The sequence below is a fragment of the Ochotona curzoniae genome, unplaced genomic scaffold, assembly GCF_017591425.1.
Source record: "Ochotona curzoniae isolate NIBS_2020 unplaced genomic scaffold, NIBS_Ocur_1.0 patch337, whole genome shotgun sequence".
NCBI classification, from domain to species: Eukaryota; Metazoa; Chordata; class Mammalia; order Lagomorpha; family Ochotonidae; genus Ochotona; species Ochotona curzoniae.
The window spans coordinates 989,995-1,052,776 of NW_024466903.1; the positions used below are offsets into that span (position 1 = coordinate 989,995).

The window sequence follows — 62,782 nt, forward strand, 5'->3', positions numbered from 1 at the left end:
TAAGGAGCATAAGGCACTATTAACCAAGCATATATAAATTAAAAAGAGAGTATTTAAAAAGATAGAAACAAGTTCCAAATACATTTCCCAGAAGAAAGTCATGAGATTACTGTCTTGAATGTGAGAAAAAGACAGAAAATATTAACTTGTGTAAGAGGATATAAAAGACAGAAAGCATATTTCACAAGTATAAGGGTTTTTTTTGTGTGCTGTCAGTCAACAAACGTGACAGAGAAATATACTCAAAAAGGAGGAAACATTGCTAAGAAATGAGTAAACGATTTTGAAGATGTAAAAGGTTACAGCACGTCTATGAAAAATTGATACAAACTGTTACGTACTGCCATGTACTATAGTTTAGTATTGAATTTTAAAGGTAAGAGAAAAACTTTTCATGCACCAGGAAAAAAAAATTAGTGACGATATAAAGGAAAGTGAAGTTTGCTCCCGATCTTCCACTGCTAGATTAAATATCTCAAGAAAATAAAGACATGTCCACAACATTATAAAGAGAGCAAAATCTAAACATCCAACAAATTTATAAATAAAACTTGTAAGTATTGTACACTGCCAAAAGTTGTGGGCCATTATCAACAGGTACTAAAAGAAAACGAGATACAAAGAAACTAAACAAAATTGGGGGGGAGGCTATATTAAATTAAACGTACCCTGAAATTGAGTTACCCCTTCAATCCTGTTCATAAGGACATTAATTAATATTAAAATCTGAAGTGGATTATGATGTGAAAAAAGGAACTTATAGTAAGTACTGAATCTCTTTGTATTTAGTCAGTAGAAAGTCTGATGCCTTTAGATAAATTGCAGTCATCAAAATAACAAGAAGCTATGGAGGGAAAACAACTTACTATAAGTTCCTTTTCTAATATCATGCATGGGTATGACCTCATTTTAAGAAAATAGCTTCTATTAACATTAAATTCAATTTGTCAGTGAACATATATAAAGAGAAAGTGGGATGATGATTTTATAGTTTTCTTTTTAGATGTTGAAATTCTGATATGTTTTTAATATTTTATATTCTCTATACATTTTTTTTCAAATTTCTTGACATTTAAAAGTGCAAGCATGTGTGACAGCTTACAATGTAATAAAAATCATCATCCCCAGAAGAAAAATACTTTGGTAATACTGATATTGTATACAAGGATACAGTGTTTATGACTCCAGGTGGTGAAGTAAGTGCCATCAGCCTGGATAATAAAGGAGATTGAAGACATTCTTTTACACAATGGTTAAGTTCTGATAAACACTAGCATGTTTTTCTATGTTAGTTCTACTTAGGTAGGTAGCAAATGTCCAGGAAGTGATTATTTTATTCAGATTTAATATGACTTTTTTCTTTTCCTGTGGCAAAATAAACCAAACTATATGTTTGAAAATCATGATCAGAGTCTTGGTTTTAAGTCAATAGAACTTTACTTGCATTATTAAAATGCCACAATTTAGATATCTGGTTAGGATTCTTCTTTTCTGACTTCTAGTTTGTTTTTTTATCAGTCTTTTGAACTGTTCCTTTTTCAGAGGTATAACAACTTTCCAAATCTGATCTGATATTCTTTCTTTGAACTGTCATTGCCCAATGAATAAAGCAGATGGTATTGCAACAAATTGAATGTCAAATCCAGAATTCATCTTTCTGAATTTGAAATCCTGAATGAGGAACACCTGACTTAATCAAGGCTCCTCACATGTAGTTTTTGTGTAAGAAGTTTTGGTTCTCAGGGAGAAATCCCCATTTTTAGAATAATTACATCGAAGGGAAATGAGTAGAAACAGGACCTGAAAACATTGTGTATATAACCACAGCCACTAAACATGATATCCACTTCGTATTTCCCCACCTTTTTATGAATCTGAAGCCTCTTTGTCTTTCCAAGGAATACAAGCTGTACTATTCAGTGCCTGAAGTTTTGCTGGGATCCTGTAAAAAACCTGTGCTGCTTTTCAGATTGATGGTGTTGCTATTGTTTTTAGACTAAGGTAGTCCACTTGCCGAGCATTGCCTTCATTGTTGAGGGAGTGAGGGCAAAGAGACAACCTGGATGTTTCTGATTTGTCTAAATTTTATAGACTTCAGATCACATTTCATAAAGGTCTTACAGCTATGTTTATTAAAAATCCACTTAATAGTATATCAGTCTCATGGGAAATTTTGGCATGTCTCTTGGTTTTCTTTCTTAAGCTAGCAACAGTCGTAAAGGGAGTCAGTAATAAGTCAAAAGGTAAGGGGAGCAAGGCAATATCAATCTTTAAATACATATGATAAAATAATGATTGAATGTTTGAAAGCCAATAAAGCAGCGCAGATATTCAAATGTTTTTCATTATAACGAAAATGTTCACTGACTGGCAGTAGAACACTGTATCTTGTCAGATTTAGCAATGACCTTTAGACTTGATGCTGATATCAATACACAACAAGCTAAGTGTTAGAAAGCAAACACAGACCCATCTGCACTTCAAGAATTCTCAATGAATATTGCATAAAGTCATTTAACTGATGATTTTATGCTTATAAATGCCTCAGAATTACGCTCATGAAACAAGGACTTCTTAAATACATTTCTGTACATTTAGGCGTTGTGAGAGAGCAGTGCTTTCTGAAAACCAGTTTTATAAGAATTATCTTCCTGGAATCTTGGTGGATATTTTTTTAAATGTAAATCAGTTTAAAGTAGCATTCTCCAAAATATATAGAAGAAAATTGTTAAGAAAAGTTCTGCTGCGACTATTGTATATTCCATTCCATTATTCAATTCTTCAGAAATTTGAACAAATTAGTCATTGAAATCCAATTTTAAAAACTTTGATGTATCTATTTTCCTTAAAGAAATATCAATCCTCTCCCCCTCTTTCTTCTTTACTTCTTCTGTTCTTCATTCCTCCATCCCTTTATTCGTCATAGCACTTACTATTTCTTTCTCTATTTTCTAATTTATTTTGCAAATATTTACTGAACACATGCCTCTGTAATTTGAAGAATAATGAAAACATAGAGACTAGACATGGTCCATGTTCATGCTAATATTCAATTCTGTATAAGCAGTAATTTGAATCAAAAACTGCAATACCTTTGAAGTTTTTAACTGTTTTTGAAGTAAACCAACATCATTTAAAAATAATTGAAAGGGAATGCTGGTGTTACAACAACATATATTTTATTTTTATATTTTTGCTTTAAGCATCTTTGACTAAGATTAATACCTTTCATCTTTTGAGTGTCGGCAATATGTCAAGAACATCTTGTACTTATTCTTCTCTGTAGGCTTTCAACCTTGCTACTCTTCCTGGAAACTTCCATCATTCCTACTGCATATGAAAGAAAAGTATTTAGTGTTCCAAAGTATACCAAAAAAATGTCTAAAAAGTCTTTACATTCAAAAATCTTACTTTTAAAATCTATGAACAGGTAATTTTTAGAGGATTTAAATACAGTTAGCCAATAAATGCATTTTTCACATTACAGTTCCTCTAGACTAAGATGTTAAACACCTAGAGAGACCACTTGGATCTGATGAGTTATAATTTCATCACAGCAGTTTGATAACTCCTTATTCATTGAACTGCTATGTCTTTCTGTATGCATTTATTGCCATTTGTTGGGTGTAGGATTGTCAGATTTAAAAACAAACAGAAAAATCAATTAAATTCATATTTCAGATAAAGAATAGTTTTGCACATAAACATGTCACAAATAAATTATTTGCTGTATTCTGAAATTCAAATTTAGATGCACATCCTACATTTTATTTGGCAATCCCACATTGTAGAAAAAAGTGTCAAATTTTTTGTTGGCAGCTTCTGTCAGTAGACTAGAAGTACAAATTTTTAAAGTGTGTGTATAATCATCATATTCAAAAGCACAAGTAGGATTGTTTTCATTTTTTTTCCCCCAGGGAAAGACATTGCTTTGTATATGTATATTTGTGAATCTACATGTGCAAACCTTTCACTAGAAGAACACGTGTCAATATTGTCGAGTTCAGAAGCACAGTTACAGAATGACGATAGGAAAGAATAACTGGGTTATGTAGGTGTGCAAACACTGCCACATGTGATCGGCTGTTAGATTATTCTCTGAAAAGATTAAGATTCACTATTATAGACAAAGACAGATAAGTTTGTCCAAGAGCTACATTTCATATGAGAAAATACCCACTACAAGTTCATTTCAGTGTATTTTAATTACATTGATGCCCATTTCAAATTCAGCTCTATGTATTCTAATTATTATTTGATGGTCATGCCAATTCATGGCTAAAAATGCGGGCAAGTTTTATTGCATTTGGACTTTGTCAAAAGTGTTGGGTTCAGGAAAACATTTCCTGCCAAGTTCCTCTCGATCTGTGCCAAGTAATTTTCAATTGGTTTATAAGCCCATGTGTATTTTAAATGAAATGAATACATACATTTTAGATTCCTTTACCCTTAACTCACCCAGATGGTTCAGACGACATCCAATAAACCTTTGATTCGTGTTATAAGAAATACATTGCTTAAGGTTTTTGGAAGTCAAGAAGCAAGATGCCTCATTTGCAAAGTAAGTGGACCCAAATGTTCTAACTGTGTGTGTATAACAAGGAGTGCTGCACTCTACTGAGGTAGGGATGAAGTGCCAAGCAAAAACCCTCTGAAGTAGTTTTAGTGTTTGGTGAAGTATTTTCTACATGTCTTGGAGCATACTAAATTCATTAACCTAACTGATACATAGCATATATATTTAACCTAATACTTGCCCAAGAACATACTACCAACATATGAAGACTATTGAAAGTGGTTTTACATATCTGCTGATTACTATATTACTATATTATCTCAGTGTGAGAACTAGCTTCTATGAGGCATTGTAAATTAGTGCTGTAGTTGTAATAATGAGAGTTTATATCATTATTTATATCGTTACTATTGAAGCTCACTGTTTAAAGTTTTTGAAAAAAAGATATAGACCTAATAATAAAATTGATTTTGTCTCTTATATTTTGATTCTTATCAATGTTTTCTATATATAAAACAGAAAATAAAGTGATGAATAATATATAGCAATTTTTAGCAATCAATTTATTTTCAATTTTATCCCCTCTTAATCACTTGATGGAAATTCAGCCAAGGAAATCTTTGTGCAGCCTTGCATCAAATCTTTGACACAGACTTCAGGCTTGGCAGGAGGTGTTTTTTTAAGCTTTGTACCCAGTTTGTGGGGAATATTTCATCATTACATTTGCTGTTTGGACTTTGACGCCTATAGGTTGCTGGCAACATTTCTATCCCACTGAAGTTCTGTGTTCTTTAGCTCACTGAAGCTTGGGGAGTCCTGATTCTTCAAGTCACTCTGGAACAGGAAAACCTTTCCTGTCATTCTCAATCCTGACTCCTTTGTGAATAAGTCAGACATTGGAACTGCTCCTACTTATGAACTCTGTTTCATTCTGTTACTTTCTCCTTATTTCTCTCCCAGAGGAAAGAGTGGGGGATTGAATGTTTTTGTGTATATGTGCATTAAAATTTGTGCATTTCCCTCCTGGTCATATTTGTCAAGATTATAAAGTCTAGCTTCTTCTTGACAATTTTTAGCATTGTCATATCTGAGAGGGCACCAAAGGTTTTTGTAAACTAAAGCTACAAGGAATCACAAATAACCAACTGGCCTGGATATTCGAATAAGTGAGAGAAATGAGGATACAAAACTAATACGTGTTGTTCTGAGAAATAGAACAGCTCAACAACTGTTATACTTCTAGAAAGAGTGTATTTGCTAATTGCTATTTGCTAGTAACTGTTTACTAATATGTAGAACTATGCAGGGAATAGTACCACAACCACGGATATAAAACATAAATTTGAGCCCACAGGGATTCGATTTGAATCAATGTTATTTCAGTCAGAAGTTCATTAAAAAGCAGTATTATAAATTAGTGATGTTTTAAATTTGCCTAAAATTCAAGAGGCAGGGAGGCTGTTTTTAAATTGAATAAGAGGGAGCAGTTTGTCATGCTCTAATTTACACTCCTTAGGATAAGTTCTCATTTTTTTCAGGAAGGAAAATAAATTATCTTAATGTCTGCTATGTGAATTTGAAATAGTGAGCTGAAAAATAAAAGAAAAGTTGAAACACATCCAATATTTTAAAATTTTGGAAACTATCTGTTCAAAATATGTTATTTGAATTTAGCATATTTTACAACTTGAGTTCCTTTTGATAAATAGTCATTTAAAACTTTTTTTGGGGGGGATGGTTCCAAGTTGCATCCTTTCATGTAAACTCAGAAAACTTACGCATCCAGGAAGTTAAACTAGAAGTGATTAGGGCCAAATTTTAACACCATTGGAGCTAATGAGAATTAAAAATGTAGTTAGCTCCATAAAAATATTCAATGCATACGCTCTCGCTCCTCACATTGGCTGGTAAACTTGGTGATTCTTGAGATATTAGCAAATGAATCTTACTTCTTGAAAGCAGTTTGGAAGACTTGTAGTATGATATCAACAACTGAAATTTTAAGGAAGGAAAATTCTTCATTTCGTTATTATTCAAGGAAACATATATGCTTTGTCTCTTTTTTGAGAGTCTGCAGTTCTTACCTCAAAGCAATCCTTTCATCTATTTAAAAATAGGACAGCATTGATATACTTCTAAAGAAGTAGGAATTAATAATTTTAAAAATGTGATTCTTACTGTGCGAAACTGGAATACTTATTAAACTGTAAAGCTGACTAGAATAAAGTGAAAATCTGTATTTCAAACGATTTTAACACATAGTGAGACACTGAAACATTGATCATTGCTGGCATTGCTTGGTTTTCTAAGAAATTTGGATATACAGGTTTCCATAGTAACCTTCCTTCCATAGATTTGTCATTACCACCCTATTGTGTAACATTCAGAGTAAGTTTTTACAATTTTCAAAGTTATTGCTAGATTTTTTTTTTACGATTTCAATATTGAACTTGAATATGTTTTCTCATCTGAGCTTCACATAACTGGTTGCTTAACTTTAATTTGAGGTTACATAAGGACAAACTGTGGCTCTATGAGGTTATATGATTTTGTGTAGGCTTCCAATCAAGTGCAACACGAAAATACATATTTAAGCTTTCCTCCCTCAGTCTCTGGGAGTTTCATATCATGACTTACTATTAAAAATAATAATAAAAATTGTTGTACTCTATTTTCAAACATTTGTTCTAATTATTTTGTTTTTGGCTTGGTTTTTATAATATCTCTATAGATGCAGGGAAGGAGAGCATTGTAAATAAGAATTTTTTAGTAGAGAGCAGAGAGTCAATCATAACACACTCACATTAAAGACACCTTGACTCTTGTTAGAATGGCTATGTTTTTCTCTCGGTACTTCAGAATTAGAAGAAAGCAGTATCTCTTCATTTAGCTTGACGTAATTGTTCCAGCTACTATTACCCAAGGGCTAAATGACTCTAGTTTACATCCTCTTTTATTCACAGTTTATTATTTGAACTATAGCTTTCATCACTTCCTTTGACTTTTAACTGCCAGTTACTGCTTTGCAAGACTCTTTCTCTCCATTGGCTGTTTATGGCAATGTGACAAATGCTTTACTTCAGGCCTGCGCTTTTGTTCCATTTATACTAATGATAAACCTTATACATCTAACACACTGCTTAGCATTAGAATCAGTGAAGTTAATTATATTCTGTACATAATGTAATTCTGAATTCTCTGGGATAAAAACAGCATAAGAATGTTCTATGATTTTATGTTTGCTCTCTCATTACTTCTGAGACTTAAACAGATTTAGTTTAGGTGACCTGAAGTTCAAGGTTTTCCTAAGTGAACTGAATGAATTATCTCTGCTCTCCACTTAGCAATGATGTTGATAAACTGACAATGAAACAGGATGACAGTCTCAAAAGGGTGCAGAGCCCAGGAGGATGCTTGTCAGCACCATTACACATTCATTATATTCTTTGAATGGGTCTTTGTTCAAGTCACAAAATAATCCTAAAGTCAACTCAGACTGTTTAGCTGTTCTCACATTTAAAATTTGCAATGTGAAAACATAAAAAAAAGAAAGAAATGCAAGTATTTTTAAAGCAGAAACCATTCTTCAATTTATGCACTACCTGTGCATTCATCTGGAATGGTAAAATTGCTTTTTGCAAACAGCAATGGAATTCTCGTTCTGGGTAGTCTGCAGCTGCGTGATATAACACAGTACAGACTTCAGACTCAGACAGACATGGGTTTGTCTGATGGCTCTAGGCACTCTTTTTTTTTGTTTGTTTGTTTGTTTTTTACAATTTACCTAACCACCTGGCTTCTGAGAAGCAACCACAAAACAATACCGAGCTCTATAATTGCTATTATGATAAGTCTTTACAATAATGCTTATTGAAATCTCATTAAAATTAGCTTTTATCACTCATAAATGTTGAACTTAGTGATTGGTGGTAGCTATTTAGATCAGTTTTTTCAAAATTTGTAAATTTCTAATATATCACAAAAAAGAAATGCCTTTAGAAGCAACTTGGATGTAGACATGGTGAAACTGGTATAGTGGCAAGCTCCCTGGACCTCAGAGTATCTATATTGCATCCATATTCCTTCTTTCTAGTGCAGGTTGATCAACACAGTATCACAAACCCTGTCCAAAGGACAATTTACATTTTTTCCATCACTACCATAGCTTTTATACTACTTCTGGAAAGCCAAACATCATCTTAATATCTTTTTATGCCTGAGGTTGATAGCCACACTCCCAAATAATGTGCTCTGTCAGTTGAGTTGCCCTTAACTTTCTAAAACGGGGAGACGTTTTTCTATATAAACATGCACTGATCTTAAATAGGGAACATGTAATCTCAATTCAAACTCCACGATGAGCAATTATCTATTACTAGGTCACAAAATGTAAGTCTTGCTTGTTTTCTTTCTTCCTTTTTTTTTTTGAAAAGATCATTCTCTTTTAATGTAAATTTTTTTTCTGTGATTTTTTTTTATTAATTTTATTGCATTATGTGACACAGTGTTATAGGCACTGGGATTCCCCCCACCCCTCCCCGAACCCTCTCCCCATGGTGGATTTCTCCACCTTGTTGCATTACCACAGTTCAAATTCAGTTGAGAGTCTTTCATTGGAAATATTTACCAAGCATAAAGTCCAACATCTTATTATCCTAATGAGTTCAACGATTTCTTGGTGAGACCATCTCTGGTCTGAAGGTAAAGCCAGCAAAGTATCATCCCAATCAATTAAAAGCCCCAACATAACATCAACAACAATTTACAACATTATAGCATTAATTGACATGGTATTGATTAGCCAATATATTAATAGGAAAATGCAGGTTCTCAACTGCATCCTGTGACTTCTTCATGACATTTCAGTGTGGCTTATAATAAACCGGGTTCTAAATACCTCAAAATGGCTATAGATTACTATTCAGCTGTCTCATGTCTATTTTCATTTTAGTATTTAGCTGTTTATAGTGTTGAAGCATGATTTTGCTGAACTTCATTGTTTTTTGGATAGTCTGAACTGGCTTATAACTCTAGGAAGACACGTGTCTTCAGTTTAGGTACAGAACATTTTTTTTTTTTATTTTTTGGAGGGGTGGGCAGAGAAATCTTCAATACTTCAGTGCTTCAGTGAGGTGTAACTAATCTTTATGTCCCACCTAGTGAGTTATGAGTGAATCCCTGCTGACCATTTCCTGTCTGATTCTAAGCTTTCCTTGTTGTTGTCACTCTAGATTTTTTGTTTGTATGTATATTTGCTTATTTTGAGGGGTTTCTGGAGCGATCCTAATGGTCATCGCGAGAGAGGGTGGGGACCCAGAGCCAGAGCTAGGCAAGGACCAGAGAAAGCCCTCCTCCCTAGTCCCGAAGGAAGTTTATTATTCTTCCGTTTCTGCAGACCGCTCAGGGCTCCTGGCCATCATTCCGATGACGCTGGTTTCTGCACAGCAGAGTTTGGACTTCTTCCATCCCCTGTGGAGGCTCCAGATGGGGGTGGGTGACCTCAGAGTTCTCGGCCTCCGAAGGCACTCCTATTCCCTGTGGTCTCCTTGGCAGTTGGGATGTAGTCCTTGGTGTCCGTACTGATAGTCCTTGGTGAGGATCTGGGAGTCTTCAGGGTTGGGATACGAGCCTCCTCCTGTCCACCTGCTCCACTCTGGGGTCTCCCCCCTGCTCCATATGCATGACCTCCTGTTAAGAGGCTTTCAGGGTCGCTCCCGATTCCCCCCTTATGCCTGTGTAGCTTTACTATTGTCTAGTGCCGATTCGAGTCTGTTGTCTATGAGTTACCAGATTTGATCCTGATAGGCTATATTTTATGTCTTCCTCACACTTTTTAGGGAGATGGAAGATTTCTCTGCATTCCCTCCCATTATGGATTAACATAGGGTATTAAGAGTGTTTAAGGTTTTACAGTTCTTTGATGTAGATCATAAGCAGTCTGACTCACATTAGTTGTTGTTTTATAGATTGTCTTACTTGTGTTCAAAATTGACACGCAGTAACAGCTCTTTCATTCCATCTACTTCATTTCCCCTCGGAAACCAAGAGAAAAGCGAAAAAAAAAAAAAAATCTGGCATGTGTTACTGTTGAAATGAAAGTTCTGTTTTGTGCTGGTCCTCATTACCACCCTAACGGTGAAGTTAAACAATACTCGTCCTTTGGCTAGCTTCCTTCTTTATTGTTTAGTTGTGCTTTGAAAATTAGACAGCCATTACTATATGATCAAAAGGCAATTAATTGTCTCAGGAATATAAAAATGCTAACTGGCTTCCTTAATAAACCCTCCACATACTTTCAGATTTAGATAAAATCTCAAAAATGCAGTTTGGTTTTCCTTAAGCTACTGTAGCAATTTAGGGCATATGAAGATATCAGTGTTTGTCAAATATTTTTGGTCAAAGTTTACAAAAATGGCATGATGTGATATCAATTTACACATGTATTACTAGCAAAAAAATAATATTTATGTCAACATTATTAATTCTGGTCATATTTTAGCAATTCTATTCTTGAAATCAATTTTGTGCCACGCCCACACTGTCATGAATTAAAAGAAAATATTTTTCCCCAAGACTACCAGATACTTCCTCAAAATGTTTATCAAGAATCATTTTTGTTTGAGATGGGAGATTGAACTAAATTGAACTACGCATTTGATGTAGACTAAAAACAATTTCTTTCTGAATTCTGGTTTTATATTTTGGCATTTACGCTATAAACATGTAACTATCACTATAAAATTTTAAGCTTTTAAGTTTTTTAATCTACAACTAAAAATTGAATGGGCTCATATTTATTTCAGAACAACATCTAAGGCTCAGAATTTAATTATTAACCTATTTAGGATATGTTTGCTTTAAAGCAGTGATGTCACTCACTAATCAACTATGGATTAGAAAAATATTCTTGGATAATTCAAAATGTGAGATTCTGTACGATCTTCCTGCACACTGATGTTGAAGTAAAGATAGGTTTAAAGAAGAGACCTCATGTCTTAAATAAATGTACTTTTCACATTAGATTATTTTCTCTATAGTTGTCCCACTGAGCTGTAAATTCTTCCCATTATTTTACCATGTGTTTCATTTCTGTCGTCCAAGTAACAAGCCATAATTGGCTTTTTAATATTAATGTATTTTATTCAAATGCTTCTTTTTAACTAAATGAAAAAGGAACTCTTTAACAAGTTGAAGGGCAACTTGATACTAATCTCTATAAAACTTCTTTATCTTTCATATTTTTAGTCTTTTTCTTGTTGAGTTCTTTAATAAGAACAAAATTGAGAGTAGAGTTGAACACATTCTTTATATAGATGTATTTATTTTTATTGGAAAGGCAGATTTACAGAGAGAAGGAGAGACACAGAGAAAGATCTTTCATCTACTGGTTCACTCCCAAGTGGTTGCAGCAGCCAGAACTGCACAAATCCTAAGTCAGAATCTAGGAGCCTCTTCCCAGTCTTCCATGCAGCTTCAGGATATCAAGGCCGTGGGCCATCCTCCACTGTTTTCCCAGGCCACAGGAAGGGACCTGGAAGGGAAGTGAAGCAGCTGGAGCATGAACAGATGCCAATATGGGATTGCAGCTTATACAAGATGAGGACTTCAGCTATTAGGCCATCTGGGGTCCATGAACACAAATCTTAACATTTAAAATATAATATAAATTGCAGGAGACCTGCTCTGGCTGATTCGAGAGCTTGTGGAGGATGCATGGATTAGCGAGATGATAAGAAGAGATGAGAGGAGAGGCGGAGGAGGCATGGATCATTATGACATGGTGCTCATAATGGACAACTCAGAAAAGTTGGCTTTTTTATTTATACACAGATCATCACAAGCATTTGCACAATGCCCCATTATTTCATTTTTACTTCATTACAAAAGAATGATTACAAAATCAAACCTAAAAAACATTATTATTATTTTACTTCAGAGAAAATATTTTCAGCAAGCGATTACTCATTCAAACCTGTCGTGACCTGGCAGAAGCCAGGAACTCCACGTTTGGCAGCAGTTACATAGAGACAAGTGGTTTACATATATTAAAAATCAATTTTTACTAAACACTAACTACTATTGCTTAAAATATTAAGAGTACAGAATTAAAAGATCATAAATGAAATGAATTTATAAAAGCATATAACATAAATTATAATGCTGAATGTTATAATCAAATCATGCATTAATTATCATCTTCACCTAGTACTGATTCAATTGTTTTTTGTTCTTAGTGTTAATTTAATTGTTTTTTTTTTTTTGTTCTTTTGTTTGTTCTTTTGTTAAAGGGCAGTGAAAGGGATCAAGGCAACAGCTAATCTACAGAGGGCTTTTTTTTTTTAAAGATTTATTTTTATTTATTTTTTTTTATTGGAAAGGTGGATATACAGAGAGGAGAGGCAGAGAGGAAGATCTTCCATCCGATGATTCACTCCCCAAGTGAGTGCAAAGGCCAGTGCTATGCCGATCCGAAGCCAGAAGCCTCTTCTGGGTCTCCCACGCTGGTGCAGGGTCCCAAAGCTTTAGGCTGTCCTCGACTGCTTTCCCGGGCCACAGGCAGGGAGCTGGAAGGGAAGCGGGGCTGCCGGGATCAGAACCGGCGCCCATATGGGATCCCGGGCGTGCAAGGCGAGGACCTTAACCACTTGCGCCACCTTGCTGGGCCCCAACAGAGGGCCTTTACAAGAAACTTCCTTTCATCTATATAAACTATTTTCTTTCCCTAAATATAAATGGCAATGTAAGATAAACTGTTTTCTTTCCCTAAATATAAGTGTCAATATAAGGTTGAGATTTTAAGCCAGTTTTTTGGGGGGAGGGTCACATTTGTTTCCCTTTAGAAGATGTCCCATATATTTTCTGTTTTCCGTGGTGAGAAAGCAAAATGTGTCATTATCGCGTGTTGTAACATTTTGAGGCTCATGGTAAACAAACTCTTTGTACCTCCATGATTGCCATCTGTTCCAACATATTATCAAGCCATTTATTAAGGAAAACCTTACTTACATTAGGGCAAACTTCAGGACAAGGGTGTACACATAACAGAATGTTCGGAAACATTGTGAGCTCAATTATACTATTGTATGCTTTTAGGTGTCTGTCACTGCCTTACATCGCTAAAAATGTTTTTACCATAACATGATTGATCAGCTTAAGGCGTTATACCAGTTACAGGTATCACTTCACATTAGTAGAAAAACAACGGCACCCTCAGGAAAATTCTATGAAACATCAGAGAGGTGACTGAGTGTCCATACAATGGGGTGAGGCAGCAATGAGGTGACCAGAGACATTCTGCCTGGCCTTGCCACGCAGCCAGAAACTCCTCGTAGCCTTGCTAACCCAGGAGCAGTGTTCATCACACCCATGCCATCCAACCCAACTGCATGGTTTCCCACAATAAATTACAGGTTCAACAATAAAGCTTCTCATATTTATTTAGAATGAATGATTTGGTAATCAAATTATCAAAAATATATCTGATGTCATTGTTAAATTAGCCATTGTCATTAAGCTATGAAAATTATTATGAGGAAGCTTTTTGTGCCTCCTTTATGGTATCTATTGCCATGGTACAGTACTCAAATAATAGATAAGACACTGAATAAGACAGCATTTTTGGAGGGGTGGGTGTAGGGTAACTCATTTACAATTGGCTGTTATAAAAACTATCGTTAGCCATTTAACCTGGGAAAGCAAAACTCCATAAATTTGCAAATTTAAAATCGTTCACATAAAAGCGTAATTTAAACTTAATCACATTTTATTGCCATATCTATAATTATATCTATATAGATATAGACTTTGGGGAATTGCATGTAATTGTATTAGAAGAATTATAATTAGTGGTGATGCTTCATATTTTCATCTTATCTTACTGCCATCATTAAAAAATTGAGATCCCGGTGTGGTGGCTTAGCAGCTAAAGTCCTCACCTTGAACAGCGCCAGGATCCCATATGGGCGCCGGTTCTAATCCCAGCATCCCCACTTCCCATCCAGCTCCCTGCTTGCAGTCTGGGAAAGCAGTCCAGGATGGCCCAAAATCTTGGGACTCTGCACCCATGTGGGAGACCTGGATGAAGTTCCTGGCTGCTGGCTTCAGATCAGTGCAACACCGGCTGTTACCGCCACATGGGGAGTGAATCAGCTGATGCAAGATTTTCCTCTCTGTCTCTCCTCCTCTCTGTATATCTCTGACTTTGCAATAAAAATAAGTATATCTTTAAAAAAATGAGAGAATTCTAGTTCTTAAATTAGAGAAAAGCATATTGCAAAGGCAGATTTCATTTTTCAAGAATGGAACTATTCTATAAGTTTAAAAATACATTAAAAACTTTCTAAATTTTTAAAAACAGCACAATCCTAACTTTAGCTATCAAACTTGAAGCATATCAGCTAAGGATTCTTAAGGCAATTAATAATTTTAAAAAGCAGCACATACTGATAATGTATACAGCAACAGAATGCCAAAAATTTAAAAATTCCCATCAAAGGTAAAACTTAAACTATAAAATGTATTTCTAAGCTTGAAAATAATCAATTCTTATGTTCACACTAAAATTGGTGGAGGTAATTTTGATGTTAGGATGCTTACAAACATTTTGCATTAACACACAATTTATATAATCAAATTTAAGTTTTGAGTTATTTATAAGGTCGTATTCAAGAAAATATAGTTTCTTTAAATTAGCATGAGCTACATTTGTGGGTTCAACTCACAAGAAAAGCAGTGCCACTTTTAAGAGAAAACTAAATTCTGAAAATAAGTGTTTGATGAATTCATGAGGCAAAAGCAATGCAGTGTTTTCCTTCCATTTGGATACTTTAGAAGTCTTTATACCGCAGTTCTGAACACATAGAGGTAAGTGCAAATGGGACCTGCTGCAAAGCTACTGACGAACAGAGTCTGAATCTCTGAATTAACGCTTCAGAAGGGCTTCCTGGAATAGGAATAAAAAATGAGTTTTTGTTGTGGTAAATCATTGAAAATCAAATACGTTAGCTGTTATTATTCATATTATATAAACAATTACCCTAAAATCTCAAAACAGTGGAAATTATTTAAGAATGGTGGTTTCTGGAAGTATGTTAAGACACAAGAGTTGAGCTGCTGTATGGCACAACCGCATCTCATGTCAGGGTGCCAGGGCCTGAGTTCTGTTTCTACATCCGAGCCAGTTTCCAATAATCAGAACAAGGACAACAATAGCACACATACTTAGCTCTCTACTGCTACGGCAGGAAAGCAGGTTTGAATTCTAGCTTCAGCTTTGCCCCGTCCTAGCTATTTTCGACACTTGGGAGTCAGCCAGTAGATGGAGGATTTCTCTCTGTCTTCCTCTCCATTTTTTTCCTCTGTCATTCTGCTTTTGAAAGAAAAAATGGAAATAAACAATTTAATAAAAGGGTTATTGCACTGGGTTACAGATATGGCAAATATTACAATATTTTAAATGCATTTGATTTTTTGTACAAAATTAAATCATAATTGTATTTCAATAACATGAGTGTACCTCTACAGAAGTTATATGCCACCAAATATTTACACATCCACTCTTAAGATTTTCAGCAGTAGCTAATTAAATGCATTTCTATATTCTACAATTTTTAATAAAATGTAGTATTTGTGCATGTTATGGAATACTCTGTGATATTTCAACCCATGCATACATACAAAAGATAATTACCTGTCATTTCCTGGTCATTTCTTAATGTTTGAAGCCTATCTGATCCTCTGTTTTAGTTTTCATGCAATGTATTATGTATCACCATAGACAGCAGTCAGCTATGCAACAATATGACAAGTTAATTCTATCTATCTTTATTCTGTAACCCCCTTTTATTTTCTCATCCTCTCAGCCTTCTGAGCCAGTACTGACTACCATGCAAATTTCAAATCCAGTCTATTCAACTTGCACCAGAAGTTTCATTTTGCCAAACAACCACTAAATAACTTTTGACAGCTTTTCATTTCTTTCAAAAGCATTGTTTTGATTAATAAAGCCAGAACAAAAGAGTTTTAAATCTTGCTTGATTAGTCTTCATGAAATTTAGAGAAAGAATTGTAAAAATATATGTATAAGTGATGAAATGTTACGCATGCTTAATTTTGAGATCAATTACAGAATCTCGGACTGACTGCTCAGCTTACCAATTGTTCAAACAGCGGTGCTGAGTTCAGGTGCTCTGGTGGGTTTGCCTTTTCATTTCACATTTCTGTTTTTGTCACATGCAATTTGATGCTTTTTGTAGTGTGTGCTTATTTAGTCTTCCTCTCCACCTGCAGGAATTAGCAATGTCAGAAAGCCATTGTAAAAATGATTTCTGGAATGATGTTACATTAACTGTTATATGCCCATTGCACTGAGTCTATTCTACATTCAGAGTGTATTAAGTTTTTTTTTAATAATCGTAGAGGAGAAGAGTCATGCCTTCCCACCCATACACGCCTAGCCCACATATTTGTTTTTACTAGTCTATTAACTTATGGAACAATCCGTTTATTGTTCCTACCTATTTTTTACTTCATAAAACTTCTACTCCAGGAAGACTGGTCTTGGCTATTTCTCTCTCTATCCTGCTGTCTCTTGATATCCCTGAGATCTCAAACATTCTGCAAAAATAGAGTTGATTTTCAGTTTGCTCAGTTGTTTTTTTCCCTGTTGTCTTAACGGAAATGATCATTTCTAGAATATTACATGTAGGATCAAGGAGCTTGAATTCTCAAGAAAAAATATTTAAAAATAATGAATTTATTTGAAAGGATTATGAAATGGGGGAGGAGTGAGCAGATAATGAGGCAGAAAGATCTTTTCTGAGCCGGTTCACCCCACAAAAGGCTCAGTGGTGAAGGCAGGGGACATCTCTCCCAGGACCATTGCCAGGGAGCTGGATCAAAGTGGAGCAGCGAGGACACAAACAAGCACCCACATGGGATGCTGGCACAGCAGCAAGCTGAATCTTTTCTAACAAAGCTACACAGTCCAACCTGCCAGAGTGTATTTTTAACACAGCGAGTCTTCCTTTATTCCCTCACCCACCTTTTTTCCTCCCACACTTCCCTTGAACTCTTCACTTCATTCTAGATTCTGCACTCCTTTTTAAAACTAAGAGCCGTTATTTAGTAGACGTCCCCATTGTAGGCAATTTTCATTTCTTTGGGTCAACACATATTTTCACCGCATGTCAATCACTTAAATTTCATGAGATTCTACGTAAAAGTAAGATCCGTCCTTTTCCTCTAATATCAGTATTGGCAAATGTTGAATTTATAATTGCGCATGGAGGGTAGAAGTGGTTTTCAAAAATTCATAACAAAGTGTTACAAAAATGCATGAAATCCAAATGTTTTTACCTCAAATTTAAACATATTAATTTAACTTTGAATTGTATTTTCAAAACATCCCTGATGTCCTCGCAGATGAACTGAACCAATTTACATGTTTGTTATATTTTATGTATAATATAATGACAAACTATTTTTTTAAAGATTTATTTTATTGTTGAGGAAAAGTCAGATATACAGAGAGGAGAAAAGACAGAGAAGAGAGGAAGAGCTCCCGTCCGCTGATTCACTCTCCAAGCAGCTGCTAAAGCTGGAGTTGCACCTATCCGAAGCCAGGAACTCGGAGACTCTTCTGGGTCTCCCACCTAAGTGTAGGGTCCCAAGGCTTTGGGCCATTCTCAACTGCTTTCGCAGACCACCAAGTAGGGAGCTGGATGGGAAGCAGGGCCGCCAGGATTAGAACTGGTGTTCATATGGGATCCTGGAGTGTGCCAGGTGAAGACTTTCACCACTAGGCTACCATGCTGGGGACAACAAATTATTTTTTTTAATCATATTAAACTATCCTCATGTAGTTTTTTACCCCAAGAATTATGACATGTCGCTGCAGTAGGTGAGGATATGTCAAATTTCACAGAATAAGTGCTCAATTTTCCACATATGTGTCTTCACTGCAAACACAAGATACAAGCTCTTCCTATAACTCACAGCTTCAAAACTGACAGTTCTTTACAATTTCTCAGTAATTCCATAGCTCACTGCAAAGTTCAATACAACTCAGGAAAGTAGTACAATGGTAGTTTCAATTGTTTTACATGGGGACACAAATCAAGGTCAATCTTAAGATAACACTTAAGGGAAATGTCAGCAAAGGTTTGAAGAAGCGAAAGTCTGTGTTACCAGTAGGATTCTCAGGGCAGTCTGGGTAGTGGATCAGGACGTTCACCCGATTCATAACAACACTTTATTTTGGTTTTGGTGTTTAACTTGTGTAAGAATCAGTTATTGGATCATTGTTACTGTAAGTCATCTCAATATCCAGGTTTCTCATTCCCAAATGGAAGTGCAGATAACAGATAACACATGCCTCAACATCCCAATCTGTTATCTAATAGTTGGTCCTTCCTGTGTGGTCGGCTCATATCCAGACTCATCTCATTAATATCAGTTACCCAGAGTCCAGCAGGTGCAGTCCAAGAGATCCTGTGTAAATAATAAATGTGCTCCCAAGACTCAGAAAATTCCAATATCTTGAAGTTTCTTTTTAGGCGTTAGGAATAAAGACCTGTTTCTCTATTATAAAACAATCACTCATATTTTGAATGAAGCTCTAGATACATAAAACTGTAAGCTAACATTGAAAAAAAAGTTACTTGGAAATTATAGAGATTTATCTTTTGATACGGGGTGAAAATATGTTGATAATATTCCAGAGATAAATAATTGTTTAATTCAGTTCCTAGTTAAATATTTATAAGATAAAACATCTATTTGTGTTAGAAACAAGGTGGATTTTGCAGGTGCCGTATTTAAATTTTTAAAAATAAAAATATAAGAGGAATCTTTTAAGCCTAAAAAAATCAAGAAGAATCTACAAGAATATACTTTGGATTTTTAACTTTAAAATGAAGCACACAGTTGTAAGAATGCAGTTCTATCACTTGCAGCAAAATGGTCCAAACTTGAGATCATTGTGCTCCGTGAAATAAGTCACTTCCCAAACGAAAAAATCATCTGTTCTCTCTGATACAAGGCATCCTTCATACAAAATACAAGATCAATAGTCTGATTGTTCTACACATTGGGGATTGTGATAATTCTTATGGGCTCGGCGCACGGTGGCGCAAGTGGTTAAGGTCCTCACCTTGCACGCCCGGGATCCCATATGGGCACCGGTTCTAATCCCGGCAGCCCTGCTTCCCTTCCAGCTCCCTGCCTGTGGCCCGGGAAAGCAGTCGAGGATGGCCCAAAGCTTTGGGAACCTGCACCTGCGTGGGAGACCCGGAAGAGGCTCCTGGCTTCGGATCGGCATAGCATCGGCTGTTGAGGTCAGTTGAGGAGTGAATCAGTGGAAGGAGGATCTTCCTCTCTGTCTCTCCTCTCTGTATATCCGCCTTTCCAATAAAAAAATAATAATAATAAAAATAAATCTTTAAAAAATAAAAAAAATAATTCTTATGGGCCCAGAGCAGTAGCCTAGCAGTAGCCTAGCAGGCTGAAGTCCTTGCCTGGCACTTGTCTGGATCCCATATGGGCACTGGTTCAGTCCCAGAAGCCCTGCTTCCCATCCAGTTCTCTGTTTGTGGCCTGGGAAAGCAGTCCAGGATGGTCCAAAGCCAGACGTTGCACCTATGTTAGAGACCCAGAAGAGGCTCCGGGCTCCCGGCTTTGGATCAGCTCCACACTGGCCCTCGCGGCCAATTGGGGAGTGAATCATCGGACGGAAGATCCTCCTCTCTGTCTTTCCGCCTCTTATTATATCTGACTTTCGAACAAAAATAAAATAAAATAAAATAAAATAAAATAAAATAAATCTTTTTAAAAGGCTCTTATTAATTTCCTCACTGATGCATAGATCACACAATCACGTTGTTTCATCAAGATTTTCAATCATCTTTTTCGTTTCTTCAGGAACACATTGGTCATGTAGTAGCATGTTATTTAACTTCAGTTTGTTGTAAATTTTCAATTTTTCCTTCCTTTTGTTGATTTTGCTTTATTGCATTTCATTTAAGGGGATTTATAGTAACTATGTAATAGAGACTATCACATTGAGATGTAAAGATACAATGCGATATGCATCTCTACTTCCAAATCAATGAAAGACTCCCAATGAACCTGCTAAATATATTTTGACAATACTATGCCAAACATGGTGAACTTATGGCTGCTTAATGAAGGACTATACTATTGAAATAATAAAGGAGAAAAAAGGAAGGCATGGGGATTTGGGGGCCGTGGGGGCAGATTCCAGAATCTATGGAACTGTTTTATAAAAGAATAAAATGAAGATTTTATTTTTAAAAAGGCACATAAAAAATCATAAATTAAAATTTTAGTGTAAATTCTCAAGAATTGTTACAAGCCAGTAGCATTAGATATAGTTACCAAGTCCACCTTGTACCTCTGTGGAGAAAGCATTTATCCTCCCTCAATAATGTTATGTGTGCTTTCTAAATTATGTTTGAGGTATAATTGATATATAGACGATCAATAAGTTGTAATTGAATGCTCTGACCAGTTTTTATTCAGTGACCGTATGTGAAAACGCCACCCACATCAAGACAGACACATTGAATCCTGACTGCCAAATAGGTTTTCAAATTATATTGAGTTTTGTATGTAGTGAGGTTAAACAGCAAGTAAAACTACACCACAGGTTGCCGGGAGAGGAAAGCTGTACCAAAGCACATGCTTGGGTTTTTCAGGTGGTTGTTTAACTCATAGGTAGCTACAAGATCACCAGATGTATAGTATAAAATCCAAGAAAAGCAGCCTACAAGAGCCCGCAGGGCATACATAATTTCTTAACTAGGTTGGAGAAGATAAAACTAGGAAAGGAAATGTTAAAAAATGAGAGAAAAAAGGAGAGTAGCATCTACTTCAAAATAGTCTAATTAAGAAAAAAATTATTAAAAATGTTAGAGACTTGAAATTCTTCATTTTAATTTGGTCCTGACGATATCATTGACATCAACAGGACAGAGTCATAGTACACATGACAAAAGAAAAGAAGTAAGAAAGTACCAAGATTGATTTTAGATTGGATTTTTTAAAGATTTATTTTTATTATTTTTTTTATTGGAAAAGTGGATATACAGAAAGGAGAGACAGAGAGGAAGATCTTCCATCCGATGATTCACTCCCCAACTGACCACAACAGCCGATGCTATGCCGATCCGAAGCCAGGAGCCTCTTCTGGGTCTCCCACAAGGGTTCAGGGTCCCAAAGCTTTGGGCCGTCCTCAACTGCTTTCCCGGGCCACAGGCAGGGAGCTGGATGGGAAGCAGGGCTGCTGGGATAGAACCGGCACCCATATGGGATCCCGGGCGTGCAAGGCGTGGACCTTAACCACTTGCGCCACCTTGTCGGGCCCTAGATTGGATTTTTTTCATGAGCTAGATGGGCATATAGAAGAGAAATCTAAAGGGGACTATGAAAATACTTTAAGAAATGGCATTTGTTTTCTCCTAGACAAGTTTAGTAATGCATGATTTCTGCTAGGTTATTTTCCCACTTCTGAAATAGCATTCCATCTGCAATTTCTTAACACCTGCTATCTATTGAAAGTATTCATAGCAATGAATTATACCACAGTGAACTACTTTATTAAATGAAACTGAATCAAACAAAAGCAAACAAGAAGAAGGGAGAAAGAATGAACTACAAGCAACTTCCCTTTAATTAGCAAGATTATAAGTTTCTTTAAGATTATGCCCAAGTTGCAATGGGGCTGCACTAAATGTCGCATCACTGGTCCTGCCACAGCGGTACTGTTCAAAAGAGCTTGCAATTAGTGAGAGGTTGGGGCTCTCTGATAGCCAGTCTGATCATGCTTGCCAATTCTGAGCAAATAGTAGCAGCTATTTTGCTCACAGGAGAAATAAGGTTAGTAGCAATATTAAAGAAATGTGAATGGCACTGCTTTGCAATCATTGGCTCTTTTTCATTCCTGCTTACCTGATTCAGAAACACATAAATTGAAGGCTTAAAAGCCATTTTTCAGAAAATGTCTCTCCTTAAGTAGTGAGAAGAGACAATGTCTGCCTCAGTAACCAATTGCCTTTGGGTTTCAGTCATTGTGTTCTTTTATGTAACGTGGTTGCTACAAGTTTCTCCACTCAAATAGTATTTGAAACAATCATTTTCTAGAGATTTTAGTTCTAAATAACTTATTTATTTGTACAAACAGCTGTCTGTTTGACTATGGCACATTCATATGTAGATAGACATGCAATGAAAAAACATGTTGTATAACTGTGTTGTCCTCTTGTTTTCCTGAGCAATTTTTTTTACTGAAAATTAACTTCTTTCAACTTATTTCATCTGTTAGAATATGTTATTTATTCATTACTTTTGTATTAATGACTGAAAAATGTGTAAATACAGAAGTATCTCTGTGAAACAGAGGGGAGATCTTTTGCTAAAAGTCACAGAACTAGTTTCTACATAATTAAAGAAAAAATGAAAATCTCTCTCTCTTTCTCTCTGAACCTGCCTTTCAAATAAACAAACAATTGTGTTTTTTAAAGTAAATGGATCAAGAACATGAGTGTTTAATTGGCAACCAAAATAATCCTGAGCTACTCTTAAGAATTTTTCATTATCATATTAAAGAATTTTGAAACCTGGAGGTGAAGAAGATGGCCTCTGACTAAGCTGCTTGGGAAAATGTCTTCCCACTTACTTATGCGATATAAGTCATATTCCAAGTCACACACCAAGTCACATTTGGAAGAGCCAAGGAGTGCCATGTCACGCATTCACCTGCTCCAGGTAGCAGTGTATGGAGCAATGCCTCCTACTTGTGCACCAGACCTTCAATGATTAGCCTTAAAGTCAAACACAACCCACAGTGACTAAACACCAAGCCTTTGGACTCTCCTTAGGCAGGAGGGCAACAGATTGAACACACCATCCATCACCACAGCCTCCAGTAGATATAGGATTAGTATTATATTTGATCAGCATTAAGATGGGAAGGTGGATTATGGACCTGGCCTTAATGCTCAAAGGCAGGCTTGAACAGTGAAACATAGTGCCAGATGAAGTCTAGAGATCAGTATCCCTAATCCGGTGCTCATACATGTAGTCTTTAGGTCTTTCCTGGCATGAGTGAGATGTCCAAACCCCTTGGGATACTTATTTTTGTCTGTATCATTCCCAGTTTGTGCTGATCAACTATAAACCCTGAACTGTGGAAGGACCAGCAATTATGAATACAGTTTACAGTCACCCTGAAGATTTAAAAAAATGTGTTCATCACCAACTAAGGCCAGACAGCAAAAACAAGACTCCAACCAGTGGGGAGAAGTAGCTAAAATGAGCACAGGAGTGAATCCTGAATCTTGTGAAACCATCACTGTGGAGATACAAATGATCATTGTACCCGGACAGATGTCTGTAGATGAAGCTCTGCATCTAACTTGGCCTCAGTTAAGATCCGTGGCCCCATTTAATTGGATTTTTATAACTGATAGCCTCACCTGTGGTTGACTGCAGCAACCTCAGCTTCAGACCCATTTCAGCAACAAGCAACCCACAATAAAGTGGACATGATTGCACTCCATGCTGTGCTGTTACGATCGGCTCTGGATCCAGATATTTTCTAGCATTATGACACATTTGGTCATAGAAATGCTTATTTTCTTCTTGCCATGACACCAAAAAGCATAACATATACAGTAATTGCCTGCTTTGGGAATGAAAAGATATATGGGTGTCTAAATATTTCATAGAAATCAAGGGCTAGAATTGTAAGGAACCGTAAACCTCTACTGGACATTGAGCTAGTGGTACCGGGATCCAAACAACACAGGCACAGAATGATGTCCCTGTTACCAGTATTTCGGGTCAGGGAGCTCCACTCTTCCAGCCACACTGGACAGAGGATCAGGACCTCTGTCACCCCATACTCTGTCCCCAAATCTGCTATGGAGATGCTCCTAGTTCTCTCAAGACTGAGGGATGTGCCCCAGTCACTGCAGTGAAAGAAGGTATAGGGAGATGATATAATGGCGTTCAACTGAAAAAAAAAAAAAAAAGAAAAAAGCCAAAATGGCTTGACAGAGCATTGCCTGAAGGGTATCTCCAGAAACAAAAAGGCATTTAGTAAAACTGATCGAAAAACAATCTACATGTGCAGGGACAGGGGATCTTGGTATCTACACTGAGAGCTTCACCAGATCCGGTATCCACTCCTGTCTCATATTAGTACCCTTCCCCAATGGGTAGAATCTAGCTCCTTGATTTTTACCCTTGGTTGATGATGACGGCATTTATGTAAAGTTCAAGATGATTCTGTATTCTCTATTCTATATACTCTATATGATTCTATACTCTATATTTTAAATCTTGCAGTTACTGGTCCCTGCACATCTCAGCATATGCAGTAGTTTGCAACAATGTTGGAATATAGAACATATTAAACAGAGTGATATGATACACTGAAAGAAAAACAAAAATGTTGCACTAACAGACTCCAAAGAAGGCAACAAAGTGGAATAATTGAAAATAAATGTCACTATTGTGCTGCAGTGCATTAAGCTGCTACTTTCCAAGTTTACATCTCATATCAGTCTGAGTCCTGGCCACTCTAATCGAGATTTTTGCTAAAGAATATGCCACAGCAGCAGACAATTTGAACCTCTGCCAAACACAGAAGACCAGGGAGAAGAACTCAATGGGAAATATCCTTTTCCTTTCCCACTCTGTGTGTGTGTGTGTGTGTGTGTGTGTGTGTGTGGTCTTTTCCATCATTTTGTCTTTCCAATAACTGAAACTTCTTCTCCAAAATTCAATGGTATAAAAATGGTCAAAGTCACACCAAATGAAACAGATAGGAATTTGGACAAAATCAAGAACCCTATTCCTGAAATTAATGAGAAATTCAATAGAGATAAAGGGTATAGATACAGCCCAGCAATCACCCTGAGAAACCACAAATAAGATTGAAAACACATATAAGAAGCAATAAATGTAAAAAGACTGCTTAATTATAAGCCAAAAATAACATTGACTGTAAATAAATTATGTAACAACTTAAAGAAAGGAAGTGACTGGATGTATATAGAAAAAAAAAAACCAAGGGAAAAGCAAAACAGAATTAGATGTTACCTATGAGAAACTAACATTTCCAGTAAAGAGACACACATACACACACACAAGCCACAAACACATGCGCCACACACACATACACATCCTGAGAGTGATGGTTTGAACAATTTCTACAGGAAGATTTTGATTTTTTTTCATTACTTTACTGATGCATTGGTCATTCTGAAGCATATTGTTTAACTTCATGCTGATGCAAAATTTCTGTTTTTCGCCTTGTTGCAGACTGTTTTCTCACTTTGTATTTGGGGATTGTATAATAGAAGTGTAATAGACTGACATGTCCAGATACAGTGACAAAATGCAGTGTTCCTCTCTGCATCCAGACCAAAGATGGACTCGCAATGAATCTGTTGAATGGATCCTGACAATAGGAAGCTGAACTCTCTGACATTGTCCATGCCAATAATTTCAGGAGACACTTTAATAGTGGAATGATGGACTAATGATGATTCTAGCACGATTAACCATTGTAATAATGGAGGAAAGATCAGCAGTGAAGAAGAACGGCTTCGGGAGGGGGATGGGAAACCCCAGAGCCTATGGAACACTATACTAAAATAATAATAATAAAATGCTCCACAAAAATAAATCATCGCTTAAGCATATGTGCAACTAATTTCAGTGTATTCATATATTGGAGTATAATGGAAATATGATTATTATTATAATTAAGAATTTTACTATCTTATTTTCATTCATGGGAAAATCGGCCATGCTTCCAAGATTTCCCCCCACACACCCCAAAAAGAAAAATCAAAAATCAACACAGGAATAGTGGAGTTAAACTCTCCTATTGATTAAATCTACCTAGCAGATATTTATAAAATATTTCATCCAACAGTTATATTTTACACATTTCTCAATCGGGACAAAGAACATTCTGCAAGATAGACCATTTATTAGGCCACAAAACAAGACTTAGTATATTAAAAATGAAAGTTATACATTTTTTCTTATTATAGAAGAATAAAAATATAAATCACAACAAAAGAAAACTTAAAAATCATATAATAAGATGGAATAGTGTCCTCTTTGAAAAATGTGTCATTGAACAAATGAAAATGGAATTCTAAAAATTTTCAAAGTCAGTTGAAATGGAAATGCAGAATAACATAACTTATGGGATTGAGAAAACCCAGTGCTGAGAGGAATGTTTATAGAAATACATTCCTAAACCAGCAGTGATAAAGTTATAAAATAAACACTCTAACCAAAACAACCTCAAGAACCTAGAAAATTTAACAGAAAAGAGATAATAAAGATTGGAATAAGGGTGAAAGAATAAAGAAACAACAATCTATACAATCTATACAGTGTAACTGCTTTTCCTTAAACTTGCTACTTTACAATGTTTGACACATACTTTACGAGAAAAAGTGAAAAATATACATGTCATTAAGATAGGTTATTTTCTGAACCTGACACCATGGCCTAGCAGCTAAAGTCCTCACCTTGAATATGCCTTGATCCCATATGGGCACTGGTTCTAATCCTGGCAACCCTGCTTCCCATCCAGCTCCCTGCTTGTGGCCTGGGAAAGCAGTCGAGGACAGCTCAAAGCCTTGGGACCCTGCACCACAGTGGGAGATATGGAGGAGTTCCTAGCTCCTGGCTTTGGATGGGCTCAGCACCAGCCGTTGCGGTCTGGTGGGGAGTGAATCATCAGATGGAAGGTCTTCCTCTCTGTCTCTCTTCCTCTCTCTCTCTCTATATACATATATATATATATATATATATATGACTTTGCAATAAAAACACATAAATCTTTTAAATAAAGGTCATTTCCCAACCAGAAACAGTTTAATAAAATTTAAATTATCTTAAACACGTGTATTTGCATGTTAAATATAAAAATTTATATAATTCAGAATGAGACTCTACAATTCACAATGACCCTTGTACACATTTCAACAATGTCTTGCCATGAGAGTTAGTTGTCAAAATTCCTGTAAAGTAATGGATTTATTTTCTTTATTGCTATGTGTGTTTGCCGATACCTCAGTTTCTAACTAATATATGAGTACTTCCCTTCTCCAGTACTGTGCTTTAACAACCGTCTCTAATTTTCCACTTGATTATACAAGCAGATGGTTTTCTGCACTTCATGTTGGATATCTTAGGTGAAATACCCAAAACAAAAGTGGTACAATTTACTATTGCATAAAAGTAGCAGGAAAAATGAGATTCCAATGATAAATTTATTATTAAATTGGACTAGGAGAAATAAAAATAGGTGTGTGCAAAATATTGCTAAGCAAAATCGAGGCCTGACATACTCTCAAAACCCCAAATCAGTTCAGTTTGACACAAAAGAAATGTTGTTCCAAAAATATTCATTTAATATACAAATGGAAAATTATTATTCCTATTTTTAAAACCTAAAATAAAAGCAAAGATTCTGAATTTTTTTTCATTTTATTAACCCGAGATTTACATTGACATAAGTGTTATTGAAAACATCAAGATCAAAATGACCCAAATGAAATAATTTCTGCTTTAAAAAAAGAATTATTATTTTATATATTGTTTTAATTTTATTAATTGTATTGCATTATGTGACACAGTGTTATGGGCACTGGGATTCCCCCCACCCCTCCCCGAACCCTCTCCCCATGGTGGATTTCTCCACCTTGTTGCATTACCACAGTTCAAATTCAGTTGTGGTTCTTTCATTGGAAATATTTACCAAGCATAAAGTCCAGTGTCTTATTATCCTAGTGGGTTCAACGATTTCTTGGTGAGACCATCTCTGGTCTGAAGGTAAGTCCAGCTAAGCTTCATCCCAAATGATTAAAGGCCCCGACATGCCCTCAACAGCCATTTACAACCTCATGGCATCAATTGACATGACATTGATTAATAGTATGTTGATAGGAAGATGTGGTTTCTTAACTACATCCTGTGACTTCTTCATAGACATTTCAATTTTTGTTTTTATTCAACCTGATTCCATACAGTTATCAGTTTAGGTACAGAACATTTTTTTTTTAACTTAGGATGGGTGTGCAGAGAAATCCTCAATACCCCAGTGAGGCATTACTAATCTTTGTGTCCCACCTAGTGAGGCCTGTTTGGGTCCACGCTGAGCGTTTCCTGTCTGATTCTAAGCTTTCCATGTTGTTGTCTGTCCATTCTAGATTTTTTGTTTGTATGTATATTTGTTTGTTTGTTTTGAGGGGTTACTGGAGCGATCCTAATGGTCACCGTGAGGGAGGGTGGGGACCCAGAGCCAGAGCCAGGCAAGGACCAGAGAGAGCTTGCCTCCTTATTCCCAGAGGAAGTTTATTATTCTTCTGTTTCTGCAGATCGCTCAGGGCTCCTGGCCGTCGTTCCGATGGCGCTGGTTTCTGCACTGCAGAGTTTGGACTTCTTCCATCCCCTGTGGAGGCTCCAGATGGGGGTGGATGACCTCAGAGTTCTCAACCTCTGAAGGCACTCCTATTCCCCGTGGTCTCCTTGGCAGTTGGGATGTAGTCCTTGGTGTCCGTACTGATAGTCCTTGGTGAGGATCTGGGAGTCTTCAGGGTTGGGATACGAGCCTCCTCCTGTCCACCTGCTCCACTCTGGGGTCTCCCCCCTGCTCCATACGCATGACCTCCTGTTAAGAGGCTTTCAGGGTCGCTCCTAATTCCGCCCTTATGCCTATGTAGCTTTACTATTGTCTAATGTCGATTCGAGTCTGTTGTCTATGGGTTATAAGTTTTGATCCTGATAGGCTATGTTTCACGTCTTCCACTCACTTATTAGGGAGATGGAGGATTTCTCTGCATTCCCTCCCCATTATGGGATAACATAAGGTATTAGGGGTGTATTAAGTTTTATAGTTCTTTGATGTAGATCCTAAGCATTCTAACTCACATTAATTGTTGTATTATAGGTTACAATGCATTGTCTTATTGCATTGGATACATATTGTCAGAGGTTGCAATAATGTTACAATGTATTGGTATTATTTTCCAGATTAACAACTTTTCGTGTCAGATTAAGGCAAACATGTGATATTTAATCTTTGGGGATTGGTTCATTTCTCTTAGCATAATGGATTCCAGTTGGGCCCATTTGGCCACAAAGAATTGTATTTCATTTTTTTTTGATAGCTGAGTAGTATTCCATGTAGTATATGAACCATAGCTTTCCTATCCAGTCCTCTGTTGATGGGCATTTCGGTTGCTTCCAGGTTTTTGCAAAAAAAAAAAAAAAAAAAAAAGAATTATTTTGCAGATTTTTAAATCAAAATTGAACACTTTTAATTTCATAAGCAATTTCTGCTTTTATAATGCATCTCTTGAGACATTGTCTTATAAAAGCAGAAATTACCTATGAAACTGTCTCTTAAAATAATAAATAAATAAGTGTAACAAAAAAGCATGAATTTCACAATTTAATTAGGAGTCCGTCTTTTATTCAGGAGTGGAGGTTCACATTGCCCTCTCTATTCCCTCCTCAGAATGACAGTGTCCTTTAGATTGTTCTCTAGATAAATATATGTATATACATGTTAACCTAGATATCTGTTGAGATATATGAGAGAACATACACCGTTTGTCTTTTGGAGACAAGCTCGTTTCACTGATGTTCTCTAGAGACCATTTCATACAAATGGTAGATGCGCCAACATTACTTTATCCATTCCTCTTTTGCCAAGCACTCTGAAAAATATAGTCATGGCTTCTTAGGAAAGCCATCAAAAGCACAGGCAAGTCAAAACCAAAATAAACAAATGGTACCCTATCAAACTAAGAAGCTTCTCTACAGCAAAGGAAATGCTTAACAAAATGAAGAAACAAATAGCAGAATGAGAAAAAGCCTTAATAAACTACAAAAAAGATAGGGCAGTTATGTCCTGGATTTACTAAGGGCTTCAGAAACTCAATCCTAGCAAAACAAACAGCCCTGTATGGAAAAAAAAATGGGCAAATGAGATGAGCATGCATTTTTCAAAACAACAAATTCAGATATTAACTTTAAATCAGTCTTATAAACTACACTACTGAAAGCATTAGTAAGGATGAATCAGGAGGTTAAAGAAACAAAATACATCACATTTAGAAATGAGGAACCCAACATCTCCATGATTGCAGATGACATGATCTTGTACACTGGCAAAGCTAAACATTCTATCAAAAAGTTCTTTGAACTGCTGCGTCAATTCAGTAAAGCTGTAGCTTATAACATAAACTCCCCCAAATAGTATATTTTTATATGTTAAAGATGAACTCACTAAAAGAGAAATCAAGGAAAAAATCCCATTTAAAATGCTACAAAAATCAGATATTAAGGAATAAACTTAATTGAAGAAATGCAAGATCTCCACAATGATAAATTATTGATGAAATAATCTAGGACACAAAAAATAAAATGTATTCATTCCTTAACAATTGGAATAGTGAATGCCACTAGAATATTTTAATACCAAAAGCAATTAACAGATTGTTTATAAAAACAACGCTTTACAAAATACCAATGTATTTACAAAAGTAAGAAGCCAAAATTCACGTGGAATCACAAAATATCTATGTATGTATACACCCATCTTTACACAAATTCTATTTATAATAGCTAAGAAATGGAATCAACAGAGATGTTCATTCGCAGATGACTGGTTAAAGAAAATGTGACAGATATATACTGTGCAATACTACTCAGCCCTACAAATGAATGAAATCTTGACCTTTGTAACTAAATGGATGCACCCGAAACCATTTTTCTTAGTGAAATAAGTCAGTTACACAAATAAGGATATTGTACATTTTCTCTGAACTGTGGTAATACACAAATACAAAAATTCAATCTGTATATTAAAACAATACGACCCTCTGTGAAGTCATTAGTGTGCACTGCCTTTGTTCATATGCCAGAAGGATGTAGGGTTTTTTTTTAACCTTTTGGTTATTTTTCTTTTGATATTTGTTGTTATTTTTCCTTCCCATTTTGATACCTATACATCATAAATCTTATGTGGAAAATTAGATACACAATGGCTCAATTGTCTAATCTTCTCACTATAAGAGCTGGTGTCCCATAAGGGTGTGGATTTACGTTTTGGCTACTCACTTGCTATCTGTGTCACTGGATGGGACAGTGCATGGGAAAGAAATGGAGGTGGCCAAATCCTTGGACCCCTGCAATGGTGTGAGAGAGCCACATAAAGCTCTTGCTCCTGGCTTGAAATCAGCTCAGATCCAGCCTTTGCGGCCATTTGAGGGGTGAATCTGCACAGTGAACATCTTTCTGTCTTCCATTCTTTCTATAGACCTGCCTTTACAACAAAATAAATAAATCTTTAAAAAATTTAAAAATTTATTTTAAAGAAAGAAGGGACATAGAATTTTTTTTTTGAAGAAGCTCACACCTCACACTCAACTATTTTCTCACCTGTGCAGTCTTTTGTATAATCATGAGATGTTTGAGTGTCAAGAAAACTCAGAAAACAGGTAATAGCTTGGTTTGAAGAGATAAACAAATTGGGAAAAAAAAAAAGCATGAACTGAACTAAGATCAAATGTAATGCACAATACAGCTCTTAACACTGAAGCTGTACATTTTTAAGAGAACAGTAAAAAGTGCCACTTAAAAATCCCACACTGCGATGTTTTTCATCTACTCCCAAATCAATGTGGTATTGCAGGTAATGATTTGTCATGCGAGCATATTTTGAAGTGAATTTGAATCGCTTCTGCTTTTTTTATTCAGCTGTCCATCACACCAGAGGCGCTACTCCATCTCCTATCTAGATAAGGATGGCCATGTCTTCCTGGGCTAGAACCATATTGGGAACTGATGGGGCAGCTTGTTTGCTTTGAGTATCTTTTAAATGTAATTTAACTTAATTTAATTTTTAATATTCTTTACTAGGTTGAGAGGGGTGTATGCCCATGTGGGTTGCTTCAATTAGGGTGAAGTGTGTCAAGGTATGGAGGAAGCTAGTTGGGAAAAATGTTTGGATTTTTTTTTTTTCTCCTGAGTATACAGTAAGAATGATGGGCTGCAAGCCACTCCTTGATGTCAAACTATATGAGCACCCAGGAATGAGGATGGTCCTTTGATGGTACCTTAGAAATCCAATGTGGGGCCCAGCGGCGGTGTGGCCTAGTGGCTAAATTTCTTGTCCTAAACACACCAGGATCCCACATGGGCGCCGGTTCTATCCCAGCAGCTCCACTTCCCATCCAGCTCCCTGATTGTGGCCTGGGAAAGCAGTCCAGGACGGCCCAATGCTTTGGGACCCTGCACCTGTGTGGGAGACATGGAGAATGTTCCTGGCTCCTGGCTCTGGATTGGCACAGACCGGCTGTTGCGGTCAGTTGGGGAGTGAATCATCAGACGGAAGATCTTCCTATCTGTCTCTCCTCCTCTCTGTATATCTGACTTTGTGATGAAAATAAATAAATCTTAAAAAAAAAAAAAAAGAAATCCAATGTGGGGAATAGCATCCTGAGGGTGTTATATAGGTAGTTTTGATAGTTCTTGGATACAATCAGCTCTATTTTCTCAGGATTGAGAAAATCTTCCCAGTTGAAAAACCTATCTTCGAGCATATTCAGGCCTAGGAAACACAGAACACAGAAGAAATGCAATTTCACTTTTTTTTTTTGCATTTTTTAAAATTATATTTTGACAATCTTTACATAGTTAATTGGGGTAAAAAGGTTCAAGGGCTACAGGAAAGTGGGTAAGACTATTATTTTTTCCATATTGTTTCCTTCATGTTTAAAGGAGGGTATTAAGGGAGAAGGCCCACCCAATTTCCCACCCTCCTCAGGTCCCGGATGTAGGGTATGCTCTGAAGTTCTTGCTCAAGTGGTTTTGATATTTCAACAGCTACGAATCACTGCCAATCTTGCCACTCCAAGCACTGTGAGGTCCTGGAAGAAACCACTGATTGACATTGTCCATCATAGTGTCTTAGTTTGCCCCATATTTTGCTGCTAAGATATAGCTGAGATGGTTGGTTGACCTGTTCTGTCTTCTCTCTTTTCTTGGTTAGGGTTCTGAGTCCAGCATTTCAATTGGGGAGATCTCCAAAGAAACTTTGTCTGAGGTGTTCTCAAACCAGATTCTTGTATGTGCTAGCAAGTACAGGGCCCGGCACAGTCCATCGCCCTGATCAGCTGGTGGTTGTAATTGCTGGGTTGGTTCTGTTTTCACTCCCGACTTCCACTGGAAAGAATGGGTGCCACAGTCCAACCTGATTCTGCCCAGCACATATTCGACCCTCGCATAAACCAATGGGAGCTGCAGCCTAGTTGGAGTGACCTGCAATAACTCCACCAGGCCTGCCCTCTACCCTGGTTTGCTGGTATGTGTAGCAGTAGTTCATTCTGTCCCACACCCCATTCCACCCCAGCCACTGTCTTAGTTTTCATCCCCACCCCCCTTGGAAGTGGTAACCCAAGAGGGAGGAGCCCTCTATTTCCCTCCCAGGCCTCTCCCACACCCAGAATATGCACTCTCCAGATACTTCTGTGGTTTGACTTGACAGAACTAGCCCCCAGTGCCAGCTTCTGCCAGCTGATGCTGTGGCTAAGCCAAAACACCCCTCAGCCACTCTAATTTTGTTTGCACCAGTAGGAATAGTCAGCCCATCCTGGTATTTCCCTGATCTAGTCCACATGAGGTGCAGAGGTGTTGTAGCCCTGCCTAGTCTGGTCTGCCCCCATCCCGGCCCACGCTTTCCAGCAGGAGTAGTTGTCCAGCAAAGGAACCACCCCTTATTCTCCCTGCCGGCTCTGTCCCCTCCCTTCCTTGTTCTCACGCTTGCTGACTGGTTGCAATTTCACTTTTAAAATATGTTCCTATGCTACAAAACTTGGCCAAGAGACTGTTCCAACCTGTTGTGCTATCCATACTCTAATGAGACACTTAATGTCCTCTGTTCACCTAGATGAGTTAGTTACCACGTGCCCTATGTGCATCTGGTCAAATTGCCCATGCATCAGCAACTGAGGTGATTCAGTCCTCATACAAGAAGTCTTAGGGTTATACCACATGTATTGTGAATTCTATTACAGTCAGAGTTTAAGTCCAGTAACCTAGTTAGTGAGTCCCCAAAGAACTCTACTTGGCATGACCTCAGAGTAAACTGCTATGTACACTAGCCAATGCAGTTTGTCATGTGCACCAAGCAATGCATACACTGGTGGACGCAGCTACCTAGTGACTTCTGCCCCAACCCCATCTCTCTGAACTGATGAATGCTTCAGCATAGCCTAATACAGCTGGCCACAGACCGTCTTCTTGCACTTCAGCAGATGTTGTAGCCTGATCAGGGCAACTCCCAGTAACTCCCATCAAGCTGGCCGCACAGCTCTTAGTTTTGTGAGTGACAGGTTTTGCTACATCCTAGCCTGGTATAGCTCACACCATTCAGCTGTCACACACACCATAGTTGTTGCAGCTTAGCTCATCCCAAACTGCCTCCTCCTACTACCATACCAAGTCCTGGCCCATACATATGCCAATGGGTGCTGCTGCCTTAACCAGTCTTGTTCAAACTGATTCCTGGCTCTCCTGGGTACCAGGGTGAGCTGAAGTACAGAAGGGGAATGCCCGGAGTCCCCTACCGTGTCTGCTCCCAGATCCAGATCTTGTGCCTGCCGTGGGGACTGTGTTCCAGGCTGATTTGAACTGAGTTCTAGGCTGATTTTGTGCAGATGTGGCAGCCTAACCCAGCCTTGTCTGTATCCTGACTCCCCTGTTCAAGCCCCAGTTCTCAGACTCACCAATGGAAGCAGCATGCCAGCAGACACTGCAGTCTGGCCTAGCTCCACCTTTGCCTCAGACCTTGCTCACACAAATGTTGATAAATGTTGACTCCCTGGCTTGCCTGCACCCTGCTAAGGCTCTTGCACTCCCCAACAAGAATTGTGGTCTAGCAGGGGAGTACCCAAAGTCCCCCTACTCCCTTGCCCACTCCTAGCCCTGGATTTCATGCATGTGTGCAGACTATATGACTCTGCTTGGCATGGTATGTCCTCACTCCTGGCCTTTTCATTGTATGGTGGGTGTTATTGTCTAACTCAGCCTAGCCTCCTCCCAGCTCCGGCTCCAGCCAAGTGTCAGATTAGTTCCATGATCCTTCCTGGCTCAGCCCATCACCATACCCAGGTCTCTCTTCAATCTAGTGGGTTCTGCAGTCCCACAGTGGCAAATGTTTTTGAGTATTTTATACTAGCGTAGGTTGCAGTCTGAGCCAGGTCAAGACCAGAGATAATTTCTTAGAAAACAAAGAAAATATATGTACTCTTGAATATTTGTTTTCTGTACTGAAAATCAAGATTCAAGAAATAAATATGAAATTCTGATCCCACAATTTGAAAATTATTGCATTTTAATCAAAACTCAAAAGCTTAAAAAATCCACAAGTGAAAAAAACTTCCTTTTTATTATTTTTTATATGTATGTGGTTTTCATTTCCATGGAAACAGAATAGAAATAGCAGTGAAAGGCCAAGAGAAGATTGGAATTCCTTCTCCTGACTCTGGTCCCCATCTGCCAGAAGTGATAGCCGTTGTCAGCATTTGGTGAGTGAAAAGAAAAGGAATATTGACAATTGAATGGCCCAAGGGTGTTCATCGTCAAAACACAGTCAAGATGCTTCAGTGAAAGAATGTGCACCAAAATAAACTCTTTCCCAGAAATAGTCATGGGGTATTGTGATTTTATTTTCATCAGATATAAGGTGCAATGCATGAAGTGGATTTCAAGTTAATATCAACATCGTCAATAATCAGAAAAATTACTATTTTTGACTGAATCCAAGTATGTAAATACCTCAAGAATATTACAGAAATTAATGTGACAGAAGAGTTAATTATTGTTTTCAAGACAATTAAGCTGACTACATGTGCACATAACTACTACATTTTATCTTGAATGGAACATATTTTCTAAAATTTAATGCACTATTTTTTAGGCTTTTTAATAATGCCAGATAGGTTTTAACATAAGTTTGATCCACATAATTTTCCTTACAAATATGTTAAAATACTTCTCTTACACTCAGTGGAAAATAGGCTTCTGGCAATACCTGGTGATATTCTGTTGTTTGTTTGTCTGCTTGTCTTATTTATTTTAATCCACAAACAGTGACCACTAAAAGATGCCAAAGCCCATGATCACACACACACACACACACACACACACAGAGGGAAAAAAATAAGCCAATTAACGACAGAAAATACTTTCCTAACAATGGTATATAAAAATATGGGGATCATTTAAACATTTAAAAAACTATGTCCCCAAATTGTTTCGACTTAAATATGTTCCAGACCTACTAGAAAAGTGTCACTGATAGCAAGTGAAAATTTTGTTTTCATATTTATGTATTATTTGTAAGATGTTTTTTATTTTCTATAACGTTTTTGAATTTTTCATTTTAAGAGCTATGTGGTAAAAATAAACACAAATATATTTGATCTAAATAATAACTAAAATATCCTTTTGTCACAGGTTTTTATTATGCATCACTCATTCTTCAGGTGTTATTCAACTAAAGAGTTTTAGTGCTAGGAAAATTATCTTTAGTTTAAAATAATGCTGGTGTCCCCAAACGGTAGCCTAGTGGATAAAGTCCTCGTCTTGCATGTGCCAGTGATCCTATACGGACAACAGTTCGTGTCCAGGAGACTCAGCTTCCCATCCATCCCCCTGCCTGTGGCCTGGGAAACCAGTAGAGGATGGCCCAAAGCCTTGGGACCCCCACACCGGCAAGGGAGATCTGGAAAGAGGCTCCTGTTCTTGGCTTCAGAACTGCTCAGTCCTGGCTGTTACAGCCATTTAGACAGTGAATCAGAGGACAGAAGATCTTCTAGTAAGTTTTCCTCCTCTCTGGTTTATTGTTTCTGATAAAAATAGACAACTTTATAAAAAAAGTTAAATACATAAGAAAAATAATGGTGGGATTTTACCAATTTTGTACTTTATTGTTTTTTTTTCATACACTAAAACATCATGCATCTATTTATTTATTTAATTAACATTTTATATAGCAGATATATTCAGTCCATTTCTGTGTTTGTCTCAACATTTCAAACTCTAAAGATAGAAACTTTACCATATATATTTTTTCTTACAATCCTTAGCAAGGCATCCAGTGAATACATATTGTAAATTTTTTTCTATTTATTATTATATTTAAAAATATGTTTGATTATTCATATATTTGAAGCACAAAGTTATAAGTAGAGAGGGAGAGATAGAGAGTTTTTCCTCTACTAGTTCACATCCCAAATGATCTCACATACCCAGACTAGGTCAAGAGTGAATCCAGGCACACAAACCCTACTTGGGTCTCCCATGAAGGCAGCAGTAATCCAAGTGCATGAGTCTTTGCATCCTCTGCATTATGTTACCATATTTTAATAATTAAGGTTATCACATATAATTATATTAATATGATAAAAGAAATACATGGGCCCGGCGCGGTGGCGCAAGTGGTTAAAGGTCCTCGCTTTGCACGCCCGGGATCCCATATGGGCGCCGGTTCTAATCCCGGCAGCCCCGCTTCCCTTCCAGCTCCCTGCTTGTGGCCTGGGAAAGCAGCCGAGGACGGCCCAAAGCTTTGGGAACCTGCACCCGCGTGGGAGACCCGGAAGAGGCTCCTGGCTTCGGATCGGCATAGTATCGACCCGTTGCGCTCACTTGGGGAGTGAATCATCGGACGGAAGATCTTCCTCTCTGTCTCTCCTCTCTGTATATCCGCCTTTCCAATGAAAAAAAATAATAAAAATAAATCTTTAAAAAAAAAAGAAATACTAACAGAGAAGCTTTTGTGACTTATAAACAAGACGCACTGGTGACTATTGGGGAGGAATAAAATACCATGCATTGGAGATGATTTAATGTCTTTTGGGTTTTCTGCCAGGAAATCTCTATTATGATTACAAATATGAAAATATTTACCATGCCGAGATTGCTATGACTTGGGGTTCTGCTCCCTCATCGCTAAACCTTTGCCTGAATTCCCTGGCCCCACCAAGTGCCTATCCCTTAAGCTTAGTTGTCAGCCTTTGCACTGTCCAAAACCCCAGAGGCACATGTACAGGATTAAAAACATTTCTATGGCTTCCACAAGTGACAGATGCAACAGAAGCTCTCAGAGTGCAAAAACCAATGTGGAGACTATCCTAAAAATTGTAAGACAACGATGCTAGATCATGCTCAAATGGCTCCCATCTGATTGTCAAATTTATTTACAAAAAGGTTATGTGTCAAGAAATTTCAGAGAAAATAAAAAATAGATGCATGCTTTGACACAGTTATATCACACCTTGAAATATAACCAGTGGAAACAAAATCAGCATATGAAATAAATGCCTGTACATTTATGCTTATAGGAACCCTATTCATAAGAGCAATGATATGGAGTCAACCTAGGTGTCCATCAACTGATGACTAAATGAAGAAAACGGGAAGTATATACATGATGGAATGTTACTTAGCCATACAATATAATGAAATTACAACTCTTGCAAAAGAAAAGGGGAAAAAAAATCAACTAGAGATCATAATGCCATATAAAAAAAAAAAAAACCTACCCATAAAAACGAGTATCAAGGGCTCAGTGTGATAGCCTGGCTAAATTTTCACCTTGAACTTGCTGGAATCCCATACAGTCATTAATTTGGGTCCCGGCTGCACTGTTTCCCATCCAGCTCTCTGCTTGTGGCCTGGGAAAGCAGTAGCGGATGGCTCAAAATCCTCAGATCCTGCACCCATATGGAGACCAGAAGAAGCTCCTGGCTTCTGATTGGCTCAGCTCTAGCCATTGTAGCACTTGAATAGTGAACCAGTGGACATAAGATCTTCCTTTCTGTATTTCCTTCTCTCAGTGTATCTGCACTTCTGGTTAAAAAGTAAATAAAATAAATATCAAAAAACAACTACCACAAGTTTTTCTGTTTGTGGAAGTTTATATGTACATTGTAAAAATTATGCAGATGTTATATAAATCAATATTTGCATACAAATATTGCTTCATTGTACCAAGACATATATGTGAAAATACAGTCTTCATTTTTTTTCCGCAGTAAAAAAACAACTAAAGAAATATTCCCTTTTTGGTATTTTTATTGTTATTATTTTCCATTATATAGTTTAATAGGTATAAGTATTCCCTACTCCCATTTTTCCCTTCACATAAGTTCCCTAATAGTTTCTCCCATATTATTAAAAGAGTAAAACCCTTCGCAAGCAGTCAAATTTTCTCATTCTGTTATTTAACTGTATCACTGTATTGTAGGAATAGGAAATTATAGAAAATATATTTTCAATGTATATTTATGAGTTGCAATGAGATACGCTCTTCTTCCTAACATTGTTGTTATAAAAAATCATTCACTATGTGACATCAGTATGTTTCCAAGAGGAATGTGCTAAAAGAAAGAAAGTTCCACACAGGGAGTCACACTGTGACATAATGGCATCAGCCAGTTCCTGTGATGCTAGTATCCCAATGCACAGCATTATATATTCCAGAAGCTTCAAATTCAATTCAGCTCTCTGCTAATGGTCTGAGGAAAGCAGCAAACAATGGCCCAAATGTTTGTATCTCTGCCACCAATCTGGGAGACTGGAAGAGTTTTGGCTCCTGACTTTGACCTGGCTCAGCAGTGCCTGTTGAGACCATCTGGGAAGTGATGTAAATCTCAATTTCAAAATATAAATAAGTCTTTCAAATTATTTTTGAAAATGCAAATATGTAACAAAAATTATATAAACCCCTAATTTAAAAAAATGTTCAAAAATGTTTCTTTGCCTATCCATGATTATAAACCAAGACAATTTCGGCTCTACCTTCAGACCAGAGATGGTCTCCCCAACAAGCCGTTGAATTTGTCTGGACAATGAGATGCTGGACTCTATGCTTGGTATATGCTTGCAATGAAAGAATCTCAACTGATCTTGAACTGTGGTGACGCAGCAAGGTGGAGGAATCCACCATGGGGGAGGGTTTGGGGAGGGGTTGGGGGAGTCCCAGTGCCTATAAAACTGTGTAAAACTGTGTCACATAATGCAATGTAAATTTTAAAAAGAGGCAATTTTAAATAATAGCAATAGTTCATGCTTATCTAATAGGAATTAAATCAAATTCTAAGGTCATGTACGCTTAATAATATTTAAACATACACCTTAGATGATTCAAACCTGGAGTAAGACATGGAAGGCTGAAATAGAGTAGGGTAAACACAAAAAACAAATTCAGAGTTTATCAGTGATGGTATAAAACATTAACTAAGGAAATGGTTGTTAATGTATATGTGAAGTTATGTAGAAAAAACTTTCAACTCTGCTAAAAAAAATGCACTGGGTAAGATAAGAAGAAAAGTGTAAAAGTAATGATAGATGTTATTGAGAAATTGATCAATGCATTAAATCACTAGTGCTTGCTAGATAACACTTAGTAAAGATTTGCTTGCACCTACCCACTGCAGACACTGGAACATATGGACACCTTCCCTCTGAGAGAGGGAAAGAGCAGAGTTACGGGGGCAGGAAGAAGCAATCCTATCTACTGGTTCACCTCCCAAATATTCAAAGTCTGTGCTGGGTTAGGGCCAATTCCCACATGTTCTCAATGTTCATATTCAGACCAAGTATGGAGCCAGGGACTAGACACACAATATGGGTCTCTTATACCTGGTACCTTTTAGGGTTTGCAGTGCTGGGAAGCTGGAGCGAGCCAGAAGCTATAACCTGGAATTTTAGCCAAAGCTAGGAACTGAACCAAGTATTTTTATGTGGGATCTGAATTTGTTAATTACCATGTTAAGTGCCTTCTTGATGGTTGCATTTTTTTAATAACTATTTTTATTGGAAAGTCAGATATACAGAGAGGAGGAGAGACAGAGAGAAAGATCTTCCATCTGATGATTCACTACCCAAGTGACCACAACGACCGCTACTCGCCTATCTGAAGCCATAGCCAGGAGCCAGGAGCTCTTCTGGGTCTCCCACACGGGTGCAGGGTACCAAGGCTTTGGGCTTTCCTCGACTGCTTTCCCAGGCCACAAACAGGGAGCTGGATGGGAAGCAGGGCAGCTGGGATTAGAACAGGCGCCCATATGGGATCCCAGGCATGCAAGGTGAGAACTTTAACCACTATGCTATCACACCGGGCCCTTGATGGTTATATTTCAAAGGGCTGGCTTTTGGGTCCTTCAAAGAAACATCAGTAAATTGTTGAAGATATGCATCTGAAATGGTCAGAAAATGAATCAGCAGGTTCTCTGAAGTAAATGCTCCAAAAACAGGAGGGTCAGAGATCTTGGGGGTGGGAATGGTGTGGGGATGGGAGATTTATTTGTTTATGGGTACCTAAGTTCATTGTTTATATATTGAATAAAGGTATTTCAAAAACAGAAAAGAAGAAAATGTTTTTATTAGTTGTGTGTGTCATAGAAGCCTTCAGGAAAGAAGATGCCATGACCCAGGGTAAGTAGTATTTTTATAAGAAGCTATGGCTGTGATGTTATCAGAAAACAAAGGCTATGCTGTTATGATGATACATTGGCAAGCTCTCATTATTAAGTTCTTTATTTGCCTTTGCTTGTGGGTGAGAATACAAGAGAGAAGGTTCTATGACTTCTTTTTGAGGAAGATGGGTCAGAGTTTTTTTTTTTTTTTTAACTTGTATTAGAGGAGAAGAATGTCCTTCCAACATCTGTAGTTTTCTTACTTTTATTTAGCTTAAAATAATCAGTATACAAACATGGGATCTTTTAGCCATATGCATTCTGATTGCTTTATATCACCAGAAAAATAAGTATATCTAAAATTTGGTCACGCTGAGGGAAGCAGTAAGCAAGGCAATCCTTTTCAGACATCACAGTGTAGGAAAAGGCAATTGTCTCGTCTGTACCACAACTAGGATCGCTGAACTTCTGGTTGAAATTTCAGCTTCTTGTAGAAGACCATGCAGAGGGAAGGTATGTCAGGACCACTGCAGCCTTCTAAGGCTCCTTGTTACATGACAATGCTGTATTCTAAGTGGATCTGCTTTTATAATTCATGAAAAAAAATAATCTGTCTAATGCCATGAAGTGCTTGGGTTAGATAATGTCCAGCATTCTGACAATGTGTCAATTCCAAAATATGAAATTTACCTTACTTCTCTTTCTAAAAACATAAAAACATGGAAATACTATTAAAGTCCAGTCTGCCAATCAACATCTGATGAACTTGTGGAAGTAGCACTAACGTGTCCGCAGCACAGCATTATTTAAAAGTACACACAACTACTACACAACTACAGCAGCCTAACTTAGCCATCATTTTTTATAAATGTAAGGTTTTACTTAGTTAATAGTTTAAAATAATCCTGCTTCAAAAATTGTTTGAAGTCACAGAGACAATATTAAATTTGCATACTTTCAATCTCTGGTATCCCACCTTGTTTGCTAATTATTTTAAGAACAATTATGCACTATCAGCATCTCTCCAGAACAACATGAAGACATTTCTTTCTGTAGCCAGAATCAGTGAAGCACAGATCTCTAGTATAGCTTTAGAACACTTCTAAAACAAAAATCTTGTCTTCAATATTAGTATTGAAAAGACACATCCCCTCATTATTATATTTTGTCTTTTTTTTTCTCTCAGGTTTGAATCCTTTTACTGCTTTGTTTGTACCACTGTATTATTCTATTTTAAGTAAGGTTTGGAGAATTATTTTAATTTGAAATATATCTTACACTTTGTCTTAAAGACTAGATTTCCACAAGTTCTATGTTTATCAGGCAGTCACTTCTCTGATGCTCCTCTCTGACTGTAAGCAAAGAAAGTATGCCACCTGTAGTCAGAGATCATGCCTTACACATTGCATTTTAAGATTCATTGCAATTTTTCTTTTGAAATATCAGCATTCATTGCTTCTCGGCCTTTTGGCTAAGATCAAGTGTAATATCTGTTCTTATGAGAAATATCATCATACATCTTGTGGACATGTCACCAGTAAAATTTTACCTTCCAGATGTCCTGAGTAGGTTAAGTAGTTAAGCTTTCCTGTTCAAATATTTTTTCCACTACCAGTTCTAAAATGGGCTTTTTTTACTGGACTGGAAAAAGATGTGCATTTCAACAAGTGACAATGGCTTCTGGTATGTTTTTCCCCCTCTCCGTATGTTTGCAATTAGAACATTTTGGAGAAATACCTCTGAATGCAGAGATTTTTGTCGTTATTGTTGTCATGGAATAAACTGATTCAATTGAGATCAATTAGAAATAAGAACTAGAACAGCATTGCGGCACAGCTAACTAAATTATCAGCTGTAAATATTAGCATCCCGTATGAGCACCAGGTAAAGTCCCAGTGCTCTTCTACTAATCCAGCTGCTTGTTGGATTGGAGACTGGAATGGAATTTCAGGCTATTGGCTTCAAGTTGGGAAAGTCCTTTATGTTTCTGCTACCAGGGAGTAAACCAGTAGGTGAAAGGCCTTTTTCTCTCATATTCTCTCTCTCTCTCTCTCTCTCTCTCTCGCTTTCTTTCTTTCCCCTCTCTGTCTACAGTTATGACTTCAAAACTAAATAATGAAATCTTTTGAAAAATCGGTGTTATATTCTCATTGTACTAGAGACTACATGTCATGAAAAGACAGTAACTGCTCTAAAAAGCTGGAGTTTGGGAAACTGCTTGATCCAAACCAGATTAAACCCTGAATGCAGCTCTCACAAGCAGCATGTATTACCTGCAAAAACATGTGTAAAAATAGACAATAGTAAACTTTTAGGTACATTTATTTCCAAATATTGACACTCACAATTATCATATTGTACAGTTCTTTTTTCAGTGTGATTAAGCTATTAGGAAGTTAGTGGATGAAATGAAAACATTTTTTAAATCATTACAATCACTTTCAACACAGCAAACAATTTTGAAAGGAAGAATGAAAAGATAAAGCTCAATTTGAAACTGGAAATATCTGGAAGAAAAAAAAAAGTGGCAAAACCCTGGGCCAACGGGGATTAGAATGAGAGCCTGAGCTGCGAGGATCATAGCAGCCATGTGCACTGCTGGAGGGAAAAGCAGAATTCTGAGATTGCCAGAGGGCAAGACAGCTGGTGCCCGGGAGCACGTGGTAGGAGAGCCACATGGATATCAGAGAACCATGTGGCTAATCCTTGGATTCAACAATACTGGATGTAGCTGAAGGCTCTGGAGAGCGGATAGATGTGCCACGAGGCATGTGGCTGGGCGTGACAGTGTGTGTGCACCAAAGCAGGAAAACAGACTGCCATTTCTTTCATTTCACTTTGCTTTCTTGTCATGTATCAAGTTAACAAATAAACAACTGAACACAATAAACTGAACACAGATGGGAGTAAGGTATGTAGAAGTGATTTAACATTGCAGCTCACCTTTTGGCTAAGATTAAGAGAGAAACACCAATAAACAGATATTTCTCAGTGGAAATTGAAAAATAATAATTAAGCTTGAATGGATCATGATCTTTAACTTGCCAGGACATGAATCACTAAGACTGAGTTACTGGAGAATTGTTGTCTACTAGATTGAATTTTATCAGTTACTTATGCAAATAACATCAGAGGAAGATGATTTTCAGAATCAAGGGTGTCAGTTATGAAAAGGAGCCATTGCTTGTGCCTGGAGCAAGGGGAGTAAAGGAGTTGGAACATGTGATTTTCTTACCTTTGCTTGAATTCTTGTTCGGATGGATATAAAGAGAATGCAAATGATAACAACCTCACTTTTAGTTAGCACTTCACTGACAGCATTTAAATACAGAAATCATATAGGAACAAGCTATTTAAAAATAATTGAACAGCAAGTGTGGGAAAAGTGAAGTATGTTATAAAAATGGAGTATCATTGAGGCGCATGGATGGAATTCAGTGTTAATTTCTTACCTCTGTAACTTTCCTTGTACTATCTTGGCAATACATGCCCTATTATATTCAAAAATAATTGCAACAAATATTTTCAGCAGTTCACAATACAAAGCATTTGGAATCACAAAAAGTGAAGCAATGTTGTGGTATAACACTAATAACCAGACCTCACCTGTTAAGGAAGGGGGAAAGAATTCACACAGCTTGCATGAAAATTAAATGGGAATATTTATACATACTGTACATATGTGTATATATATGTGGATGTCATACATATGGACATACGTATGTGTTGAGTTACACCTGTCCGTTTTAAGAACTTGGGGATGGGGCTAGAGATACTAAAGTAACTTTTTGCATTTGTGTTCTTTTCATTTTCTAATTTGTAATTTCAATATTTATTCTAGATAGTAACAATGCAAATTTTTTCAAATGAAATTGGTAGAAATAATCTAATTAATAAAACATTCTAAATCAAATTAAAATATTTTGCATTTGGTAGTGGATATTTAGCCAATGTTTACATGTTTATTATATTACATTTTAGCGTTAATATTAAGCACTGTTCTTCCAAAAATATAATAAAATATGGAAGCAAATGTGAAAATAGCTATTTTCAAGTAATGGCTGATTAGCCATTTGAGACTGAAATTAGAGAAAAGGGAAAGTTCAGAAGATGAGCCACAAAATCCCCATATGTCTACCCTTTGGGGCAGTTTTACAGATTGGTTCACAGTTGAAGGTATGAAAAGCATGTTCTTTCTTAAGTAAATAAATTATGTCCCCAAGCAAAGAAAACAGAAATCAGATCTTACAGTAATTGAATCAGATAAAATAAAGCATATTTGTCATTAAGGCACTAAACAGAACAGAAGATATGAGTTGGGTTGTGAAAAATTTGTTTTCGATAGGAACCCAAACATATAGTGGTGAGTGCAGAGGAAAAACACTGAAGTTTAAAGAATGTTGGGAGATATTGGCGTTCTCATGCTGCAGGAGTGCAGAAGTGCTGGTTCAGGCACTGGACTAAGATATTAGAAGCATTGTGAACTAAAGTTCGGAACAGTTTCCTAGAGCAAAGTTTTCTCTGAATTTGCCATAAAAAAAACGCCTGATTTGACCTCTGGCAAGATTCATAAGGAAGTCATATGGGGAAAGAAAACACAATAGAATGAAAGAGCTTAATAAGCTTGTGTTTACCCACAATTCACCAAAACACAATGGTTTTTTCTTAATTGGTGCTTATTTAACTAATATGTTTGAAATTCAGAGAGAAGAAAGGAAGAAGGGAAGGAAGGAAGGAAGGGAGGAAGGAAAAGGAAGAAAAAGACAAAGTAAAAGAAGGAAGGAGTTCTCATTTTCTGGTTTACTCTTCAAATATCCACCTCAGGTGTATTTGGGCCAGGCTGAAATTGGTAACTTTGAGCTCAATCCTGCATCCATAAGCGGTAGTAGAAGCGCAAATACTTGGGGTATCTTCTGCTGCAGCATTTGACATTTTTTGAATGCCACGTGTTCAAACTGGCTTTTTTTTTTGTAGATTTTATTTTATTCTTATTGGAAAGGCAGATATACAGAGAGGAAGAAAAACGAAGACGGAGATCTTCTGTCTGATGATTCACTCCCCAAGTGGCCAATGGCGAGAGTTCCGATTCGAAGCCAGGAACCAGGAGGCTCTTCCAGGTCTCCCAAATGGTTGCAGGGTCCCGTCCTCTAGTGCTTCCCAAGGTCACAAACAACGATCTGGATGAGAAGCAGGGCTGCCAGGATTAGAACTGGCGCCCAGATGGGATTCCTGCACATCCAAGGCGAGAACTTTATCCGCTGAGCTACCGTGCCGGATCCCAAACTTGCATCTTAATAATAGTACCCAATACCTACCTTCTGGTACTAATGATAAAATAATAATAAAAAAGCTAAACAAGTATAAAATGATCAATCAATAATAGAATTATCTATAAACACTCTTTAATAACAATTCTTATGGGCCCTGTCCGGGAGCCTAGTAGCTAAATTCCTCGTCTTGCATGCACTGGAATCCCACACAGGCGCTGTTTCTAATCCCTGTGGCCGCAATTCCCATTCAGCTCCATGTTTGTGCCCTTGGAAAGCAGTTAAGTACAGCCCAAAATCTTGGGACCCTGCACCCACGTGGGAGACCTGGAATAGCTCCTAGCTCTTGGCTTCAGACAGGTTTAGCTCTGGTCATTGTGACCACTTGGGGAGTCAATCAGTAGACAGATCTTCCTCTGTCTCTCCTGCTCTCTATCTATCTCACTTTCCATCAAAAATAAGTAAGTCTTTAAGAAAGTTAGTATGTTATCCTTACACTATACTGTCAGTCAATTAATTGATATCTTATAATAGGGAAATATGGTCAATTGAAACAGCTCAAAATTGTCACTAACACTATTTTAAGTCATATTCAAAATATACTGAATACATTGAAATTACGAAGTAAAAATATGTAAGCAGAGCTTCAGAAATAAGCTGATTGCATTAATAAAAAGTCTATTGGAAACTTTAGATTTGAATAGCATAAATAAAATGAATAATTCACTGGGTGGACAATTGTAGGTCAGAAATAAAGGGAAAGGCCAACAAACTTAAGTACATTCTAGGAGAAACAACTGCTGAAAATAGAAAGAAATAACTATTGAATAAAAAATTATCATGAGGTATTTTAATATATTCACTGAATTGAACATCTGTATAATTTAAGTTCATAGGTGATGAGTATTACAATGGGCAGAAAAGTATTTGAAGCCAAATGGTCAATGATTTCCAATTCTAAAAAAAAAAAAAAAATCGATTGTTCCAAAATGTTTTTTGAACCTTGAACAAGATAAAACCAAAGACATTTTTCAGACTCAACTGTGTTCAACTACTCAAACATAAAGATCAAACTAAAATTTTGTATGCAGATAAGGTATGTAAAACGACATGCCACCAAACAACATAAATAATGATTTATGAACATAGTTGGAAGTTATGCATATCTTTAAAGTTCTAACAAAAAAAATCAACGCACAACTTTGTGTAAGTGAAACAAGAGTCTAATAAAAAATTATATCATATAGCTATATAAAAATGATAGGCCCCTAGAATACCCACATTAACTATTGGAATTTCTGGATTCAGGTCCAAGATCAACTCCAAGTTCAGTTTCCTGCTACTGTATACCTGGCTAGGCAGTTAATGATGGTTTAAATAGATGAACCACTGAGGCACCAATACAAAAGACTCAGAGTCAATTCCAGGCTCCTATGCTTGGCCTACGCCAATTTTAGCTATATTAAGTGCAAACACATTTGGGGTCATAAAGCAATATAGAACTCTCTCTCTCATCTCATCTTTCACTCTTCTTTCCCTCTCTTGCCCTCTTCCTTTCAATGCTCCTTTTGAAATAAACAAACACATAATAATTCTTAAGACTTGGAAGTTAAACCAAAGACTGGGAAACACATTCCTAGTGCCTTTATCTGAAAAGGATGATGTGTTTTAAATGTATAAAACATTTTAAAATTCTAAAATAAAAATACAAAACACACAAGCAATTAGACAAATATTTGCATAATGCTTCACAACAGAGAATACATTATAGCTTTTCATTTTATGACTGTATTACCAGTAAGAATATCCAAATTTAACCACAATATAATACAGACGTTGCAAACATTGCATATACAGTTCATAGTACAAAACACTGCATACACATGGTAGAATATTCCAAATAAAATCTGAGCTACACCAAACCTTTATGTAAGGCAGGGTCAATTGAAGTTGTTGTATATGACTACTGGAGTTGTAAAATATTAACCCATTTAGGTAAAGAATTCAACTTTATTTTAAAGTCTGCCTTATACCTATTGATACCAAGATGTCACTCAAGAAAAATTCAGAAATACATCTACACAAACATTTGAGAAGTTGGGTTTTCTCAAAATGAAGAAAATGTAAAAGGATCTTATATTAATGATAAAAACATCATAAATTTTACAATAATGTAAAAGAAATAGTAAGAGAAACACACCATTGTTAAGAGCAGCACCGTTATTAACCATATGTAGTATTTTGTTGAGAGGAAAATTTTAGATTTCAGAAAATCTTTAGATATAATTGAATTACATAAAATTTCAGAGTATATCAAAATACATGGCACTTGTTTGTAAACATTAAATATTTGCATGTGTGTTCATGCATAACAACTCTGATGTATATTTCAAATGCAGATGCTTATACAAGTATCATGCACAAGCTACATTCATATGAGTGTGTACGTGCACAAGGTTATCTCAAGGAATATAAAAAATGGGCATTTGATTCTTTGGTTATTTTGGAATGTCTGGGTCTGCTTTCCAGCTTGGTCTCTATTATACCTTCTTGTAAAGCACACTCTGGAGGAAGCAGGTGACAGCTTCAGTAGCTGGATGTCACCCATGCAGGAGGCGCAAGTTGAAATTTTAACTACTGACTGCAACCTGGGCCATCCTATCATGCACGTCCGGCTACAGTGTACATTTTGGGAGTGAAGCAACAGATGGCCGGTCTAATTTTCTCTGTCTGTCTCTGATTTCATCTGCTTTTTTGCTTTATTTTTTTTTCTTTTTTGCCTTTGAAATACTTAAAATTAAATAAATAAAATATGCATTTTAAATTTTTGTGAGAATGAATTTAAAGATAAATTTATTTTGAGATTATAAGTCTGAAATTCACGCACAGGAGTTATTTGAAAAGTTCATGGATAATATACATCATAAAATTAATATGCTTGAATTTCAATTTGTGCACCCAAATAACATCTTTTAATTTAATTTTCAGGAACATTTTTAAACATCTTCATATGTATTCATATATTACAGTCACTATATATGTAATATATATATGAAACTCAGGAATGTTAAACAGTTTACCTAAAATAAAGAGTGAAAAAAATATTGTTTCCAACACTGTCTCCAAAATTTTGATTCCAGCACTGTTGTGTTTAGGGGATAAATCCACTGCTTAAGACACCAGCATCCTATATGGTCATAAAATTGTAACCTATGCTCCACTCCCACCAGTTCCAAGCTAATGATCTGGGAAAGATTACAAAAGATAGTGCAAACATGTGGGTTCTGAAACCAGGTGAGAGCCCCAAAAATGCTCCTGGCTCCTGGCACACTCCTGTGTATTACAGAAATGTGGGGAATTTACAAGCAAAAGGAAGATTATCTCTCTCTCTAGCTCTCTTTCTCTGTATTTTTGTTGCTCTCTCTCTTTGCTTCTTTCTCTTCCTAGAACTTTCCCAATGCACAAATAAATCTTTAAAAACAAAAACAAAAACAAAACATGAAAACACACACACCTTATGGGCCAAAATGCGGGTCTTGATATGAATATTGATATGCAGTGTCAGTGTATGAATTGTGACACTCCTCCATCACTTGCCACATCCTTGCTCCTTAAATGTGAAGGTGAAACATCAAGTTATTGACAGGATTACAAAGTTTTATGTGTTTTATTAGGCACGCACACACACACACAAATGTATGTGAAATCTGCATATAATAATAGGAAAGTTGCATGAAGATCTAAGTATCATTTTTCAAAAAAAATCACTGAATGGAAAATTTCTTTTGGTTGGATTTGGCCAAGATTCAAACTCTAGAAAGATCAATTGGATGAATTTTCCAAGCATATGCTAACATAAAATAGTTTATCATTATTTCCATAAAAGAACACAGAAATGTGTCTTATATAATTGAATTCTAACACGTAAGTTTGTGTGTGCAAGCATTTTAGTAAATCATTATAGAAAATGAAAATATTTTTGGCCAGAAACAGAATGCTTCAAACAAGATCTCTGTACTGAAAATAATACTTTATTACCTTTGAATTGCAATTAGTGTATTCAGAGCTAGGAAACTTTCAGTTAGAGAGGTCGGGGGGGGTTATAATGGGAAAGTTTTTGAGGTGCTACATTAAAATTTGACTTAAAAAATTAATACTCAAAGTGAAAATGCAGATTTTTGTTCAGGTGAATTTCTGCAGATGTGGAATATGTAACACATAATGGTCAGATATCTGATTTGAGTTCAAATTGATGATGGGATCATCTTCAGAACTCAAGCTTTTAAACAATCTGTTCTAGGGCATGGATCTAAAACTTTACATATAGAAAAAAAGTGGAAGTCAATGAATTCTGAGGCAAAGTTTGTTTATCAAATTTTTCATAATACATGAAGTAGGAGAACTGTGACATATATTGTAATAATTTATTTGCAAGATGGTTTTGTGTAGCACAATGTTAAACCATTGCCTGTGCCGATGGTGACTTGAGTCCCACCTGCTCATCTTCCATTCAACTTCCATGCCAACTCACCCAGAAATGCAGTGAACGATGGCTCCAGCACTTGGGCCTCTGCCATCCATTAACCTGATCAGGAAGACCTGGCTTCAGCCTTTAGATCTGTCTGCTTACACTATTCGCACGTCTGTGTAACGAATCAGCTGATGGAAGACTGCTCTGCCTCTCTTTCGTGTCTTTCTCCCTTTTGCCTTTTTAAAGTTATTTTCTGTTCTGCATTTCAAATAAATAAATAAATCTTTAAAATTAATACTTATTTTAAAAATTTGCTAAGTGGCTGCTTTTAATATCGTTAGTCACAACATAAGCAAACAAAATTGAATTGTGTCTAGGGAATGTTTCCATAGAAGAATAAGATTTGCTGTTCCAAATAGAAAAAGACACTATGAGAAGGACAAAATGGGACAGAATGTGATCGTTGATGAACAAGTGGAGTATTTGTGTGTTCCAAATTCACAAAATCTCCATTGGAATTTGGCTAATATTTCTAGAAAAAAAAAAATACTCAGCCTACTACAACTGCTGGTTTGTACTTAGTTATGTATTTTCTCATTGGAAAGGCGGATATTCTTCTGTCCAATGATTCACTCCCCAAATGAGCGCAATGGCCAGTGCTTGCAGGGTCCCAAATGCTTTTTTTACATATGGGAGGCGTGTAAGGCGAGGAAACCACTTGTGGAATGTATTTTCAATTTAAGTGAATATTGTTGCCCATTCTTGAGAGGACTAGCATTTTAGGTTTTGGCTTCATCACCTTCATAAAGATCTATTTTAATTGTGTCATAGATTAATTGTGATTAGCAAATAAATGTGCTTTAGAAAAATAAAGAACATAAAAATTAGACTGCAGTAATTACATATGCTTCGTAGGATGAGGACAGAAAATGGCATGATGCGTACACCTCATTAACATTGCTGGAGAAACACAAGTTTTGGGGAACCAAATCTTGTTTCTGGTGAGTATTATTTCGTATAAACCTAAAAATATGCACGTAACCATAAGGTATCAAGGAAAGTAAGTGACATGTTTCCCTTGTGTAGCTCACAATAATTGTAACCATCACATTCACAACACTTAGTGAAACTTAAACTGTCCTTAAGCTATAAATAATTAAGGGTATTATCTAAGAGAAACTGTGTGCTTTGCTTTCTTCCTAATTCTACCTTAAAATATCTCTGTTTCAGTCCAATCTTTTGTGTCAATTGACTCATTTTCTGCACCTTGATTTCTGAACCAGAAAATTAATTAAGATACTAGAAAATTTTACAAAAAGATAAAGAATATTGCTGAAACATTGAGGATAGTTCATGTACAAGAATTAGGTACCAATGAATAATCCATTGTTACTCATCTATTGGATTAGCTTTTCATAACCAAAGTGATCATATTAATGCTTATGTAATTTACTTTTATCTTGCATACTTTATTGATAATCTAATCTCCTATACTACAGTTGTGATAGACTAAGTTTTTACAATGACCAAAGATGTTTTCATTTTTAACAATATTAACTATTTTGATTGTTGCAGCATTTTGTAATTAATTTTTCAAACACTTTATATACTTAGTTTCACAAGCAATATTAGCACTTAAGACTCCAGGAAATAATACATAATCTGCTAAATTGATTAATATTTATTGGTCAAAGCACAGCCTTTGAGAAACAGTTTTAAGACTTGCCTGTATTATGCTTTTAAGAAACCCAAGTAAGTTAAGTAGTATGGAGCTTGCCAAACCCCAAAATAATCCATGCTTGAGAAACTTGAACTTTCGTAACATACTATTACAGGTTCAGCATGACACAAGACTTCTTAGGTGCTGAAAATGAAAACATTGTAATGATCCTTTAGTGACTGACATATGTGGACATATATTTCCTTTGAACTTATTTTCATATGTTTTGATTTAAGACAATGCATCTTAAACATTGTGCTGTTTCCTCTTTCTCTTCTGTCCAATGTTTCACTCCCTGGCTTTAATCCGAAGCCAGGATCTAGGAGCTCTTTCTCCCACACGAGTTCCCAAAGCTCTTCCTCAACTGCTTCATAGGATCCTGAAGGTGAGGACTTTAACTACTATACTATTGTGCCATGCCTGGTGCTTCCTCTTGATCCTGAAATTTTTTAAGACTTATTTATTTATTTATTTATTTCAAGGTCAGATATAAGGAGAGAGAAGCAGAGACAGAGAGGAAGATCTTCCTTCGGATGATTCACTTACCAAGTGACCACCATGGCTGAAGATGATCCAATCCCAAGTCAGGAGGTAAGAGACTATTTCAGGTCTCCCACATGGGTGCAGGGTCCCAATGCTTTGGGCCGTCCTAGACTGCTTTCCCAGGCCATAACCAGGGTGCTGGATGGCAATCGGGGCTGCCGGGATTAGAACTGGTGGCCCTATGAGATCCCAGTGAATTCAAGGTGACGACTTGAACTGATTGGCCAAGACGCTGGTCCAAACATGAAGCAATTTTTAAAATAAAATATCCAAAAGCCTATCTTATTTTTAATTATTTCATACTTATCAACAGTCAACCTTTATGTAATAGATTTTTGGAACGTATTACTCCTTTTCAGATTCAAGCTAGTACTAATTAAGAAACCATACCCTGCCCTCTCTTATCACTTCCCTTCCCCAGCTATCTGTAAACACCTATATGTTTATATATTTATTTTTAAAAGATTTATTTATTTATTTGAAACTCAGAGTTACAGAAACAAATGGATAGAGGCAATGAGAGTGAGAATGAGAGAGAAAGAGAGAGGCGCATTGCATTTGCTGCTTCAATCTCAAAGTGATTACAAAGGCCAAGGTTGAGCCAGGCTAAAACCAGAAGCCAGAAATTTCAAATTGCATTATATTTGTATATTTATTATTTCTGTATGTTCATTTGGTCTCTTTCCATTTATTTGCTATTGTGAATAGTTTTACAGCAAACATGGGACAGCAGATGTCTTCTTGACAGAGAGATTGCATTTCCCTTGGGCATGTATACCATGGACTGTGGCAGCTGTATGTTATAGCAGTTTCAGTGTTATTTCTTTGAGAAATATTTAGGTTGTTTTTGCTTGTTTGTTTTTGCCTGTTTTGACCATAGTTGTGTTAACTTGCATTCTCACCAACAGTGTGAAATGGTTCTCTTTTATCCAAAGCTTATCGATACTACTTACCTTTTCCATTTTGCTAATGATCAGTCTTACTGGAGTGAGGCTTCCATTTGTCTGTTGATTAGTCACATCGAGCATTGTTTCATGTACAGTTTTGTTCAATTTCTATGTCTTCTTTTGGGAAGTATTTTGTCTGAAACCATTTTATATATTTTTACACATGGCTCCTAGAGATAGAAGAGGAAGATTCCTGGATTCAAAAAACAGCATTCAATTGGAGATCAAGTTATATCAATAAGATGATTCCTAAATTCTTGTAGCTTACAAATACTTAGGTAGCGGAAAAGCCTTGGAAAATAGTGGATTTCTCTCCAAATGATGAAAGATATACACCTTTCTGCCAAATAAGCTTTTCTTGAGGCTACACTAAAAGAAATATATGAAAGAATAAAAATAAAATTTAAAAAGTTAGCAAGAATAGTAAAGACACCTGAAAATAGTGAAACGAGTACAATTTGACTTGTGAAGTACTACTAGACAGAATTCATGGCAGTACGAATTTTTTGCACAATTTATGGCATTATAAAAATTTATATAAATCCATGGTGTATATTTGCACTAAAATATTACTAGTTTTTCATCCCTGTTTGAATAGAAAAATAAGTCCTTAATATTCTATATATGAACCAGTCTTTCTTTAGATAATTAATAATGATTTCTGCTAAGATTCCTAAATAGTCAATGTAACTCTTAATTTAATAGCTTATGCCTTAAACTGCTTTTATCGTTTATTTAAACAAAAAGCACAAAACAATAGCTAGCGTTTTGTACGTCAAAATGTCAATGTTTTCTTAAAGTAGCAACTTTATCAAATGAGAAAGTAATATAAAAAGGATTTGTTTTGAAAACAGCATAAAAATATTGTTATTTGTTCATTTCTAAAAGCTAGAAGATCAGATTACCTTTCTTTGGGAATAAATAAATTACTTTCTACAATTAAATCCAATGGCATCATTAATTCCAATCTAAAATTTGTGATTTGAAATATAAAATTCCTATATTAGCCCATAATTTAGTTTCCAATTTTCTAAATGATTTTCAATTTGAGAATTTAAGATGGGTTTGGTACAACTTGTGAGGTTAAAAAAAAAATGGACATCTGATTTCACTTTTTTTATCTTTCTGGCATGCAAAAACTTTTGAAAGAAGTTTCTTCCAGGAAGATTTCAAGGGTATGCTGTTTTTGAAACAATAATTCTCACTCCTACTCTTCGTTTAAAAGAGCTGTCTTGACAGCCTGAGTGGGTGGATTGGGAAAAATAATGCTTCTTGTACTCACGTAAAATTGCAGGTAAAGATAGGACTTGCGAAGAATATCCTGTGCAGGAGAAAAGCAGACACACACAAAGAAATTCTAATTTTTTAAACATCATATTTTGCAAATCACTTTTGTTTTCCTTCCGACCCTCTTTTCCTAAATTAATGTCTGTGCTATTCTTTGCCCAAAGTTGAAGTGGGAGGAGAGAAAGTAGAGAAAATGCTCAGTTTCTCTGGAGGTCTTGAACCTGTGCCAGTTTGTCTGCATGACTATGCATGAGAGATGGCGGCACTGTCAGGAAAGGTGATGGTGGTGTCAGGATGTCAGACTAGCTGCATCCCTTTTCTTTTGGTGTGGGTTAGAGTGACTAAACTCAAAGTCAGGCAAGAACGAGGATACACTTTTAAGTGCACACACCTAGATTAAAAAGAATGTTGTAACTGGGATAGATCTTTTAAAAACAACAGTCTCAGCTAACAGAAAGCATTTTGAGACATTTCAACGAAGTCCCAAAAGATACATGGAACAAAAGCATTAAAACATATAACATATGTGTAAGATGAATGTAATCTTTACGGAAAATGTGATAGTTACATAATACAATCATTTATTCTTAACTCTCAGATGTGGTCTTCCAACTTTTCCTTAGAAGATCAGGCAAATATTGAACATTCATTTATTATTTTTAAAAATGCTTTATACTTATAATGTATAGTTTATAGATACTGAGATCAAAGGGCAAAGGGTAAATGTCATTCCAGATTCACACAGTTAATCAATTTTGGAGTCAGATTTCAAACCCAGACAGAATTGCCCTAGAGTGTACAATTAACTTCCTCACTACTAACAACTACAATGAACTATTTTACTGTACAGGCTAGATAATTGAGAGTTTTAGTAGTGACGTGAAATTAAAAGATGATACACAGAAAGAGAAGTAAGTTTTATGTGTTTTTCTTTTTATGATGGATTTGGAAGGGAAAAGTAAACTTGGAAAGTTATGGGAAAGTATAAGCATTAGAGTTTTGGCAGCTGAGATGTGTCATGTAGTGGCAGAGTCCAGGGTATGCCTGTGGCTGGATTGCTATGGAGGGCGAATGGTATTAGAAAATAGCTCAGAAAAATTTTAATTCATCTGTCACATGCTTTGGAATTAACTGTGAAAAAAGGTTGCACATGGAATGCTCCAAACAATAGGCTTTTCTATTAAAAAAAAAAAGTGGTAATAGTTCTGAAGTGACTAACAAGGACTTAACTTTTCCTAAGGAACACGGATTAAAGCCATAAGTAGCCTTCTATTAACATGGAAAGACATGTTATAAACATGAAAGGAAAAAAAAGTCCTTAATCTGTAAATCAGCTATGACTCTAGCATAAGCCACACAGGATTCCTTTGGAGAGAAAACCTGTGAACAGAGATATATAGGTAAAAGTAGAATAGGAAGTTTCCACTTTCTAAAATTTTATCCTTTACCTCTGGCAGTACAGCAATAATGAGGTGTTGGGACTATGTTAAATGTGCTAATTGTAAGCTCAGAGACCTGCCCTTAAATTAGCTATATTTTCTACTGTTCTCCACCTCTGTAATCAAGATACACTTATGGAATTGATTGAAATAACCAGATACGCTCTAAAATGTGTCCCCAAATAATCGTAAATGGCAAATATAACAACAAGGCAGCAACAAAATTGCCTTGTTCAGGAACTATATGGTGTTTACAGATAAACCTTAAAATTCAAAAGCTATCCTAAGGAGCTTTACTTCTATTTCAATATGATATTTTAAAGAGGAGGAAATGCAGGCATATTCTTTATCTGCTTTGGGGAACTCTCTTGACTTTTATTGTCTATATTTTCAGTGATACTCTGATTGCTCACACTGCCGGGTTGCCTGGCAGGGGGGACACAAAGGCAATGTACCGTGTTCAAGAGTAACTATCATAGCAGTTTCACTGGGAATAGGGTCTTGGGCCAAAGTTCTAATTCAAGTGATGCTAAAGAACTCTCTGGAAGTTGCAAAGGAAGGCTATTGCAAATGCGTAGCCCACAAAATCTCTTTTACTAGCTTTGAAGAATACTTATCAAAGATTTTTCATTGGACTGTACTTTATTGTTAGATGATGAAGTTTGTAAGGAAAAAAGGTTGCAGTATTTCACCAAGGGGTTGATTGCAAGAGAAATATAATTCTATTGATTTTTAAAAAAATGTTCTGCAGGGACAAGACACTGTACTTCATTATGAAAATAAAATCTTATTATCTCAGTTCTAGCAAAAAAAAAAAGCATTATTTGTAGAAAGTACATCATAAATATTATTGCACTTTGATTTCTTTTTAGATTCTTTAAATGTTTCCTTCATACTAAAATTACAATTCAACAGTTGTCTTGAAACAAAGATATTGATGGTAAAGTTTTCTAAATACTAATTATCTTTCTCACAATATCTTCTAGTTCTTCATGACTATGTCAACATTCATTTTCAGCATGTATGGTTAATATGCGACGTTCCCCCAATTGTCCTATCTTCCCACATTATAGACACTCACTTATGACAATATTAGTGATTAAGTAAGCCACCCTTTTTTAATATTTCCTTGAAACACTGCTTTACTGTATATTACGTTTTACATATCAGTAGGGTCTACTATACTTCTAAATATCAATTTTACTTATCAGTCTGGTTTATTACTTAATTTTTAAACATAAAAATGCACGGTTTTATTACTGGTGACACTATAATAACTTCCAATAAGTTCTTCCTGCTCTTTATAGTAACAACAGAGTATCCTTTAGAGACAAAACACAGAATAGCAACACAAAAACTGTAAGTCTACAAAAATCAGAATATTTCCCCATGTTTGCTTAACAATTTTCAGGCCTAATTTTTTTTTTTTTCAGATCTTTCTCTCAGGCTACTGCCTAGTTTGATATTTGTGTTGAAATTTTCAGCGGTTTCAAATTGTTAATTCCATTTTTATTATTTTAGTGTAAGCGTAACAGATTTTTACACATGCAATTACATTGCAATCTGACAGTCATAAGGCTCACCATCCTCTCCTAAGAAATTCAAGAGCATTACAACATTTTTGTTCTGATCTTTCTCTCTTCTACTTCCATGACTGTTTCTTATAGGGGTTTGTTTTATGCTTTTTTTTTTAAAATTCTGTGACCTAAATTAATACTATTTTATCTAAACGATTTGAGTTTATCAAAATATTTTTTCTAGATTTCATTTCCTTTTTATTGAGATATAGACCTTAAAATTCCTGAGTATGAACATTTGGAAACAAAAAATAATAGTAATCTTGAATCTTTTTCTGAAACTGTGTTTCTTAGGGCATGCATCATGGCAGAGAATTAAGCCCTACATATGACTTTGGCATTCCATATCAGAATGCTTATTCAAATTCCTGTTGCTCAGTTTTTCATTCAACTTGTTTTTGCTACACCTGGGAAAGCCTCAGGATAAAGTTGAAGTACTTGGGCCTCTTTTACACATGTTGGAGAACTACATGCACTTCTTGGCTGCTGGCTTCAATTTGAATTAGTCCTAGCCATTGTGGACAACTGGCAGGTGAACCTGTGGATAGAAAATTTCTTTTTCTTGCTTTCCTTACTTTTTATTTTCTTTTCTCCCATTGCCTTCTTCCCTCTTTCTGCCATTCCCCTGTCAAACAAATAAGATAAATATTTATCAAAGCATATTTGTTATCACCCTTGAATTATAGTCTGAACAGATATTTTTCTTTTCACAGATTATATTATATATTCTCTCAGATTATAGAGGACAGTCTGTGTAGGAAGAACTTGATTTCTCCTTTTCAATGTTATCTACTCTCCTTCCCACATGTGCTCATTTTTTGTTTCCTCCATTTAGTCTTGCCTTGCACAAGACTGTTTTCTCAGAGAGGATTTGTTTGGAAATACCTGGCTTTACCCTCCCTCATGTCACTATCATGTATTAGCATTTACTTTAGGCAGCATGCAAGTTTTCCCTCCGACTGGAGAATAAATATCTCATTTACTGTGATGCTGTGCTGCCAGAAGCAAGAATAGTGGGTAATGTATGTCTGATACACACTCAACATATGCGGAAAGAATGAAAAATGCAGAATTTATAATAAACACTCTATGATGCCTTTAGTTTCTTCTAAAATAGTTTCTATTAGACCCAACTGCACATTAAAATCACCCAAGGAGCTTTAAAAATATATCCATGCCCAAGTTCACTCTGAGGTTTCAGGTTCAATTGTTCTAGTATGGTTGCACAGCATCAGTGTTTTTTGAAAAGCTACCCAGGGAACTTTAAAGTGAAGTTAAAGCTGAGAGCCAGTGAAGACGCTTTCAGTGTATTTTTGTCAGTCAGTGTATTTCTCCAAATAGAGAACAATACTCATTTGTTAAGCGGATTTCAACTTATAAATCTAAGGCATGTTTTCTTAGTGCAATTCTAGTTTTCACTAGGGCATGTTGACAACAATTTTAAACTAAGGCCAGCGTTTCCAACACCATAGTCCTCACACATTGTCACTTTCCATTGCCTTACACTCACAAAAGGCTTCAGAATCCATCTGTTCCTGCTCTCCTGCTCATATGCAAACATCGCACGAGAGACTGACAGTGTCATTATCACTTCAGCCTGTTCACCTCCACTTCCTTGCTAACGTTTGGCATTTTTGTGTTAAACAATTCTATATCACACACAATAGTATGTGCTGCAAACACTGCTGTGGGGCTGTAGGATAGTTCACCCGTGCTTACAGAGATCCATGTTTAACCAAGGCCCAAGTGCCCACACCTAAACCCATAAATTCTTGTCTGCCTAAGTCAATGCCAGACATATTTTTCTTTGTGGACATATCATACATTTTCAGACAGTGAGTAATTATAGCAAAGCTGTTATTGTGCTTGTTAGCAAGCTACTTTTTTAATGGCTAAAAGATAATGTTAGGAAGACGACCACAATTTCCTGTTTTCTCTTTGTTTTGAAAAATTGCGCTGCCTGTTCCTATGTAGACCCTCTGTGCCCATGAAACAGCTATTAAAATGACAAAACATAAGAGTAGGAAGTGCCAGAAAAAAAAAAAAAAAACTGTGATATCAATCACTACAGTAAAATAATCATGAAACCCTTAGTTCAAAAATTATTGTAAAGTGAAAAAGAAATACATATTCTACATTGTTCCGAACCCCTATTATTTGCTGTATGGTTCATTCACAAGTGATCACAACAGCCAGGGCTGAGCTAATCCAAAGCCAGCATCAAGGACAATCCCTTGGATCTCCCACGCAGGCTCAGGGTCCCAAGGCTTTGGAACATCTTCTGCTGCTTTCAGAGGCAAAAAGCAGAGACCTGGATGGAAATGGAGCAGCCAGGACGCAAACTGGTACCCATAAAGGATCCCAGTGCATGTAAGACAAGGACTTTAGCGAATAGGCTATCACACCAGGACTTCAGAATTCTTATTTAAGACATGCTTTAAATCTGCCCGTTGTATTATCATCAATTTATACTTGACTAGAATTGCAAGATACATCACTCATCATTGATTGCTAGAAGCATATTTTCTTTTGTTTCTTTTTGTTTGTTTGTTTCAAAGACAAGGCATGACCTCTTTCATGGTGCTTTTGCCTTTTGTTTTCCTTGGTCATTGAAATTCAGCTGGTAGATTCTTCTCCTTCAGACCAGCTGTGTAGTTCACAGGTCTGTAAGTTCAATTTACTGATCCTATGCAGTGATATTTCTCAGTTTATATCACTTGTGGCACTCCATCCAGCCAGGTTTATGAGGTCCATCGCTTTCATAGCCAGCCAAGGTGGCTTACCAGCCCCCTGTGATACCATGTTGTGGCCACACAGTTGTCTCCTTGGCCTTTCTCCCTTAAGAGTTCTAGCAATATCAGATGAGGCAGATACCAGTTGTCTTTAAACTGGATTACAGGACTGTCAGTAGCATATGTCTCTAATATAGATGCACAGAATTTCCTCCTCCTCCTCCTTCTTCAATAATTTGCTAGCAGTTAGGTCTAAGGGCAACTTTTTTTTTTTGTATGGAACCCACGGGATGTAATATTCATATTATTTTTCTGGTGGGAGCAGTGAAGTATATTGAGCCAGAAGTGGATTCTGCACTGACTTAGAGCATGCACCACTCGTTGTTGTCTCTCCAGGGGCTTAGCCGCAGTTCTCAGAGTGACATCTGAAGCAGCACTTGTGGCTGGGTTGTGGTGAGCTGCATCCCACTCCCACAGGCATCTTCAAGGGCTCCATCTGTTTCTGCTTGTGATTGGAGTAAAAAATAACAGGGATTCATAATTCTATTGCCTGCCTTACCTTCCGAATTTCCAGTGACTTCCTGTTCCTAACAGCCAGTAGAACGCTGATTACCATTGGATTGCACGCTCAGTATTTCTTTGCTGCTACTTCTTTGTATGTTCTAACATGCCTTCACCTTATTGTATTTGCTGTATCCCTAATACTAGTTTTAAAATCTTTAAGACTTAAATATCATATATT

The 62,782-nt window shown here is 36.5% G+C and overlaps 1 pseudogene; it reads left to right on the forward strand.

Annotated features, from left to right (window-relative positions):
- Positions 1–43,508: 43,508 nt before the first annotated feature.
- On the forward strand, positions 43,509–43,689 carry LOC121167139 (annotated as a pseudogene).
- Positions 43,690–62,782: the final 19,093 nt, after the last annotated feature.